We start from the raw sequence: 72,089 nt of genomic DNA on the forward strand, positions 1-72,089 counted from the left end.
TAGTATCCTTTTCCTTGATGGTTTAATCCACCAGCATTCACTTGAAGTTGATGAATCTAAGCCATCTTTCTTCTTTTCAGCCAGATCCACTAAGCCATACAGCATCCCAGCTATATGGCTGCAAGATTCACCTTCCCTGAAAATGTAAATAAAATAAATAAATATGACAGCTCTGATTTCGATTCATTATTTTTAGGGTGCTTTTGCTCGAACCACTTTTTAACACTTCCAGTTTATGAATATGTATATATGTTGGGAACAATCATGAATGAGCCTATGTGCTTATGTTCTTATAATAAACTTATGATACATGTATTTATATAATAATTCTTGACATTTAAATTATCTCACAAATAACTGATTGTGTGAATTTAACTGATTGTCTGTTTAAATGCTTAGATAATAATTCTTGACTTTTAAATTATCTCACAAATAACTGATTGTGTGAATTTAACTGATTGTCTGTTTAAATGCTTAGATAAGGTAGAAATTAATGTTGAATTGTTGTCTGCAATTTATTAAAGCTGATTAAAATTGTCTCATACAAATTCTATATGGATGAACGAGTTAACCCATTTATTTATGCCTAGCGTCTAGAAAAAAGGCCTTGGCAAACAGAGTAGACCCAGATGAGACGCCACATGATGCGGCGTCTCATCAGGGTCTGCGCTGTTTGCTTACAGGAATTTCTGTAAGAAATATTCTAAATATAGAAATAATTTTACTAGACATTCCTAATTTTACAAATAATTGATCCAATTTAGAAGGATGGGAGAGTCCACTAGGCATAAATGAGTAAATAAGGTTGCAGTGGTTCTTCCCAGGAAATGGACTCAACAGTGTCCAAATCTGCCAGTAATACACATGAGAGGAGTTTGGCAGTATTGAAATATAGAGAGATAATAACAATTTCATAAAAATGATTGTATTATATATCTTACCCGTCATTACAATTACAACCAGCTGAATGAATTTGTCCAGACATCTTTGACATACAAAGCCATACATCATAGTCAGGCTTCTGGTTAACCAGGTTTTCCGAAGGAAAAAACTGGTTATTAGATTGGCGAATGCGGGCGGGCTGGCTGGCTGGCTGGCTGGCTGGCTGGCGGGCGGGCGGAACAAGCTTGTCCGGGCCATAACTATGTCGTTCATTGTCAGATTTTAAAATCATTTGGCACATTTGTTCACCATCATTGGACGGTGTGTCGCGCGAAATAATTACGTCGATATCTCCAAGGTCAAGGTCACACTTTGAGTTCAAAGGTCAAAAATGGCCATAAATGAGCTTGTCCTGGCCATAACTATGTCATTCATTGTGAGACTTTAAAATCATTTGGCTCATTTGTTCACCATCATGGGACGGTGTGTCGCACGAAAGAATCACGTCAATATCTCCAATGTCAAGGTCGCCACGACTAAAAATAGATTTAAAAAAAAAAAAAACTTACAAAAGGGGTTAATTTTGTTTGTTCATTTCAAAAGTTCAGTTTGAGTTTTCTCCCTTTATCAGATTTTTTTTTCACAATGAAAACCTGGTTTTGTGACAATTTTGTCCCTTGTTTTCTTTCTGTGTTGAAATTGAAGGCATCACTTTACACTTCACGAAACAGTGACTGCATTGGGCTTTGATGGGATTATAACTCAAACTGTGGACATGTCCATCCTCAAAAAACACCTTGGCTTTTAATGCCCTAGTTGCTTTCATTTGTTGATTGTCGAAAGTCCTCTGCGTGTTCAACACTAGGTAATTATAAATATCCTTTTCGCCAATTATGGGAATTTCGTCGACAGATGAAGTCCAGTTCGCCTTTAATAACATTGGATCCGGCAGTTCTTCGCCCAAGGGTGTTATAAATTTGTCAATATTGCGATGATGTCCATTTTCTTTGTCACTTGTCAACACTTCCTTGAGTGGTTTCACGCCGATTGCTATCGCTCCTTTCGCTCTTGCAATAAGCTCGGTTTTATTTCCCGAAATAAACTCTCCATGATCTTGTAGAAAATTCCTCAAATCGCGTACTTTACATTTATCTGGGTTAAACGCTTCATTGAATCCTTTGTTAGACGCCATACTTTTCACGGTCGATTTTTCACAGTTGCTCACCGGAAGTGGTGAGTACTTGTTTTTAAAGGGAATGAACTCACTCTAAGGGAGGTAACAACATATAATCAACACGGCTATTGATTTTCAGGTCACTAGGTCAAAGGTCAAGGTCACGATGGCCCGAAATAGTAAAATGATTTCCGGATGATTACTCAAGAACGCTTATGCCTATAGGATCATAACACTTCATAGATACATTGATCATGACTCGCAGATAACCCATATTGAGTTTAAGGTCACTAGGTCAAGTGTCAAGGTCACGATGACCCGAAATAGTAAAATGGTTTCTGGATGATAACTTAAGAACGCTTAGCTCTAGGATCATGAAATTTCATAGGTTCATTGATCATAACTGGTAGATGACCCCTATTGGTTTTTTGGTCACAAGGTCAAAGGTCAAAGTCACGGTGACCCGAAATAGTAAAATGGTTTCCAGATGATAACTCAAGAACACTATGCCTAGGATCATAAAACTGCATAGGTACATTGATCATGACTCGAAGATGACCCCTATTGATTTTCAGGTCACTAGGTCAAAGGTCAAAGTCAGGGTGACCTAAAATAGAAAAATGGTTTCTGGATGATAACTCTAGAACGCTTATGCCTAGGATCATGAAACTTCATAGGTTCAACGATCATGACTCGCAGATGATCCTATTGATTTTAATGTCACTAGGTCAAAGGTCAAGGTCAAATTGACCTGAAATAATTAAATGGTTTCTGGATGATAACTCAAGAACGCTTATGCCTAGGTTCATGAAAATTCATAGGTATATTGATCATGACTCGCAGATGACCTCTTTTGATTATCAGGTCACTAGGTCAAAGGTCAAGGTCACAGTGCCAAAAAACTTATTCACACAATGGCTGTCAAGGTCACGGTGACTCAACTTAGAAAAATGGTTTCCGGATGATAACTCAAGAATACTTCCGCCTAGGATCATGAAACTTCATAGGTACATTGATCATGACTCGCAGATAAAACAATGATGAAACTTGACCAGGATGTTTGTCTGGACAATATCTAGGTCAAGTTTGACATTTGGTAAAGATTGAATGAACCGACTCCTATCAGGTGAGCGAGCTAGGGCCATCTTGGCCCTCTTGTTTTTCAAAGCGGCACAATAGGGGGTATTGTGTTTCTGACAAACACATCTCTTGTTTTTTTCAAACATGGTTTAATACCACAAATATTTATTTTTATTATTTTATTTTTGAAATACCGTCCAACCATCCCACCCAAGAATCCCCCCCCCCCCCCCAAAATAATATTTTATTTTTTATTTTTGGAAGATAACGTAATAAATTACCACACCCCACACTATAAACCCCTCTCCACTCCACCCCTTCCTCCTTTGTGATTGAAATTGAGATAGGTTGCTACACCTTTAAAAAGAAAAATAGATGAGTGGATTGCACCCTAAAGGCAGTGCTCTTGTTTGTATTATATATAATTTTAATTGTTAACACTGTTGTCATTTACTACAATGTGCATAATGGGAGCCTCTTTGCTGGAACTCAATTGTGTACCAGTAATATTTAACTTTACCAAGAGGCTAAGCTGGATAAAACAGGATGTTCTGGAAAAAGCAATGAAATCTAAATGATATACAATGTGTAAGTGCGACTAAAATCAACAAAATAAAATAACTTTTTGCCAGATTATGGCTTTTGCAATATACTTGTATATATGTATTATATGACACGGCTACCATCATTCGTTGTATCTGAGAGCTGGTCTTGCACATTTGAGACTTGCCTTAATCAGGACAACAGCATCATGATCACAATCAGTACCACCATCATTAAAATAATAAATGCAATCAGCGGGTGGTTCTGGTATTGTCATAATTTTTAAGTATAGCAGTAATATTTCCTACTACTTAAATCAACATCAATATTGCCCTCAAAGAGTTAGCATTGCAAATGTCATGCTTAACCACATACTAGTCATGATAACAACACTAATACCACTAACAACATTATCTTAATCATTATTGCTAAATGAGAGATTGTCTTGAAAATATCATGGCTAAACTTGTCCGTAATAACAACATCAACATCACTTCCAACATAATGAATATCGTTATTGCTATCAGAGAGTTTGTATTGCAACTGCCATTCTTAACCACATACAATGAACTATTCCTGATAACAACACCAATACCATTATCATCATTGCTTTCTGAGAGTTTGTCTTGAAACTCTCATGGCTTGACTTAACAAGAATAACAACTCTAACTTAATTCAACATCATTACTGATATCTGAGAGTTAGTCTTGTAAATCTCACAGCTCCATGTATGTAGGATTAACACACTAATGTTGCTTGTAACTTCAAAATCATTATTGCTACCTGTGAGTTATTTCTTGTTATCTCACTGCAAGACTTAACCAGGCATACAAAACCTATTCAAGTGTCAGCATCATCAACGTCATTAATGCTATCAGAGAGTCTTGCGAATCTAATGGCTTGACTAAACCATGTTAACAACAAAATTTCCGTCATCAGCATTATTATTGCTGTGTGAGATTTAGTCTTGTAATTCTCAATGCTAGACTTAACCAGGATAACAACACATAAACCCATGTCAATATCAGCTTGATTGGTCATTGTCAGCTCGGGTACTACTTAAATCTACCCCGGGTACTCTTTAATTGTATTTAAATGTACCTCGGATACGAATAATATATTAACAAGCACTCGGCCAATTTAGACAGTACCTGAGTATTATTCCCGCCCAAAATCAGATGTCCTAAAATACGCCACGGAATATGAACCAAGAGAATATGAACCAAAATTCTCTTTGAAAAAACGTCATCCACATGCTTTTTGAGCAGAATTTTAGATAATCTATAGAGGCCATTTTACAGTATATTTATATAATTATGAACATTTCTATGAACAAGATAGCAGACAATGACCAATTCAGCATTAGAACGCCCGGGTACATTTCAGTTTATTTTCGTACCAGGAGTTCATTTAAGTTTACTTAAGAGTACCCAGGATACATTTTAGTGGGGTACTGACATTTACCCCTGCTAGTTATGTGCTCAAAGCCCTGGCAATTGTAACATCTGGCAGATTTAACTGGACATGGGCGGATGTCAAGGACAACGCTGGTGCCTTTTACCAAAATTTTGTTGAAGACTGGTCTAGAAGTAAGTCTCGAAAAGCCAGATGGAGCGGGGCAGGAGGGTTCAACCCTTTCCAAATTTGTAATAAGGAGGTCTGATGTAGGTATTGCAGGGCTGAATGTTTTAAGAGAGAGAGAAAGAGACCGACATACAGACAGACAGAGAGACAGACATTGAGACAGAGCGAGGCACAAAGAGAGAGAGAGAGAGAGAGACACACACACTCACACATAGAGACACAGAGAGAAACAAATATCTTTTTCACTATCGCTAAACTAGTTATTTAAATTATATATTGTCATAACCCGGCACTATTGCTAAACTAGTTATTTAAATTATATATTGTCATAACCCCGCACAACAAGTTTCTAGAGGTGGTGTACTGGTTTTAAGTTGAACGTCGTGCAGGCCGGATGTGATTATATTTGTCTTGGGAAAAGCTTGCAAACAAGCTTGCAAACTATTAAAGTTTTCAATTTGAAAGCTTATAGAAGATATGCATATCTCATTAAGGAGATGTGCAGTGCACATGGGCCATAATTTTTGCTTTTGTATTTACTTGTTTTTACCCTTTTACAATGTTTATACATTTTTTTCCAGGGAATATCTGTAAAACAATTATAGGTATGACTATCAACTTTAAATTTCAATAGAGGGCACCAAACATTGGAACTGCAGTTTATTCAAGGCGTATCTGGATACTATACGAAGTATAAACTGTAATGGAAGATAGGTCTCGAGTAAGGGAGTTGCAGTGAAAGAAACATGACTAATAAACATAACTATACTTTGGGAGTTGCGTCTCTTATTGACTGTTATGTTTAAGGAGAGCATATTTCTATTTGAGTAATCGATCAACATGAATTTCTAAGTGTTGATGTATCTCATTGAAGGGAGAATGCTGTGCAAAATAGCGACAACTAATACGTCAATAGTTATGTGTTGGTCGTCCTGTGTGATTATTTATCTTTAAATTTCAGTCTACAAAAAAATATTTAAGACCATTCAGTCTTAGATCCGAACTGGTTTTCATAGGCTCAAACTATATATATTTTGCGTAACAAAGGAAACAGTTTGCGTTTAGTTTTATTCACGAGAAAAGATTGCAACAAATAAAAAAAGACCATCAGAGTTCTTGACATCCTTTATGTCAGAATACTTGTTTTTCAACTATAATTGTTATGTTTGTAACATTTCTTTTACATCACCAAGAACTGAAAATATGGCAATTTTTTTCCGAAATATGTAATTCCAGTCAAGCTTATATTTTTGCATTATTTTCTAAACACTAAATTTTCTAAACGTACAAACAATATTTTGTTAATAGTCTATTAAGTTTTAAACCGCAATATGTCATGCTGTTTGCTGCAATTACCTCCAAACATTTGACTTTAACATCGTTTGCAGAATTGTATTACAATGTTTCTTATTCTTCAAGAGACTTTTGAAAATGTTAACACGGAACAAAAAATTCAGATATGTTTTTCACACACATTCTTTGCCTTTCATATTAAGTACATTCTTTTATGATTTTGAAGTAAAACTTTAACTAAAAGTGTTATATATTCGACATAACTCTACAAAGCGATAATACAACAATAGCTACTGCAGACTGCTGTTTAATACCGGAACAAGTAATTCATAGGTGCTTTGTTTTGTTGGGATAACAGTCGACGAAGTTCAAATAATTCATTTACTTGGAAATTTCAATCATAATAATCAATTGTTTTTGGCAGATGACACGTTTTATATTAGTTTTGAAAACCATCAACTGCCGCCGATCTGCATTTATATATATTAATAAGCTCGATCGAAATTCAAATTATCAAAAGACCTAGAATAAATTTAAATAAAAATAATTCTAGGTTTTTGCATTATCACAAGAAACACAATGCCAGAATGATATTTCGTTTGTTACCAGCTACTACTTCTAATGCAGTCGTTTTAATTAAGTTTACAATCATACAGGACGCATTTTAATGGTAAATTTGACAATCGATTTGGTTTACAATGCATGTGAAAAATGTGAAATCCAAACCTGCTACATAAATATGGAAAATCACGATTGTAGTAAATGATGGCCTGCCCAGATATAATATTCTCCTTTCGTCGATGGAAGCGTTATGTTTTGTATCTAGACTTCATTAAGTACGTTAAGTGTATTTAGTGTATATTAATGACATGCAGAAGTCACACAGCGTTAATCTGATGATTGCATGTTAATTCAACTAATGATTTATTTTAAAATATTGTATTGAATATTGTTTGAACATTAAAGCGATACTTACAGCAACAACCCATATAGTTGCCCTTTGAGGATAATTGAATATTTTACGAGAAGTGTAATGCGATATCGGCCATTTATTGCTTACAAAAGCTAATGAAGTAATATGTTCATAGTATTCGTTAAATCACAAAGTTATTAGTGATCCAAATGTTTTGGTTTAAGATTTAACGGCGAATCAAAACCATGTTTATGAGTGTGTCCAAAGCAGAACGACTTGTAGAAGGCACACAATTTTTGACGTTGCGTTATGCAAATAACGTTGTATTTTGCTAGTTACATTGAGTTATTCAAATAACAGTTAACAGCTTGTGATTGTGTGATACAGACGGATGCTCTTATCGTATCTTTATTTATTTTTGCAATATAATGTGTGAACGTATTGTTAAATAATGTATTTATGTAAGAAACCCATACAGAACGACCTAACATGTAATAGACTTGTTTGCCTAAGGATAGGAAAGCTCGCATCATTTTTATTTATACCATACACATTTTCCCCACTTAATATAAACAACATTATTCAACAGCTGTTTCTTTAGCTAAATGAACGTTAATATGAATCGCTATTCTTGCAATACGAATAAACATGACAGTGTCGCAACCACTTTGTTGTAACTACATTTTGCTCCTTGCACACACACACACACACACACACACACACACACACACACACACACACACACACACACACACACACACACACACACACACACACACACACACACACACACACACACACACACACACACACACACACACACACACACACACACACACACACACACACACACACACACACACACACACACACACACACACACACACACACACAGACACAGACACACAGACACACAGACACACACACACACACACACACACACACACACACACACACACACACACACACACACATTTACTAACAAGAGAACAGAAAAAACAAATACAACAAATTCGAGCGAATGTGCGTCAAATCACAAAATAATTGGCACATTTTGACCCCTTTATATTCTCGTGAAATATTTCAAATATATAATACTTAGTCTTAGTCTTTGGAAGAAGGCTAACCATATATGCATCATTGGCTAAATAACAATTTATCTCACATATTTATATAAACTGTCTTGTTAAAACTCCATTAATAAAAGCTATCATAATGATACACACATATCTCTTTAAACTTTTATTATGCTCCCCCCAAAAAATTTGGGGGGACCATATTGTCGCCCCTTCGTCCGTCCGTCCGTCCTTGCACAAATTTTGTCCGGGCTATTTCTCAGCAACTAATGACCGGAATTCAATGAAACTTTATGGGAAGCTTCACTACCAAGATGAGATGTGCATATCATCAACAGGTTCTGGTCGGATGATTTTTCACAGAGTTATGGCCCTTTGAAATTTTTCATTAACTGTACATATAACGTGCAATTCTTGTCCGGGCTATTTGTCAGCAACTTATGACCGGAATTCAATGAAACTTGATGGGAAACTTCACTACCAAGAGATGTGCATATTATCAGCGGGTTCTGGTCGGATGATTTTTCACAGTTATGGCCCTTTGAAATTTTATATAAAACATTTCATGTCCCCCCAACTACTGTGCCCTCAAGACGTTTCCTTTTATCTGAATATATAGTGCAATATTGTGACAAAAAAAACCTTTGGGGAGCATCACCCGTCTCCGACAGTTTTTTGTTTAAATGTTCACTCTGAGAAACATTTTAAATTTATATAACTAATGCATTACGATACTGCAATTTTATGTTTTTATGCCCCCGGTAGGGTGGCATATAACAGTTGAACTCTCTGTCAGTCAGTTAGTCAGTCATTAAGTCAGTCAGCGTGTCAGTCTGTCCGTCCGTCCGAAAACTTTAATGGCCATAACTTTTTCAATATTGAACATAGCAACTTGATATTTGGCATACATGAGCATCTCATGGAGCTGCACATTTTGAGTGGTGAAAGGTTAAGGTCAATGTCATCCTTCAAGGTTAAAGGTCAAAGGTCAAATTTTGCAATATTGAAGATAGTAACTTGATATTTGGCATGCATGTGTATCTCATGGAGCAGCACATTTTGAGTGGTGAAATGTCAAGGTCATCCTTTAAGGTCAAAGTAAAAGGTTAAATTTTGCAATATTGACGGTAGCATCTTGATATTTGGCATTCATGCATATCTCATGGTGCTGCACATTTTGAGTGGTGAAAGGTCTTGGTCATCCTTCAAGGTCAAGGTCAAAGGTCAAATTTTGCAAAATTGAAGAAAGCAACTCGATATTTTGCATGCATGTGTATCACATTGAGCTGCACATTTTGAGTGGTGAAAAGTCAAAGTCAAGGTTATCCTTCAAGGTCAAGGGCAAAGGTCAAAATTTTGCAATATTGAAGATAGCAACTTGATATTTGGCATGCATGTTTATATCATGGAGCTGCACATTTTGAGTGGTGAAAGGTCAAGGTCAGCCTTCAAGGTCAAGGGTCAAATTGTGCAATATTAAAGATAGCAACTCCATATTTGGCATGTATGCGTTTCTCATGGAGCTACACATTTTGAGTGGTGAAAGGTCAAGGTCATCCTTCAAGATCAAAGGTAAAATATATGGCTTCAAAGCGGCGCAGTAAGGGGCATTGTGTTTCGCGAACACAGCTCTTGTTCACATTTGTATTTAATATAATATAGCTACTTCATTAAATTAATTTTACTTAATTTAAATTGTTATATCGTGATTTTCAGGTAGAACATACACCTTTGTGAAAATTGAATCGAGCGCGACATGACCTTATAAATATTTCTTTAACCAAATGCTCGATAGGTTCTATGTGCTAACAGTAACTGCTGATCAAGTTATTTCAAAAGCGAAAGTTTTGTTTTTCGGAGGACAACAGTCGATGGCGTTTTCAATATGTTTCATATTTTAGTATTCAAGAAAGAACTGGGTAATGACATGAAATACTTGATATCGTTGTGTGAAAACAATACAAAGTGCCGAGTTGCTGTTTTTTGTTCGTGAACAGAATTTAAATAAACAACTAATAGGCACGTTCGAATTTCGCATTAACATCAGACATTTAATGCCAGTTCTATATTTATTTTGCTCTTATAACGAAAGGAATTGTAGTCGAAATAGATGCTTTGCGTTTCTTCACTGCTACAGTATAATTATCTCCCTTAGTTTTACATTTGCCATGTAAACAATATGAAAATGTAACTTGTTCTTCATAAAGTAAGTTAATTGTATGGCTAAAAATTATGTATTAAGCATTTAAAGAGTATTTGATATTTAGCCGGATTTTTTTCGAAAAAATCTCGGCTTATAGATTGATGTTGTCGGGCGGGCGGGCGGGCAGGGTGGCGGCGTGCTCGAAAATGTTAAAGTTCTTATTTCATGGTATAACTTTGGTATGCTTGGACCTAGAGTCTTCAAACTTGACATGAAGGTTGGCCAGGATTAACAGATGACCACTGGTCATTTCAAGGTCATTCATTTGAAGGTCAAGGTCACTGTGACCTTCAATATAAAAAATGTTAAAGTTGTTATAACTTTGGTATGCTTGGACCTAGAGTCTTGAAACTTGACATGAAGGTTGGCCATAACTAGTTAGTAACCACTGGTCATTTCAAGGTCATTCATTTGAAGGTCAAGGTCACTGTGACCTTGAATGTAAAAATGTTAAAGTTCTTATTTCATGGTATAACTTTGGTATGCTTGGACCTAGAGTCTTCAAACTTGACATGAAGGTTGGCCAGGATTAACAGATGACCACTGGTCATTTCAAGGTCATTCATTTGAAGGTGAAGGTCACTGTGACCTTCAATATAAAAATGTTAAAGTTGTTATAACTTTGGTATGCTTGGACCTAGAGTCTTGAAACTTGACATGAAGGTTGGCCAGAACTAGTAAGTAACCACTGGACATTTCAAGGTCATTCATTTGAAGGTCAAGGTCACTGTGACCTTGAATGTAAAAATGTTAAAGTTGTTATAACTTTGGTATGCTTGGACCTAGAGTCTTGAAACTTGACATGAAGGTTGGCCAGAACTAGTAAGTAACCACTGGACATTTCAAGGTCATTCATTTGAAGGTCAAGGTCACTGTGACCTTGAATGTAAAAATGTTAAAGTTCTTATTTCATGTTATAACTTTGGTATGCTTGTACCTAGAGTCTTCAAACTTGAAATAAAGATTGGCCAGTACTAGAAGATGACCACTGGTCATGTCAATGTCATTCATTTGAAGGTCAAGGTCACTGTGACCTTAAATGTTAAAATGTTAAAATTGTTATAACTTTGGTATGCTTGGACATAGAGTCTTCAAACTTGACATGAAGGTTTGCAAGCACACTTAGATGACCACTGGTCATTTCAAGGTCATTCATTCTAAGGTCAAGGTCACTGTGACCTTGAATGTAAAAATGTTAAAGTTCTTATAACTTTGGTAGGTAAAAATGTTAAAGTTCTTATTCCATGTTATAACTTTGGTATGCTTGTACCTAGAGTCTTCAAACTTGACATAAAGGTTGGCCAGTACTAGAAGATCACCACTGCTCATTTCAATGTCATTCATTTGAAGGTCAAGGTCACTGTGACCTTCAATGTTAAAATGTTAAAATTGTTATAACTTTGGTATGCTTGGACCTAGAATCTCAAACTTGACGTAAAGGTTTGCAAGCACACTTAGATGACCACTGGTCATTTCAAGGTCATTCATTTGAAGGTCGAGGTCACTGTGACCTTGGATGTAAATATGTTAAAGTTGTTAATACTTTGGTATGCTTAGACCTAGAGTCTTCAAACTTGATATGAAGGTTGGCCAGAACTAGTAGATGACCACTGGTCATTTTAAGGTCAAGGTCACCGTGACCTTGAATGTAAAAATGTTAAAAAATAAAAAAATTGAGATCAAACTTTCCTAATTGTCAATTGAAGTTCATATTTGTGACCTTAAATGTTATTGTTGTTCATGTATATGCATGCATTCAAAACATAACACAAGGTTTGCTCATGCCTTGAAAAGTACTTACATTTCATTTTGACCTTTGAACAATATTTCAGTAATTTAAGTATTGCATTGACAAAAACACGAAAGGTACTTTCCTGTCATTTAAATCAAAAATCCGGCTTCAATGCGGTCATCTCCGACCGCGGAACTCTTGTTAAGGACTGTTTCTAGTAAAATCCTGCGTATATATTCGGTAAGTTTCTGTGTAAGTGAAGGAGAAATGCTGATCGGTAATCTCCGTAGAATGCGGAGGGACTTCGGAAACGTTGGTAGTTTCCGGATCGCGCCTTTCCGTTAGCTAGGTGGCGCTCCGTTCGCCACTATCTAAAGAGAAAGGTACAGTATTCTGGAGCAGTTGGGTATTTACATTGGCTGCAAGCTTTAAACGGTGCTGCCCGGGCTGCAGAGTTCCTGTTTCCTGTAGAGGATGTTCAGAGTGTGGAGTCTACGGACGTCGTACAAGGCATTGACAGAAGCTTCACCTAAGGCCTTGGGGTGACGAAGAGCCAATGGCTTCGCAGAAGCCAGGAGCCTCACGGAAGCGGTAGCAATTAGCTTCACGGAAGCCGGAGGGTTCGTGGAAGGCATCGGTCCCCTCTGTGGTCATTGTAAATATTCGTAGCGACTCGATTATTTTAAGTTCCAAATCAAAAGGCAGGCAGCCTAAGGAAAATTATTAATTACACTGTTTATTGTACTGAATGAAAAAGTTAGCCTACTGAGGACTTCGTTGAGTTTGAGGTCGCACACACAGCGCTCGGTGGCGGCCTCAGGAAGTCGGCGGCTCGCGCTACACTCTTATGGAACACGGCAGAAATTAAAATTATAAATGTTTTATGAGAAAGTCAACTCAACACATTATTTCAAAGTTGAAAACCTGCATTAAGCAATTTTAACTAAATAAATATGCAATAAAACGGTCGGTGAAATTGATGATACACGAATCAATCGATATTACGGCACTTGAAAAGAACGATTGCGTCCTAGGATTAATAAAATATGAACTATAGCCTTTGATCAGCCATGAAGCCCATTAAACAGCAGTATCAACTTATGATGCATAAAGTACGCCATAATTCATGTGCTTCTAAAACTATTTATTGAGTAACATAACTTTTACCAAATATAAAAAAGTGTGCATATTGTGCACGCTGATTGCTCTAGCATATCTATTTCATATATAATACATGCTATTGCCGCTGCATACACGTCCTTATTGTGAGGTCCGCCTTTAACGGACTATTTACACAGGAAACTACTTCCGAACACGGGGACCGTGATGTCAGATGGCTGGGATAAACAGCCGATCCATGTATGATACATGCACTGTATTTTCAGCAAAGTGTCTTTATTGAGACGGAATGTGACGAGGGACCTTCAAAGGCGACGGTGTTACAGCTGATCTACCAGGCGATCTGATGTGCGAAACACAACTTGAACTGACATTTACACTGTTCCGTTGAGTTTGCGTTGGTTTGCAAACATAGACATGTATGCTTGCCTGGGTACATGGATTTTTTGACGTCATACGATCAACTTTCCAGTTGTAATCTACATGCATAGGCCATTGGGTTTATAACGTTCAATTTTATTTACATTTTCTCTCTGATAGGCGTTTCTTGTTTGATTTAATTATTATTATTTTATTTTTTAGCAGTCACATAAACAACCAAGCAATGTAATATGGAATTTTTACAACCATTATTGCTGCTTCTTCCTGTATTTGCGCGATGATTATCTGAAATATTAACTTTATGACGCTATATTCTTAATCTTTTTCTATAAAGAAGGAATGTAGTTGACACTTGTTTGTAGTTTCATTTGATCGTTCGTCAAAAGTTGTAACTCTGTTGCTCTGGTATCTTCAATACCATTGAGTAATTAAATTGTAATTAAATTGAATGCGTTTTAATTCCCTTTTATTATTGTTTAATTTGAGTTATAATGCTATGACGTTAAATTTTATTTACACTTAAATGTATTATGAATATTGCTTGGCCAAGTGTAAGGTTGAGCGCTCTATAACCGGTTTAAACCCCCAATGCTTTGCATTGACCGTTCCAAGGCGGTGACCCCAGCTTCATTCATATTTTGTGTTTATGTTGGTTTGTATTGTGCTGTTTTGTACTGTTTGGGCAATCGGTCACTTGCCTTAAATAAACAACCAACTAATTGTTTATAATGAGAATTCAATACTGCTCCAGCAGCTGGAGTTTCACTTCTTTATATTGATCGCTGTAATCGTTTTGGCATAAACCATTGGTAACTTTGGCAAATGCGCGCGTGTAGTGTCTACTCTTTTAGAATACATTATTTAAGTAGATAATATTATAAAATTAGTATACTGATTAAGCACTTGATTCTAATATGATATTCAATACTAATATAGTGTTAAATGTTCTACTGTAATTGTCTACAAACATATAACACATCTAACAAAAGAAGAAGTATGTCGTATATAATAAAAATGTTTCTTTAAATGTTACATATATTGTTCATTCAAAAACACGTTTATACATTTAAAGGGGCCTTTTCACAGATTTTGGCATATTTTGAAGTGTGTCATTAAATGCTTTACATTGATAAATGTAAACATTGGATCTTAAAAGCTCCAGTAAAAAACCAAGAATAAAATTAAAAAACGGAAAAAAAAGCAGCTGGTACCAGGGCTCGAACCAGTGACCCTCGGAGTCCTGGAGTTAGTCTGAAATATAAACGCATAAGCCCTCTCGGCTATTCCGCCGAGTCTACACAATTTAAGTATTTTGTACCTTATATAAGCAATCTTCGTAGTTTCGTAAATTTGAACGACAACAACAGAATTCTCCAAATTATTCAATCGTTTCGCGTTGCAACGCTTTATAATTTTTAGGTTTTCAAATCGTCAAAAGATACATATAATGGCTATATTGGACTATGGTAAATGTTCAGTAATACTGTTTCCTCACAAATATCATAACTAAAACGACAATTTGCGAATCTGAAACAACTTTTTTCAATTTTGTCAATTTACCAAACCGTGAAAAGATCCCTTTAATAAGACTACATTATCAAGAGGGCAATGATTGCCCTTAACAGCACAACTGAGTTAGCGGACACCAATTTCTTATGGCATGACAATGTGATCTCGGTTGATACCGCACTATACCCATATCGTGAAAAAACCTGTGTTTGTGACAACATTTTACATTGTTTTTGTTTTCTATAGATTGTTAAAATTTTCAAGTATGCTTTTAGTGTATGCAAATGTTTAAGCCTAAATAATAACCAAATGTTATATGCGCTTTTTGCTTGTAACATTAATTTTATTAAAGTCTAAAATGAACAGGCTTTCAGCTTAACTGGTCATTAAACTTGTGAGCAACAAGAACCAGATTGATAACCCATTTCAAAACCTGTGGCCGATCCTATTCTGTTGGGAATGTTTATGCTTGTTTTATTATTTGTTCTTTTCTACTCATATTATCATGCTGATGAACCAACCATTGGCTCATTAAGTCAAATAGTCATCGATTTTACGGGTTAAAATTGAATTGAGTTCACTTAACTCTAATTCAAAATTACCTGTATAGTTTCGCATTTATTCTGCAAATTCCAATGAAATATGGATAATGCGACATGTTTATTAATTTACAATAAGAACGTGTTTAGTCAGGTTGTAAAAGTTTAATAACATTTGAATTATTACGTTTTTAATTTTAAATTAGTGTGTTCATCTGCAACAAATGGTGGTATTGGCCCAAATTTGGTTTCGTTACATTTTATGTATTGAAAAATACTTTATTTTATTCACGTTTCCCGATTTTTTTTAAATTCATAAGCTATGTGAATTTGTTTTTAAATGCTTCTTGTATATTATTGTTCGATATAAAATATGATAATTCGCTAAGTTTTCTCAAATTTTAACGACATAAGCGACATTCCACGACAACTACAAAAGTAGTTCTCAGAGTGTGTGGAACTAAATAAATATCGATCGCCACACATTTGCAGTATTATCTTTAATGTGGTCGAAGTTAAAAACGTCTTTTTGGGTTGGAACATAAATTTTGAAAAGTTGCAAAGTTTGGAAGTGTTTTCCGATGGGGGACCATTTGCACTTTAAAACATGGGTCATCGTCTCTAATGTAATTAATCTCCAGTTGCATAACAACGCGCATTCACCAATACAATGTTCTCAAATAGCATTTGGAGGCTGAGAGCGATGTGATGTACACTGAACAGTTAGTTATAGCAGTTATTGGAATATTTCATTAACGACTTTTGACGCGGATTTTTTAAAACATGTTTTGATGAAGTTATTAATGATTGACAGGTACAGCAATATTTTGGAAAATTCTAGAATTTTTAATACAAACACGGACGCCATGATGAGGTTTTTGGCAGCGTTCTTGATAGCCGTGGTCTTTAACGACACCGAAGTGGAATGCAAGGGATTTGAAGAAGTTGGTTTCAAAGTGTTCCGATTTAACCCAATGCCCAGGCAATTCTGGCAAGTTTGAGAATACATCTTCTGTTTGACCGAACACCAGGAGAATGTGCATATGAGTTCGCAGTACGGGTTTCTTGCAAAGGGGCCGGGTATAGCCCAGGTTTTTATTGCTGCGAAATATTTGACGTGGGCGAGGTGAACTCGAGTAATAGCGATGATCGCCGATGCAACTTTATCAGAAAAAGCGACATCAGCGCAGTTAAGGTATACGCGTTTGCAATGATTTGGAAATTGTAAGTTATTGAGATGTTATACCGTCGACAATATAAAACCATGTTTCATAGTTTATTTTTTCAAAGTTTCCAAAGAAATTTTAAAAATTAAAATACTTCAAAACGTATGTTAAGGATATTTATTTCAATATAAAATATTGATCGATTTGGTTTGAATTAAAAGTTTCGTAACAAATCGAAATGCTTTCAAAATATTCACAAATAAGAAGCTTTTGATAAATATGTAGGCAGATGTACGTCATAAAATCGACTTGTCTTCACACAACGATGCATTAATAAACGTTTTAAAGAAAAAAATATCCCCATACAAATATCAAATAATTATACAATACATACATGTTTTAACCAATGTATGAAACGCATATGAACCCTCCCCGCACAAACATTAAGTTTATCGAAACAAACAAATATATCACGGTGTAAAGTGTGCACTGCTTATGCCAAAAATCAAATTCAAGGTAATACGCATTATTAAGAAGTATAAAAATCTCTGACGCAATCGATACATGTTAATTGAATAACGATGCGTGTTATTATCGGGTATTCGTGTTCGTTTAATGTAATTAAAATTGTTTACTACAGCAAGCGAAATTTTCGTATGGATTTAATGTCGTGATTTAACGAAAGAGACTTGAATGAAGTACACATAATATGTAATGATACAACTGTTTTATCATAAGCGGAATCTCTACAATGTTTGAATAATTTATTGCATGTATCTTCAGGGAGTGAGCAAATGCGCAACGGGTGAAAGATATGATCGTAACTCGGATCGGTGTGAGAAAAGAGGTACAGTTATTTAAAAAGAATGAATCCAATAGCAAAAAAACTTTGTTAAGGGCGATATTTGAGGGACAAAATATATTTCGTTCATTGAATTTATTTTACATTTAGACATGTCTCGCTGATCGCCTAAACGTTTATTACTATTCATTAACAACGCCAAAAGACGCCGAGTACCTGAGTACGACACAACAAAATATATGTCACATTTAAATGGTTAGTCATTTGCAAGATACAGTAAAAACTGAAATAAAGACATTGTTTCCCATACGTCTTCCCAGTCTTTGATACGCGACTTTTAAACCGTTCGTCGTATAGCCATGACCGTTTAGTTCCTACCAGGCATAGACCTGTCTTATCAAAGATCTAACGAACACAAAATTTACGATGAAAATAAATTTTATTTTCATAATAATAACATAATAAAGCAATAAGCAATAATACATATGTTATCTGTGAAAAAAAAAAGAATTAAATGTGTGTACAGTGTCGTCCCAGATTAGCCTGTGCAGACCGCACAGCTAATCACGTACGAAACTTTCCGCCTAAACTTAATTTTGCTAAGAAGAGACTTCCTTTCAACAGAAAATACAATAAAAGTGGAAAGTGTCCTCCCTGATAAGCTTGTGCGGACTGCACAGGCTAATATGGGACGACAATTTACGCACATTCATTAAACCCCCTTTTCACAGAGCACGGCCCATATTTATTGTCAATCCATTTCAAAAATAAAAGTAACATGAATGGTTGAAAACAAATATGTTGAATAACTGCAAGAAACTTTTCATGGGGACTGGTGCTCAGAGATATTTCTTTACAAATGATTGCCTTACTTAAATTTGTTACACGGTGTTTTTGGAAGTATGAAAAAACGATGAATCGAATGTACATTCTTGATTTAGAATGTCCACCAGTGAAGAATTTTAAAGACGGTGTCATATTTGGGAACAGTTTCGAACTTGGCTCACGGCTCATGGTGCGATGTAACCCGGGGTTCACTGAGAAAAACGGTCAGAAAACAATGCTTTGTACGAACGGGAACTGGAACTTTACGCCGGAGTGTGTCACTAGTAAGTCAACTACGACGCCAACAACGTTAACCCTTTGCATGCTGGGAAATTTGTCGTCTGCTAAACTGTCGTCTGCTTAATTTCTAAAATTAGCATTCTCTTCGATTTGTTTTCAAAGAATACTATCAGAATAGCAAACTATTTGGATCCTGATGAGACGCCACGTTCTGTGGCTTCTCATCTGGATCCAAACTGTTTGCAAAGGCCTTCAAAATTCGGTTCAGCACTGAAAGAGTTAAAGAAATCAAGCATAGATATTTTACATAAAGGTTACTTATGTATCTTTGTATGGGCCTCATTTCGGCATCCGATAAGGGTATGCGAATTAGTTTTGGGTATATTTGGGGTTTCAAGATGTATCCAACAGGGGACACAAAGTTCAATTCGATTTTTTATGGATCCAATATAAATTTATACATACGTTCAACATGTGACATCGTTATGCTCAAATTGGTCTTATGAGGGCACACAGAAATGGGAACTACCGGAGGTGAAAGCTTGGGTGCAACCTCTTGAGGTGCAGCGCGATTTTAAACGGGTCCCATATATGATAAAACATGGGTCTAACATAGAACACATATGTGCGCAGCATGGGTAAACCAAGATGGGACCTTTCTGAGATGTCCAGTTGGGTTCCATCGTTTGGAGCATTACACAATAGCGTACGACTCTCATATTGGCTGCTTGTGGGACACATTGTGTTAGAGGCCGTTATTTGATGGTTTTGACATCTGTCAGCCCTAATTGTCTTTGGCGTCTGAACTTTCTTGCCCTTGTCCTCCATAACTGATGATTTTCTCGAAATAACTTCAACATAATGAATAACCCTCAGTGTTATATACATGTACAAATGTAACATCTTTCTGTTCGTTTAATTGTTGTCGCTGCCGAAAGTGTTCAGACCAAATGAATCTTCTCACACCTGTTCATCGATAGAATTAAATCCAAAGATGGTCCTTACATCTTTTGAAATGTTTTAAAACTTTTAAAGATAAAACAACACATGCAACTCATCTTTTTTCTTAGAGACGTATGTAAACATATTATTTTAATTCTAAGTAAATCTTATCATCAAATTACGTCAAATTAATTGTGTTTTTTTTAAGATCCCCTACTAAAAACTGCCACCACAACTACTGCCACCACCACCAACACGACCACGTTGGTTCCTGTAAGCTGGGACACCACGCATGCGCTGACCATCTCCACCACCACCTCTACTCCCACAACCGCAGACAGGGCGATAACACCAGTCTCTACTACCACTGCCATCACCTCTACTCCCACAATCACAGACACGACAATCACACCAGACCCTGCTATCGCTGCCACTACCACTACTCGGACAACCACAGACACGGCGATTACTCCAAACCCCACTACCACTGCCACAACCTCTACTCCTAAAACCACACACATGGCGATAGCACCAGTCCCTACTACAACTGCCTCCATCACTACTCAGACAACAACAGACACGGAGATCACACCAGCCCCTACTTTGGCTGCAACCACCACTACTTCCCCACAACCACAGAGACAACGATCACACCACACCCTACTTTCGCTGCAACCACCACTACTTCCCCAACAACCACAGAGACAACGATCACACCACACCATACTTTCGCTGCAACCACCACTACTTCCCCCACAACCACAAAGACGACGATCACACCAGTCCCTACTATCTCTGCCACTACCACTACTCAGCCAACTACAGACACGATGATCACACCAGCCCCTAATGTTCCTGCCATCGCCAGTACTCCCACGTTCACAGACACGGAGATCAAACCATCCCAAACTATCGCTGCCAACACCACTACTCCCCCCACAATCTCAGAGACATTAACGTTACCTCCGGTCAGTGTGATTGCCACAGAAGTGCCGCCCGTTAAATCCACGCCCAAACTGGCAAACATCGGTAATACAATTCTTTGGATATCTGTTTAGTTATATATATATATATATATATATATATATATATATATATATATTGGTGCAAGTAGGAACCATGTATAAAGTATAATAATGGTACCTTTATGCACAAATGGGGCGATATATAAGGAATCCAACACGAATTTGCGTATAAAGTCAATGGTATGCAGCATTAAGCGTCTCTTAAAACATTATAATACATAGTAGTATATATTTCATTTTAAATTTATCCCATGTTTATACCGACATTGACGGTATAGCACCTCATGGAATAAACTAGCCTGTATCCGTCCTTCTTGAATATACCTGTCGCGTGCACGGACTACATTTCATTCTACCACTGAATGATTTTCAAATCTCTAGAGTCGAGAAAACCTTTGCTTTAAAATTATACGACCTTCAATCTTTAGTTCTAGTTAAGGGACATAATTTTTCGCCATCCGTATAATGAATCAGCTGATTGATTGCGTCATAAAATTACATACTTATTGCGTCACTTTCCAAAAATATGTGATGTCATCTTTTGGTGTACACGAAACTAGTATGCGATGTCTGGGAATAAAAGATTGAAGACGTGCATTTTTTCGTGTAAATTTATACTGGAAGTAATTATGAAAAAGTGTATATTCTATGGACTACTTACATGTACCTCGGATGGAACTGGTGAGACGAATAATTTAGATCTACATGTAGATCTAGCTTATTCGTGTTATTGATGTTCAGAATGTGCGTGCCTATTTGGATGTGAAATTGTGTGTGTAGAACATATTGAAGCCTTTTGAAGGCTGTGTATTTTGGTTCAGTAGTCTATTCGAATTGTTTTGCTTTTGGATTTAAGGTAACGTAAGGGTATTTTCTTTGATGAATAAACTTTTCTATAACCCTTTTGCAACGCGTGTTTCAAAGTTTAATAGAATTATGACGGATTATCTTGTGTTGGGTCACAAACTACAGGATGTGAAGACTAGATCTAGAGGCCATCAAAATCTGCAGCGTCCATGAAAAAATAAGGCGAGTATAGTTTTTTTTATAATTTATGTTTAGAACGACTCTGTGTGTAAATCTACATGCACATGTATGTTGACATAGACATCATTTTGCCAGGAGCAATCGCCGCCATATTGGATGTTGATCTTTTTTTATTGGAAAATTTTTTTAATTATATTAAAGTAAAATCGTCTTTTGGCGGTCGTAATGTGTTACAATTTGCATGCTGCGTTAAATTGGATCGAGGCATATGGTGATATTTTTCTAGTTCTAAAGTTTTTGTGTGGAATTTTTTAAGACTATTTTGCGTACCAGGACAAATACATTCTATATCACTACGCATGGTTACATTCGTTAGATTTTAAGCGCTTTTAAGAATGAATTAAAATTATTGTTAAGGTTATTAGATCTATTTATGTTAAATGTCACGTTGAAAAAAAATCAAATGGGATAAATAGAATACTAGGATTAATAGCGTTGAATACAGAGAAGTTTATGTTGCTCGGCTCGAACACCGAAAGCGCTCGCCAAGGCTCGCGCTCCCGGCGTTCTAAGCCTTGCAACATAAACTTCACTGTATTCAACGCTAACCTTGTATTCACTATATGTTAATCGTCCGAAAAAAACAATAAAAATGAAATAATTATGCCCACATTATTCTTTCTAATCGGTACAAACTATGCAAGTTTTACAGCAATGTTCGTTTCTTCGATAATCCGTTTAAAGTAAACCATTTTTTCAATTTCACCTTTCTATTAAATTGGCTTTTCACATTTCCACTAGCGCATATTGAATGGTTACGGCTTGTCTGGTGTCAATCTTTTAAGAAACTAGAACCACTATTTAGTCGGGGCCCTTGCTACACTTTGGGGGATTGGGGCCGAGGTCCTTAGAGGGGGAATTTCGCGTCGGTTTGGGCGAAAAGGGGAATTTTAGAAAAAAAATTCACCAACCATTCAACACTTAAAATTACTATGTTTTAATGTTATTTACATAAATATACATTTAATCAAAGGTTAATAGCACGGTACCAGCTGGTAACAAAGATGGAAAAAAAGAATATATATCTATCTTTTTTTTGGAGGGTGGGATTTAAAGCTGAAATAGGGGAAAAAGTATACTATTTTAAGGGGGGAATGGGGTCGAAATTCGGCCCAAAAAACGGCCAAAACGAGGGCCCTGTAAGTATTTACTACCACACATTCTGTGACAGAATCTTTACGAAATAATTTATCATTTTTTATGTTTGATGTTGTTGATTGTTAATTAAGATGTTAATAAAACCGATGTCTGCTGAGTTCCTGGGCTTTCTGGAAGTTTGCTTTTAAATATTTTGTAATAGACAAATATGTTGGTATAAACAAATTACCAAGTATATATTTTTAATACAGATTAGTGCATTTGCTCACAAATGGAATTAAACACATTAACACACACCAAGATTTCCTAAGCCAAGATATGTGTTTTCAACACTCGACTATCGAGAGAATGGTTCGTCTGGATAAATTTATGTGTCACTTTCCACGTTTCAAAGTTAATTGACATTTATATTGTCTTACACTTGTCTTACACTATCCACATTTTTTTATTTCCGCAGATGCATGTGTCATGTGTCAGTTCTTGCCACCACGTAAGGCATAGACAAAAATGTTGCATCAATGATATGTATGACATAACTTGGTAGATCAGTACTAAGTAAAGTTCAGTACCCTTTTCAGCATGAGGTTGTGTAATGTAATAACCCAATTTAAATGACCTATTCATACCGTATACATGTATGAAACGTGGCAAGTGAAACAATAATTTATCTAGACAATTTCCCTCATAGATTTACTGAAAATTCAAGCCCCGGGCTTAAATGTCAATTCTTGTTTACATTTTATGTTAAATTTGCTCAATTCTTCCTGTTTAGTTTTCGCATTTCACCATGTATATAACTTATGAATAAATTTATGATAGATTATATGTATTTGTAATATTTCAGTAATTGTTTGAAACAAAAGAAAGAAATGGAAATATAGCGCTTTTCAAGAAACTGTCAAGTATTAAACAAACTATTGCAAAATCGCTATTGTTAATTATTAGAACCAAAACATATTTATCGGATGAGGGGTATTAATTTTGTGGTTTAAAACGTTTTTCAAAATTGTTTAATGGTGTATATGCACATCAAACACATGAATATCGGCAGCTATTCAACATACACTATACATAGTCAATACAAATCTATTTCATTATTCAAAGGCCAACAAACCATTATGAAATACTGTTTCTTCTTTTCTATTATATTTGTGTTGCACGAACAGGCGATTGACAGCAAAGTTATTGTAACTCGATAGGTTTTTACTAGGGATGGCAAACCAAAGCAAATCCGTCACCGGTTAACCTGTTTCGATATTGGAGCGGTTAACCGGTTAACCGACTGTCTTTGTACCACATAAAAAAACATCCGAAAACGTATACGTTTACAAAGACCTATAAAATATGTATTTTATAGGTCTTTGACGCTTATAAACAATTACATGTATATGCAAATATACTCTGTCTTGTTGATTGTCTTGCAGCCTAATTACTTGTGCGTTGTGAGAAATCCAGGCATGTTCGTACAGTGTCGTCCAAGATTAGCCTGTGCAGTCCGTAAAGGCTAATCAGGGACGAAATTTCAACATACACTGGATTTTCGTTAAGCAGATACTTTTCTTTGATTTTCGTTTGTAAATTGTGTCCTTGTTTTTTTTTACCGGAGCTCTGTAGCACCGATGTTCAAATCTAGCTATTAAAGGCTTTTAATGACAACTTCAAATAATGTAAACATCTGCGAACATGTCCCTTTTTAAATTACACAATAGTATGATATTGATCACAGGGGTATGATGCAATTGTGGTTATAATAATACTGAAATGCATTGACATGCCACTGATGCTGGTACTGCTGCTGATGTTGGTACTGCTGCTAATGATGATGATATTGATAATCATGACACTGCTGAAATTGATGATAATTAGGAAAAGGAAAATGAGAACTATCATGATGATATATAAATGCAACTTATTTTTATTTATAATAGTTGACTTTCGAAGTTGCGATAACACCAAAGTGCAGTGCTATACTTAATTATGGGTTTGGCTATATTCGAGTACACAAACGTACTGAGTAATACTGGATCAGTGGGTCTTTTTCGACGTATGTAGCTTCAGACCAATTAACGCCAATGAGACCACGAGACCTTGCGTGACTGCGCAGGCTGCTCTGGAGCAACGCTGGCCGCATATAGCATAGGGCCCATTATCATATGACGCCGTTCAATTAGGATTGTTAGGGGAACGATTACTTTTGAATGCACGTATTGCCTTATGGCGCACCAAAAGGGTCGAAACTTTAACTTCTGCTGCTGTAAAAAAAAAATGCTGCTCGAGCAGCATTTAAATGCTGCTCGAGCAGCAAATTACTGCTCGTGCAGCATTTAGATGCTGCTCGGGCAGCAATTTGCTGCTCGAGCAGCATTTTTTCTGCTGCAGCAGAAAAATCTTGCTCGACAAGCATTTATTTTTAGATTATGGCATCAGCCAATCAGAATCAGATTACACATAGGCATAAATCATGTAACGTTTGAGCAATTGATCAACCACATTTGCATGTTCCTACATGACTGCTCGAGCAGTAATTTGCTGCTCGAGCAGCATTTAAATGCTGCTCGAGCAGCATTTTTTTCTGCTGCAGCAGAAGTTAAAGTTTCGACCCCTTTGGTGCGCCATATTGCCTTACATGAAAAGAGAATGAGTCACGTTATGACAAGTCACATTACATTAAATATACGCATTATTTATTATAAAATCACTGGTCCGAACATTTAAGTTTTCCCAACAGGGTTTCGTGTTTTGGAAACGCGTAAACATTCTTAAAAGCGTGGTATTTGAAATTCTGCGTTAGTCCGTTTGTTATGGCATACTACATGAAACGTGATTTTGATCAAGGGATAATAGATAATAAATGAAGCGTGTTTATCTAAATGGGATAATATATGATGCTTGTTATGATTTAGACTCAATCGAGCACATTGAAGGATGTCATTATTTTGTTGTACGGGAGTTTGGTTAGCTGCGTCAAGTTAATTTTCTTAGCAACGCCGTGTTTAATATGACATCCTTACTACATATACAAAATTATATAACCAGACATAACAATATAACAAAACGTTTAAATAGTTACTGATGAACTTCAATAGTTTCTATTAAGAGTTCCAGTGCTCACATAAACATAAACAAACGGTGGGACGGACATATCCGAAAATTACTATTCAAGATTACTATCACCTTTAAGTCAATCACTACATTAATTCTGTTGTAGTCTATTTATGTTTCTCATACAGATGAAAACTATCACTGATGTGTGCTGATTGAAAAGGAAAAGGTGCTAACGATTTGTGCATTTATTGCGTTCAACAAACAAATGCGTTTTCTGCAAGAGTAACCGAATATTAATTTTGTAATCGGTTAACCTTCTCAAGAAACGGATAACCGGTTAACCGATTAACTGTTGCCATCCCTAGTTTTAACACATTGATTCTCAAAAAAAATGTTCACTGTAACAATAACTGCTAATATTGACGATTTGTTTTACGGCTTTTATCTCATAGAACAAGTGTTGCGCTTCTAATTAAACGCGCATTAAATAAATGTAAAAGACTCTGCCAAGCGTGTCAAGTTCATGAATATTAAAGCGATGAATTATTTAGAATTATAACACTCAATATTTGTTCAGCCTCCATGAAAGCAACTTAACATTAACCTGTTATGATACACAAAGCACAATGTTTTGAAGTAAAACATATCATTGAAAGTATATGTATTTTAAGGATAAGTCGGCATCGATGGTCGGTGTGTTAAGTAGCTTCGAAAAAAATCATGAATACAATCTTAAGGCTATCAATAATAATTAGCATCGAGCATTGAAATGGAATTTCGAATGTTCAATGCATTTGTGTTTTGTTTTGCATTTTCTATTTGTCGTTTTCAACAACCTCTGGATCTTTTCACGCTTTGGTAAACTGACAAAATAAAAATAAAAGTTGTTTCAGATTCGCAAATTTTCGTTTTAGTTATGATATTTGTGAGGAAACAGTAATACTGAACATTTACCATGGTCTAATATAGCCGGTATATGCAGCTTTTGCGGGCTACTTTTTTTTCCTTTCCTTAATTTTATTTTTGATTTTTTACTGGAGCTTTTGAGATCCAATGTTTACATTAATCAATATAAAGCATGTAATGACAAACTTCAAAACATTCCAAAATCAGTGAAAAGGCCCTTTTAAAGTAAACATTCTTCATATTTGGCGAAAGACGACCGGAAAATAAATGCAGTCTCTAAAATAATAACATAAGGTCTTGAGCAGAATGTGCACGTGATAGCTCGTTCAAAAGCAGGGGTTACCGACGTTCTACAAAGGGGTTCTACATGTCATTTATACATGCGATTGAGTCTTAAGTAATTGCAACAGCCGCGCCATCGACAGTCTTTGCGAGTGACGGTAAAGTACTCTTGAACAACATAGCGCCTATTAAGCGGGATGGTTTCTGTAGATTAACGAATATATTCAAATACAATTAAACGATAATTGTCTCTGTAACGGGTTTTGCAACAGTGAAATAACAGAGTTAATAAGTGATTGTTTAACACTGAAATGTATAACATAAAGAGGCTTTATACGATTTTAATGACGCACGCTCACGCTGAGAACAACATAATATAAATTACGAATATGCTCGAGGAAAATATTGTTTTAAAGAAACAACACATTTTGACGTGCCATTGTAGGACATGGCTTTGCATAAACGTATATACGCCATTAATGAGCCTGTTTCAAGTAGCTTTATTCCTTGCCCGTTGCTTTCAAAACTTGCTTTGAAATGTTGATGAGTGATAGGGTATTTACCGCTTAATCGGCTTTTTATATTAAACAAAACACATTACAGAACTTGTATAAGAAAACAAGAAAAGACAAACAACCACATTATTGTTGCATGCACCATAATAAAATTGTTGGCTTGATTGCATACAGAGAAATGTATATGTAGCTCTAACGAAAACAGTTGGTCATCTTTCTTTTCATACACAGTTTCCATTGGTCGCATTAAAACATTATTCAAATAACGCAAAAGATTATGGGATTTTACCACCGGTGTATACATTTCATATGCACATATAGTCATATACATGTTTTTACTTAAACACGAAAAAAAGTATTAGCTCTTTATGGCATGAACTGTTCCGTGCAGGATTTATTGACGTGCGTTGCTCCAACGTGTGTCGTCGTGTGTCATTTGTTGCCCTCGTCAACAATATGCTTCGAACAATATCTCGTTAACTGCTAGACAGATTTTAATAAGAACTTCACAGTAATGATTATTGAGTAATCATTTCAGCTTATTTTTTAACATTGTTTGTATTAAGTATGAGCATTCTTTTATTATAAAAAAAACTTCTTTATTGACATAAACATATGCACAGAATATTTGAGATTGTCCCATGCTTTCACATATCTTATGTTCAATAAATTTCGACTGTATTACAAAATTCACATCAATTTGTATTAAGTATGAGCATTCTTTTATTATAAAAGAAAACTCCGTTATTGACATAAATAATGTCCAAGTTAAATTCTTACTGCAGGATTCGATCCTTTGCGGCGTTGCGGGCTCCGTTACTAAAGAGAGTATATACGGTTTTAAAGTCAAACGTTCTCAAAAATAAAACAGTACATGAATTATAACGTGGAATGTTAAATGAAATATATAACGTATCCCATAATACAATCATTAATCTGATATTATTTATTTTATAGTCGGATAAAAAATATACACATACGTGTGGAGATTTTCCAATTTTGTACATGTCTACGTACACGAATGGAAGTTAGACTCACAGGTGGTTAGCGTGTGGCTATAATATTAATTAGTGAAAACATTATTTTGAATGATAAATAATCATACTATAACGAAAATTGAACTTTTCTGAAAAAAATCAATATAAATTATATATATAATAAGGTATTCAACTCGAAATCACCCGAAAACTGGGTGCATCGCTTTGAACAGCCATTACTTCATAAATTTTGCAGCGATTTTCACGATCTTGGTCTTATTCAACGCAGAAATGAATTTCCTTTCTGGAAATGTATATGTCTTGCAATATTTTTACAAATACTGGGTCAACTTTTAAGAAATAACACGATACACAACTCGCGTGACTCACTTAGCATTGATCAGACAGTATTAATGACTGAAATCTTCACGGAGTAAAGAGCATTTTCCCTGCAAAGTTCACGGATCTCGATACCATAATTCAATAAAACGTATGAAAAACCATTCATACCGTGCCTGCCGTTGCATTATGCATCAAAACTAGCTGTTTGCGCCGTTTGAAACCTTTGTTTACATACATTTCAACTAACTGACATTTTAAACACACGAGTGATTTCATTGGTCCAATGCGAAGGTGTGTATTTACAACTGGAGATTACATTCATGAATACTGTCTGAAAGTTGTCAAGAACATGTAGGTTTAGCGAATTGTGTATCGTGTTATTTCTTAAAATTTGACCCAGAATGTTAAGAAATATCACCAGATATATACATTTCCAGAAAGTAAATTCATTTATGCGTTGAATAAGACCGGGTTCATGACAATCGCTGCAAAATTGATGAAGTAATGGCTGTTCAAAGCGATGCATCCCGTTTTCGGGTGATTTCGAGTTGGATACCTTGTTATATATATATTTGATAGTGATTTTTTTTCAGAAAGTTTCATTTTCGTTATAATATGATAATGTATCATTCAAAATGATGTTTTCACTAATTAATATCATAGCCACACGCAAACCACCTGTGGTTAGACTGCACACATGGCAATTAGTGCAAATTGTATACAACTCTAATTTCGGTGATGTTTTAGTGCATCATGTTCTTAATTGTATTCAAGTTTTATTTATCAATGTGTTATCGGTTTGATACGTTAAATATTTTTAATAATCAATTTAAATTCTTTTTTTCTGCATTTAGAATGGCTTACCAAGTTCCGCGGAATCCCTGGAATAGGTGTGAACCCAGTAGATGCCTGGTTGAACGAAACTGGCACCACGTCTGACCCTACATGTCGCGACACGCGATCTCCCTCGTGTGACAAACATTACAGAGATCCATTAGTTGATAATTGGGCTGCAATTAGGCTTACAGAGGTAATGTGACGATGTTAGACGCAAACTCCACGAAGCGACGACCTCTGCTATCTTAATTATTAAGTGTCATTTTATTAATGGTTACAGTCAAAACCTGTCAATGTTATAAAATCATCTAAGACATACAGAAAATGGCGAATTATTTAATTCGTCAATCATCAGGTTGTATGAAAGGGTAGGAGAGAATATGTATCTCTCTATTTTTCCTCTTTTTCATGTGTTCACATTTACAAACTATACCGGTATGTGGCTTTACAACAAAAAGGTAGTGCCGATGGACGTTAACATAACAATAAGTACAAACGATGTCAATTTCTTTGCATTTAGGTGAAGATAGTCTTTTACAAAGACGAATTAGAGAAGCTCATTACATTTAGCGGCGTTGGTAGCTCTATCTCAAACTGGTTCCACATAAACAGAGTACTGGCTTCATCGTGGACTACATTGGTCGGCCGAACATATGGATACTTTTCCCTTGAGGGGTAAGTTTTTTAAATGTCCAGAAGCATGAACATTTTACATGGATATTTATATTTTTATCTCCTTTTAGTTTTTTTCAACATAGAAGTTATGTGTGTGATAATGCTGAATCCTCACAAGGTTTTGATGTACCGATGTTTCTGTTATATGAAGTTCGGACGAAAAAAAACTGTTTTTGTTTAACGCAAGTATGCAAACAACATTCAATTATTAATCATTTGCAACTGTAAGACCTTATATCAAATATGTAGATTTATTGAATGCTTTTAGGTGTTTTATGATATCAGTGATTTATGAGTGATGATTCACTTTTTAAAAAGAGAAAAAAAACTGGGTAAGTTATCAATATTATTATTTATTATTACCTGATGTCTTATATAAATGATAATTAATTATTTTTTGCTATTTCCTCGTCGAAAAAGAAATTTGCAATGTTTTAAACTGTTACCGGTGAATATCGAACTGTTGACCGGTCAACAGTTTGAACTGTTGCCCGCTGGAATAATGACGTCATTAACATTTCGTCGAAAAAATGACGTCATTTTACAGTTAAACAGTCAAAATTATTTATTTTATCGATTACTTTTGTGTGTTAATAAAAAATTAGTTTGCTGTTATTTCTATGTTGGAAATTTGATCAGGTAATAAAACACTTTTTTCATGGATGCTTGGTGAACAGTCAAAACGGTTGTCCCTCGGTATCAGGGCTGACATTTGAAACTGATAGGCCTCGGGCAACAGTACCAAAGTCATCCCTGAAACCTTGGGAAACAGTTTTGACTGTTCACCGCGCATCCATGAAATAAGTGTATAATGTTTTACTGTCAACTTACGTCGTTGTTGACGTCATGACGTCGGAATTCCGTTGAAGTTATCAAGTTTAGCGTTAAACAAAATGAGTAATAGGTAGAAACACATTAAATAAAAAAATGTCGAGTTTTTGGTTGATAACCGACTTAAATTCATTCGTGATCATCGGAAATGAATATTTTCCTGGTAGTTGCGCAATTCATAATACATATTACTATGTGCGGTCAGTCGATACACTATGAAGATGTTCTGCTAAGAACTAATTTAACAATATATAAACATTAGAATAAAAAAATCGTTGTCTATTTGCAGATGGATAACTATAAAGCAAATATGATTTATTTAATAAATCAAAACAGTCAATCATTTATTTGTCCACAGAGATGCCGGTAATGGTCAACGGTTCTTCACGGCATCACCTTACCAAGGCTGTACGAAAGACAGAATATTCACACTTGTTATCACTAAACAGGTTGCCTCTTGCGCCTTTGATCGACACTCTTCGTACCCGCAGTTTCTGTTTGTTACTGGAGATGGCTGGGGCTACCCTGAGAACATGACAGGTAGTCAATCTCATTTTCAAAAACAGTGGCATGTCACTAATTGGTATTGTCTGTTCTTATACGGCTCTTATTAATAGATCTAAATGCATACACATCCTGTAAACACAATAGCGCGATTTAATCAGAGTTGTATACGATGATATTGGAAAGTAATTTCCATAATAGATTGTTTGGAATTTAACAAAAAATATTTCAGTTCCATGTAGAAAATGTATTATTTTCCAGGGATTGCGTTAGCAGATTCGTTTGCTATTTTAATAAAGTAGGCGCATTCCGGATCTGTGTGGCTGGTGGTGACATCGATTTATATGTGTTCCTTTGATATAATCCTGTATAAGACACGGTGTTTATAGATTGTCTGTATTACCCTATCAAAATGTTAAACTATGTTCATTATATTTGTGAGTAAGTCTAACTGAATTTGCACCTAATTTTCCGCTGTGATTTGAATTGTTTAATTTAACTAAATGTTAAAATAACACAACCTTTTGCGTAAATAAGGTACAATATGTCCTAACAAAATTCTTGTGTAGACCACATTTGGTAACTTATCTTAATCATTATATGTGCGTTACTTTATAGATTGGTAAATTAATATGTGTGCATTTTTAACGAATGTTTGTCGCTCTATTTTCGTTAAGTAGTTTTTGTTTCAAGTTTGAAAAATTTAACTCTGTTGCACAGGTCTCTTTTCTACCATTGAGTAATTCAATGGTAATTCAATTAAAAGCGTTTAACATCCCTTTTATTATCCCCGCCGAAAAAAAATTCGGAGGGGATATAGTAATTGGTCCTGTCCGTCTGTCCGTCCGGCTGAAACTTTGTCCGGAGCATAACTCCAAATCTATTCAATGGATTTACTTTAAACTTAGAATATAAACAGATGGCAACTAGGAGAAGTGCATTATCATAATCATTATATGTGCGTTACTTTATAGATTGGTAAATTAATATGTGTGCATTTTTAACGAATGTTTGTCGCTCTATTTTCGTTAAGTAGTTTTTGTGTCAAGTTTGAAATATTTAACTCTGTTGCACAGGTCTCTTTTCTACCATTGAGTTATTCAATGGTAATTCAATTAAAAGCGTTTAACATCCTTTTTATTATCCCCGCCGAAAAAATTCTCGGAGGGGATATAGTAACTGGTCCTGTCCGTCCGTCTGTCCGTCCGGCTGAAACTTTGTCCGGAGCAAACTCCAAATCTATTTAATGGATTTACTTTAAACTTAGGATATAAACAAATGGCAACTAGGAGAAGTGCAGTGACCAAGAACCATAACTCTATCTACCTTAGTTTTTGAATTATCTATCCTTTTATATAACTTTAAAGTAAATTTTTGTCCGGAGTATAACTCAAAATATACTAAAGGGATTTACTTGAGACTTGAAATATAAACAGATGGCAACTAGGAGAAGTGCAGTGACCAAGAACCACAACTCTATCTACCTTAGTTTTAGAATTATCTCCCCTTTTATTTGATTTTAAAGTAAATTTTTGTCCGGAGCATAACTCTAAATCTACTAAAGAGATTTACTTGAAACTTGAAATATAAACAAATGGCAACGAGGAAAAGTGCAGTGACCAAGAACCACAACTCTATCTACCATTGTTTTTTAATTATCTTCCCTTTAATACAATTTTAAAGTAAATTTTTGTCCGGAGCAGAACTCTAAATCTACTGAACGGATTTACTTGAAACTTGAAATATAATTAGATGGCAACTAGGAGAAGTGCAGTGACCAAGAACCATAACTATATCTACCTTAGTTTTTTAATTATCTCCCCCTTTATTTAATTTTAACGTAAATTTTTGTCCGGAGCATAACTCTAAATCTACTGAAGGGATTTACTTGAAACTTGAAATATAAACAGATGGCAAGTAGGAAAAAGTGCAGTGACTAAGAAGCAGAACTCTATCTACCTTAATTTTTGAATTATCTCCCCTTTTATATAACTTTAAAGTAAATTTTGTCCGGAGCATAACTCTAAATCTACTAAAGGGATTTACTTGAAACTTGAAATATAAACATATGGCAACTAGGAGAAGTGCAGTGACCAAGAACCATTACTCTATCTACCTTAGTTTTTGAATTATCTACCCTTTTATATAATTTTAAAGTAAATTTTTGTCCGGATTTACTTGAAACTTCAAACGTAAACAGATGGCAAGTAGGAGAAGTGCAGTGACTAAGAACCATAACTCTATCTACCTTAGTGTTTGAATTATATTGCTTTATTTAATTTCAAAGTAAATTTTTGTCCGGAGCATAATGAATTATCTCCCTTTATTTGTTTTTACAAATATTATTCTACGCTCTAAAACAAATGTTGTCATACAAGCAAACACATTTCGGCGGGGATTTGGCACTACTGTGACAAGCTCTTGTAAGTGTTTAATTTGAGTTGCAATGCTATGAGGTCAAATTTTATTTAAACTTATATGTATCATGAATATTGCTGGGCCAAGTGTGAGGTTGAGTCCTCTACAACTGGTTAAAAACCCCAGTGCTTTGTATTGACCTTTCCAAGGCGGTGACCCCAGCTTTATTCTACTATGTGTATGTTGTTTCATATTGTGCCAAAATGGTTTTCCAAGAAACACTAGAGGGAGGTAAACGTCCATGCCGAAAGAAGAAAAGCTGGATGGACAATGTGAAACAGTATACATCATTCTCCATGCATTAATTGCTCTCAGCAGCACACAAAATACCTCACTAGATGAGGATTTTTGTATCGTCGTCACTTATTTCCCTAAAACGAACAGACCGGCCAAGGAAATCGTGATGAATTTTATAATGATCTTCATATGCACATGTTCAAATCATACCTCTGGGTGTCAAAAATGGCCCCGGAAGTTGTTTTCCTTATAAAGTTCCTTATATCGTCTTTTCTTAAATCCCATAAACCCTCAAAATATACTAATAGCAACAAAATTCAACACTAGATGTGGTCTGGAAACATAGATTGAACAAGATACACAAAGCTCTTTGTTTGCGGAACAATATATTAAACACATGTTCATGTACCAAGTTAGTGTTCGTATGTCATATTAATAGATATCGTTGCGGGAAATTAAAATGGAATAAAGTCCTCCACACACAAAAAACCTAGCATTTTGTATCTCTTTAAATCGATGTAACCATACCACATCTAGCGTTGAAATGTTGGCTATTGCAATAAGGAACACCACTTTTTATGTGATAACTTTATTTTTCCAAGATATTGTATGAACTATTCGTTGATTTTGCGCATTTACGTAAAGTAAAACTGTTAAGTTGACGGCAAATATAATTTGTATTAGGCAGCATGAAATGTCTTTTACGACGTTCGTTCAAATATCCCAAACATGGGATCAAATCTGGCTTCGCCTAAGGAGTGTTTGTTAAAAACAAAACTTTGAAGAATCGGACACCAGAATCGAAGATAAAACGAAGTACTTACAGAAAGTAAATAAAATAATGAAGTATCGAACAATATCGACAATATAAATAAACCCAATTTGTTTTGGGCAAACAATGTTCGGATGGTATTTATTGAAGGTTTACCGTGGCACACCAGGAATACGTGTAGAACCAACTGATTTATGGTTCCTATGTACCACATATAACGCTTCATTTCAGGTTAAGGTGCGCAACAATATTACATATAAGAAATAACTGACGTTTGGGTTACCTTAAATATAACACTGATAACGTATCCACAACTGTTCGATGGAAACAGTCTATTACTACCCATTTGATCATTAATCGTCGTACCCCTAGTATATGTTTTCGTCCGTCAATTGCATGTGGATCCTGAATGCCACGACAAGCTATTCAACGTCTTTTACCAAAAGGTGTTATTCACGTTTTTCTTTATGATTGCTGTTTGTCGGTGTTAACACTTATTTAGATTTTTTTTTATATTAATCAACATACGACAATAGCATATGGTTTGCTCGGTCGCATAACTGCTCAATACATACCTTATATCAATATACTCAATTGTTTCGTCATGCGATATAAGAGAAATAAAATGTCACATGGCCATGATATTAGTGGATGCTGATATGTCTGTTTTAATCTCTAATACATATGTTACACACTTGGAATAAAATATTTGAAAATGAAAACACATTTTTGGAGCAATTGTTTCGTTAATATTTTACTTTCTGTTCAGGGATTGATCGTGATAATTCGTTTGCAATTTACATCAGATTAAGACACGGACTTTCTTTCAATATGACACGAATCTGTAATAGAGCCTTGTTTATATTGTCTTTGCATTAGTAAACGCCTGTATATAATATGTTCACCACATGATTTAATCTTCAAACAACACGATACATGTATGCATATAAGTTTTGGATTAAAAACTTATCTCGTAGATTGACATTGTCGTGCATATTTGCTGACCCGGTTGCATATAATTTCGTAATACATATTAAAAAAGGACTTCACAGGGTCGGTTTTAAGTTGTAATTATTGGATTAGAATTTACTTGTTTTGGTATCATGTACGGGCATGAAGAACATCATTACATCGCTGTCTTCTTGAAAAGACTAACAGCCGATAATATTCCTGGCTAGCAGACTCAAATACCTATTGATGAATTAAAAATAAGTTATATATAGGTTACTCATATTTGTATATCCAAACGGTTACTTAGCATTATCACACTAAAACAAGGGTTTAAAATAAATACTATTACATATAAGATAAGACTTATAACAAAGAATACATTTTACTACGTGTGCACTCTTTTGAATTGGGGGCTATAAGTGAAGACATCGATGACCAGGTTTTCTAACTCGCAATTCACATCAATCGGACGAGATTTGATATGCTTAATTGGCATTTGATTACCAATTTACAAGACTGATTTCTCGCTAAAATAGTGTTTAGAATAATAACTTGTATCAATATTATCATTTTTTGGTGCACGCCTTACCAGTAAACATCTCTTTCCTTATTGCTTTAGGAATAATTTGTGTAATATTCATTGAGGTTATATGCTAAAACTGACCTCTGCGTTGAATCCTTCATTTGAACATATACTCTTTAGACCTTATGTAAAATCGACACTAACCGATCATACTTAAGCTACATACTATCCTGCTTACAAACAACAAAATAAATATTTATTTATTCAGGAACTATGTTGTTTTACTTTGAAAATTTTACATACTTAACGCTTCCTCGAAGGTATAAACACAAGATAACATTGTCACATTTGGTATATATCAGAAAATTAAACGGAATGAACAAAGAATAATTACAGATATTACTATATGTTATACAACTGGAAAGTTAGCAGACCCAAAACATATGATTAAACACTTCGAATATATGTTATGATAGAATGTATTTAATGTTTCAGGGTAATTAGATATATATAAAGACATTGAAGATTGTTTGATGTTTCAGCAGTCATGTACAGTATCGTTGGGCAAAATGAAATAACACGATAACGCTTTTAATTTTAAATAAATGTTTCAAACTATGATGACTTTATTAATTGTCTCCGTTATTTATTTATCATCGCATCATATTTGTCTCCAATGCAATAATATAATTTAACAAAGGTCAAGTTGATAAAAAATCTAAATTCAGTCTAAGTGTTTAATCTTTGATAATGAAGGATTTTGATGGTTATCATTTACAGATATCGATTCAGCTTTATATTTTATACTTCAGCATAACTCTTATTGGCACCTACTACACTAAATAGTTTCGAATCGCAACCGTATACATGGGGAAAAACTGTTTGTATTAACCACAGTGTCGACAAGTTATAATAGCCATAAACCGATTCATATTTCCCTATTGAATTTGTTTAATCAAGTCGTATTCTCAAACATTTACGTCACTTCTATTTTTTTATCGTTGATATAATTCTTCTGTGTACTTTGCGTACATTGTTCGTTAATGGTGAAGAATTGTTTTGAATATAGCTATTTTTACGAATCGTACGATAAACTTTAAAGACAACGTGTCAACGACTTACTCTACTCGTCGCTTCTATTTGCTGTTGGAAAGTTAAAGTACATTGACATGGAAATGAGAGTTTTCTTAATAGTTACACTGTTCAAATTAAATTAAATTAGATATGGCAAGTGGTAACTGTATATTTTCCAAAACTATATATTCAAATGGTTTTCAAGAACTAAGCAGAATTTCAACTCGAAATAGTAGTCATACAGGACAATGTGTGGTTTCTGTGTTTGGCTACTTTTACCAAAATTACATTCAAACAGTTCTAATTACGCAAAAAAAGTTAAAATGACAAACAAACCATGGAAATTATAATGTCATATACGTGAAGTACGATGTTAATAAGCTTGTAGACTTTAATTTATTAATGTTCACATACGCTTTCAAAGCAGTACGGATGTCGATACTTATTGGCGCGCTTACATGTACACACATTCTAATACGCATTGTCTGAGTATAATGTTACAAAAATACTTAACATGATACATTCAAATTATTAAAGCGGGTATATACGATTTTTTATATGTGTTTAATTGTAATATATTGATAAAATATGTTCAAATAACACAAAATAGGCAAGAAAAAATATACATTAAAGTCGAATTTCATAAAATGCAGCAAAGACAATTTAGCGACCCGAGCCGATAGTGACGTACATATTTTCATACAATAACCGAAGCATTCGTCTTTGTATAATAGACCGTTAAACTACGAGGGGTGTTCCATAAGTTCGTGGATTTTCGCTATAACTTATTAGTTTGCTGGTAAAAGTCAATGAAATTTACATTATACAAACCAATTATCACGGACTTGCATGAATTCCATAAAGCGCGTTTGAAACGCGTTGCCATAGAGACCTCAGTAACGACATGCGGCGCACGCGTGTATTTTATTATAAGTATGAGCGTTACGCGAATTTAAATTTGGTTTAAATGTCGTTGATAAACAGAATTTACGGCAAATTTCACGTTACAGCGCCTAAGTCCTCCTTACAGTCCGGATTTGGCCCCTTTGGACTTCCGCGTCTTCCCGGAAGATAAATCACAGTTGCGCGGTATTTGATTTGCAAGAAAACAGGAACTTACAGTTGCAGCAAAGCGAATCGTGTTGTCTTTTGACGCTGACTGGTATAGAGACACTTTTGACAAGTGGATTTCCCGACACATTAAGTGCATTCGCGCTGGAGGTGATTATGTTGAAAAGATTTGACAGTTGTTTACTTCATAACGTCATTGACGTTGAACAGAAACGTTACACGTGCATCGGTGTGCGCATTGTGCACATGTTTGAATCTCTGATATATATTTATTGTTTTATGTATTTCCATGATATTTGGAGAGTAGATTTGGAAAGGATGAAATATTCTTAACATGCTATTTGTTTGTCCTTTTATGTAACCAAATGAAAGTTATAGCGAAAATCCACGAACTTCTGGAACACCCCTCGTAAGTTTAGATGCACATCGTACATGTATGGTATACATGCTGGCGAATTCGGCTGTACAGCCGTTTTCAATTTCAGAATTAAATATCTGGCTTATTTCGCATTTTTTGACACATGTTCTTCTTAACTTTTATTTTAATTTATATTGAAATATATATAATAATAAGTTTTTTACACAGTTTATATACATTCATAAATATTTGACAACATCGTATATACCCGCTTTAAATAAACTATGTGCATTTGTTAATTAGATATATATTCACAAAAATATTAACTTAAAGTATGTACGTTAGTTATTTGTACATGAATGTATTAAAACGATAAATTATTTGTGTATTAAACAAGTTCTCTTAAAGGGGCCTTTTCACAGATTTTGGCATTTTTTAAACTTATTCATTAAATGCTTTATATTGATAAATTTAAACATTGGATCGTAAAAGCTCCAGTAAAAAATCAAGAAAAAATTTAAAAAAAGGAAAAGAACATTGCCCGGAGCAGGTTTCGAACCAGTGACCCCTGGAGTTCTTCCAGAGTCCTGAAGTAAAAACGCTCTAGCCTACTGAGCTATTCCGCCGCGTATACATCAATGTCGTATTTTATACCTTATATAAGCAATCTTCGTAGTTTCACAAAATTTAACGACAAAAACAGAACTCTCCAAATTATTCAATCGTTTCGCGTTGCAACGCTTTATAATTTTTAGGTTTTAAAATCGTAAAAAGATGCATATAATGGCTATATTAGAGCATGGTTAATGTTCAGTATTACTGTTTCCTCACAAATATCATAACTAAAACGAAAACTTACGAATCTGAAACAACTTTTTTCAATTTTGTCAATTTACCAAAGCGTGAAAAGATCCCTTTAATGTAAAATTGCTATGAAAAACAAAAGGAATTGCAGCTTTTAAAACATAAGGAATGATGAAATAATCGACAAAAATTTTTAATATCACGAATATATTTTACATTTTACAAGATTTATTTAATAAAAAATATACTAAAACAGTGTTTCCCTTGAAGCCATGGTATTGATGAAATTTAAAATAAATATGTAAATACACAATAAGTATGTTTATAATGATGAATTTCTTTTACTGTTTATTTCTTACATATTTATAAAATAACAGCATACCACACAATTAATTGTGAAGAGAAAACAGATCAGGGACCATTGTTATATTATATGCACATTATTGTGAGACAATAAATATTATCACGATCAACACTCGATATGAAGCATGTAGATACAAATATGTTTACTGCTAAATACTAGTTGCAAACACAACAAAGCCTTAATGTTTGACTGACGTTTTCTATCCAAATAGGTAAATCGATAGGATGATGGAAGCATGAAGTATTAGTTAGTCGAAATTTAGAAAATCAAGTATAAATCCAGAAATGAGCAAATAAATATTTCATTGAATAGTAGCAACTGTTAAAGTATGATCGGTGAATTTAATGCAATGATAACATGAACGCGTGTAACTGCTGAATGTGTATCTGTCACAAAACTGTTCCGTAAAAATAACATCAATATCGCTTATAATTATGTACACATGTGTTTATGTTGTTTTGTATTGAGCTGTTTGGTAATATTTAGGCAATTGGTCACTTGCCTTAAAGTCTCCATAACTCTCAAAATCAACAAACATTTCGTTAAGTATTTCGTAAAATAAAGTTAACACCTAAACAATCAGTGTTCCTTATAGCAATAGCCACAATTTCAACGCTAGATGTGGTATGATTGCATAGATTTTTGTAGATTCAAACTGCTCGTTTGTATTTGTTTGTGTCACAATTAATTCCATTTTAATTTCCCGCGAATATATCTATTCACACGACACAGGAACACCATGTTAGTGTTCATGTGTCGTATAAATAGATATCGGAAATTAAAATGGAAAAACAACGAGCATTTTATGTCTACAGACATCTATTTTACCGGACCACATCTGGCGTTGAAATTTCGGCAATTGCCATAAGGAATACTGATTTTTAATTGGTTAAGTTACTTTAACGAAAAAGTGACGAAATTTTCGTTGATTTTGAGTAGTAGTAGTAATTTTACTATTAATAAAGGACCAACTAATTGTATATAATGAGACTGCAATACTGCTCCAGCAACTGGAGTATCACTTCTTTATATTGATACTATTGGAGCAAAGTCATATTGGCTGTTGTTGTCAGAAGTAATGTCCTGCAAAGGGAACCAAATTTTATCTACTCCAACTTCTGTGTCATGACTAGGTACTCGTCCATTCATTACGTGTTGATATGCTCCTTCATAAACGTCTTTCATCGGGTTGTATTTATTATGAATATCGTTGTTTTCTAACTCATCTCCTTTGATAGATGGTTTGTCCTTTTCATCGTAACCATTCTCATTCGACTCCATATTTGACGTATCATCTTCCTCTCCAATGTTTTGCGCCGTTATCTTCAGTGGCTCGCTAAACCTAACTTTTATGGGATCGTAGTCAGGGTTAGGTTCTTCAAGCATAGGCTCGGCATCTGCAACATCGTGCACATCAGATTGCGATTCAGTTTTAGTAAGGCCGTTGCTGCCATCACTTTCCGTTTTGTTCATTTCTGCGTAAGAAACACTATCACTACCAACAGGTTTTTCACGATTGCGTTTGATTGCTTCATCAGGCATATCTTCAGAATTTAAACCCGTTTGACGCTCATTGCCCTCGATACATACACGCTGATCAAGGCTTTCCTTTACCGACGTGATGTTTTCAACTTTTGCTTCTACATCACCGTTACTGGTTTCCGATACAACATTTGTTTCGTCCTGCATAATACACACGTAGTTTTAGTTAAATGATGTTAATAGAAACAACTTTAAAATATAAACGAGTTATTACTCAACTACCTTAAACCAATTTATCTGATACGATCATGCATATGGAACAAATATTTTAATTTCGTTGTAAAACATGAAACGGAAGTAAAATTAATAAATTTTGTACGTTTGTGTTCGCCGATCTAGACTCGCTTTCAGGTGTTGCAGTTTCTGCATGAGACGAGCGCATCGAACTGTCCTTATTCAACGTTTCATAGAGCTTTTTGAATCTTTTGTGGCTGCGAATTAAGAAATGAATATTTCACAAATTACGTGTGACAGTCAGTAGGCTTCCAAGACCCACAACGTGTGGCAAACTTTAAGCATAGTGAGGAAGCAAAGTCGTCACGTACAAATATGTCAACATATGTCTTCCTTAAAAGTGGCATCACATTTGTAATTGATTTGTCGTACTGGGTTTACTCTTCATAATGCATGAGTTTTTCAAAGGGGAACGTATTTATCACGACCGAACAATACATATGTCTTTGCAACCGTCAAAGAAACATTCGCATCAAAATGTAATATTTCAATATTTGCTTATTTCTTCGTACAGCTCAAGTGACGACAAGTTAAAGTTATAAATATAATAATATGTATACTTTTTAACAGTAACCCATTCAAAGATTCGACCACCACCAGAAGGATGTTTTCAAACAGTTGTGCAAATGGTCAGTTTCAAATTATTAGCAGTTCGAATCTAACTCTTCTTTCAACGGCCGACAAGAATAATACTTGCATACCAGTTAAACTGCCTGTAAATGAAGACGATCGCAATACTCGTTCCAACCAGAATAACCACCGCCATAACGATGAAACCTATCTTGGGTGCCCCCAGGTCCGAATCAAAATGTTTGGTGTCCGCACACTCGAGTGCAGAATAGAATAATGTCCGTATCTCTTCGTAGTTATTATACACCTGTCTGAAAGATATAAAACATCACATTCTAGCACTCATGACTGTATTATTAAGAACATGATATTATTAGTTTAAAACGAGATATATGAGAAAAATAGGGTCATTGCTTCCGGATTTACTCCATGAAAAGCGTTCGTACTATTTGTATGCCTCCGGCAGGGTGGCATATAGCAGTTGAACTGTCCGTATGTCCGTCCGTTTGTCTGTCCGTCAGTCAGTCCGACCGTCCGTCCGTACAAAAACATGAACATTGCCCATAACTTTTGAAATATTGAAGATAGCTACTTGATATTTGGCATGCATGTGTATCTCATGAAGCTGCACATTTTGAGTGGTGAAAAGTCAATGTCAAGATCATCCTTCAATGTCAAAGGTCAAATGAGTGGCTTCAAAGCAGCGCAGTAGGGGGTATTGTGCTTCTGACAAACACATCTCTTGTTTTTATCTTCTTCTTTAACATTTAATATACGGCTCCTCTGGAGCATCGACGCACTTTGACGAGACAATGAGTCTTGGGCCCTGGGTAGAACCAGTGTTTGGTGTCTTTGAGGAAGATCGAAAGAATGCTCCCACAATAGGGATCGAACCCGTGACCTCCCGATCGATATTCGAACACCATATCGATTACACGTTTAATAAGTAAAACCACACCAACGTTGTGACGCAAATACGATAGCCAATCGCATATGCTATCAACAATCTTACATCATGCGTTAGTTTAAAACGCACACACTGACATCTATGACATGTCTGCATACCTGACCAGTGTGCTGGTTTCGACGGACTTCTCTGTAGGAGTGATGAAGATTCTGGACCTAGAAAACACAAGGGACAATTATAAAACATCGTAAAACAATGATCCGATACAGTTGAAGAAGAAAATGGTGATAAAACTAATTTAAAGGCACACATCCGCTATAAATTAACGCTATTTCAATATAAATAAAAAGTCAGTCTGAACTGAATTTGTTTTCCAAAATGCCTTGGATTTCACGCTTCCACATTCTTTACGACTGAATAGATGTTGTTAGTTTATAGGTTTAATACAGTATCTAATAGAGTCCATTCACCGACAGCAAATATAATAAAATCAAACGGGTGATCTTAAAGGTTCTTATATGTTTAATACAATATTTAACAGAGTCAATTAACAGCAAGTAGTAGTTAAGAAAACGGAAGTCCAGTTGATGTTTTAGTACTCAATAATATTACAATCTTAAAGGTTCTTATAGGGTTAACACAATATTTAAAAGTCAATTCACTGACTGCAAATATTATGTCAGCAAACGGAAGTCCAATTGTTGTTTCAGTACTCATTAATGTTGCGATCTTAAAGGTTCTTGCTTATGATATGACTGATTCAGATTTCATAATAGTAAAAGAAGTCGGATCTTAACAATTTCGACGAAAACGAAATGGTTATACAATGTGAAAGCGCTTTTTCGCTGGTACATAAACCAATCAGGTGTGCAAAAAAGTGGTAAAAAGTAGTGTATAATTGAATTATAACATAAAAGGTTACTCACCTATGCGGAGACTTTTCGTAGGCTTTCACATGCGAAATGACTACGCTCTGGTTTAAAATCTCTGAAATTCCCCTGAAAAACAAAATGAAATACTTGGGTATAAACTATACCAACTATTATTTATGGCGTCGGCTTTCAGACTATCCCTGCTTAGTCTATCGTACTACTAAACGAGCATGACTGTCTGCCCTGAACCATAAGTCTGACCATACATAATTCGTGTATTATCTTAGTTATTCGTCAACGCAAATATTTAACTTTTACTTTCCCAAACAATAGTAGCATACACATTATGTCAAGTACATAGATACAATTATGCACATTGTTTGTATAGGCCCTTTTTACCTTTCAAGTGTTTTTTTCTTGTGTGTAATCTGTCCTTTTTCCAGAGGCGTGTTAAGTGGAACCGAGCTAGTACCAATATCTCCACTGAGGACCTTGAAAATAGTTTTGGGATACATTATGAGTATTGCTACCTTGCCGAACTGTTTGTCTACCTAATTTTAATCAACTTATACGTCTGTGAGAATGTACTAGTTTATCTGAAAAAGTCAATATAAGGTTACCAGTATTTATATAGAAATCATTTAATAGAACAGTTATTGACTAGAGGACCATTGAATATGATCTTAAACGAATAAGCCAATTGATCTTTTTTAAATATATTGTGTTTAACTTTTTCTGGTAATGCGCAGAACATGCATTTTGAAATAAAATAACATGCAATATTACGTCAAGACGTTGTGTACTTTATTTCTCACTGTCAAACAGTTTTGGTGGTATTTAAGCTTAGCGTTTTGGTATACTAGTTTTAACCCAAAATGAAATGTCTGAATTTACTAACGGAACTGTAACGATACATTCATGCGTGATCTACAAGAGAGTTTCAATAGAAGATCGATATATATTTTTCCTCATCTGAAGTTATTTATAATACAATAATCTATATAAGCATGCGTTCGAACTGAAGATTGCTTACATAAACAACAGCCGATGCCTCGTATCGGGGTGTTCCTTGGTCTGTCGCGATGACTACAAGTTGCTCAATATCTCTGACATGGTCTGGACTAACAAGACTGATTTCCCCGGATGAACCGTTGATAAAGTACGATTTACCGCTGAATAACAGCAAAACAGGAACATACAGAATAAAAATACGGTTTCGAGAATGCTCACAGTGTTTTTCCGATATAGCCACAAAACAAGAAAATACGTTTGAAATTATAAAGATAATCTACAAAAATTATAATTTACAAAATAAATAATTCATACAGGCGTATACTAACATTGTGTAACGCATGAGTATTGTCTTATTTAGCTTTACGTTACCAACGAGTGTTTATGGGTAATATAACCTTTCCTTAATATACCAGTATATCAAAAAGTCAGTGGATTAACACTTACTCTCCATATTTTAACGACAAACCGATTGCGTATGCAAGAGCTTGAAATGCAAAGAGGGCAGATACATATTATTCTAGAAATTAATGTCTACATATACTGTTGATCTAACCTTCTGGTTTTGAACGAATAATTCACAATTCCGTTGTCGCCGATGTCAGAATCATTTGCCTAAAACATTACTAAACTCTCAATGATGCAACTAAAACAATTTATTATATAATTTGCATAATATGAAAAAAACGAATACTATATATTTAATAGTATATTACTAGAAAACAATCTTATTTATCAGAGTTAAGAAAATTGCGATGTTATTTATACTTTATTCTTATGACTGTGTTAAGAACAATCACTTAAAAACGTCGTTTAATCATATTTGGTTTAGCCTAGATTCTTGCTCTACCGCCTTTTGCAGATGTACGTTGTAACAGCAAGAAACGATGTTTTTGTGAACAGATGGACTGTTCTCATTAATATGCAACGATAAAATTATGCATGAGGCATTCTTCTGTACTCGCAATAGTAAATGAAGATTCAAACACGAATTGAAAAACATCTCATTATACAAACAACTATTATTTTAAACAATGAGCTTTAAAACATAAGGTTACCCCATACGTACACGAACTATTCCGACGATTTGTCCCTTTTCAGTGGTGTTTCCCAAGTATAGTATGTACATGTCAGGTTGAAACACGGGAGCATTGTCATTCACATCAAGGATGTTTATACTAATGTTGATGTTGCATTTGACCTACAATAGAGTTAAAATATTGTTGTGTCATATAATTAACACTAGAAAACGGACAAAACGTTTTGGCAAAATGTCGTAACAGTAATTACAGTGTATGTTAAAAAAGTACAACAGGAAGATATCATATCTGACCTTGAGATTAATGCTTTGTAAATGACTAACGCGTATTACACAGACAATAGATTATCGTCTATGGTTTTATTTCTTGTATACACTAGTGAAAAACACACATATATTTTATAGATTAACGTTCAGTAAAATTGTCAACACCATACTTGTATCGCAGTAATCAAATTACGTAGATTATGTTACTCAATATTTATAAATGCTAATTAAGAAAAAGAGGATCGTTCTTATGATCTTACACCCACTGTGATTGCATTCTTTTTTTATAAATGAGTGCAGGAATTTAGTTTGAGGGCGAGCCTTTGGCTTTTTGTATATATCAATAACGTCGCGTCATTTAACTCAATTACATCATGCGGTTTGTCGCTCAGAGAATAGGAGAAATTAAATTGCTCACAAAGTGCTGAAACACAAGGGAAAGATACTCGTATTCGGTAAGCATAACACGATAACAGCATGTGATATCTGTGATTTACTAACCTGTCCATACTGGTAGGCTTGAACCAGAAAGTCATACGTCGAATTGTTTTCCCTGTCTAATAATCCAGAGGTCTTCAAAATTCCGCTAAAACACATAAAAGTCAATCCTACGCGTTATACTAAATGATGTTATTAATAGCAGTGCAGCCTCTTATTTAAAAGATATAAATAAAAAAAATATTTAGAAGACATAAATAAAAAATATTTAAAAGACACAAATAAAAAAAATATTTAAAAGACATACATAAAAATTATAGGCCAGTTAAACTTGTTGAACTTAAATAATGCATGTATCATTATCGTTATCGTTAATTATCTTACAAACAAACAAATCTTTAGTTTTGCTGCGCATGAGGTAGTCTCCAGGGGACTTTAGCTTGGGTGATTGCATAGCAAAAGCATCATGATGATGCATTGATGTGTTAACAACAATAATGCAAACGTTATTTTTGCGTTTGCGATATTTTAATTCAGTTTTTGTTGATTGTAATTGCAAACCGAGTCGCAAATGTTTTCGAAAAAAATCATAAAATAATCAATTAAAAATTAGTAATATATTAGCTCACAAACATAAAATAGACGCAACTTAAATGATTAAAAACAACACGCAACCTTAGCTTACATATAATGGATATTCATAAGCGACGGTTTTTATTAGTTTAATATATCTTAATACATTTTAGATATAGATTAAGTACACTCGTAAACATTTTGTAAACTACACATGGGCAACGTTTGAAAATTTACATTTACATTATTTTATTGTATTTCATTTTACATTATTTTATCTCGCTGCACTAACATATCATATCTCGATAATATTCAAATAAACCTAAATTGCACTGGTATGATTCTAATTTGTATACAGATTGGAAACCATACTCAAATATTAAATGCTTTAAACACGTTATCTTAGTAATACGTTTCAAAAGCACTAGTTTTTAATATTTTGGAGTGCCTTCTTTGCCAGATGATTTAAAGTGTTTCAGTGAGTATAGTTATAATATGGATTGAGGTTACAGCTTCATTTTCACAATGTATAGCACCCAGTTATTGGCAAAAGCACAGAATATCGTGTGAGAATCATTCACGTGTGTCTTATTATTAATTATATAATTATTCAGAATGACTGCGCGAAGTGGCCGAACCAGATTAAGAAACCATGCAAACGTTTTCCTATGAATCAGCCGATTTCAACTTGTGTATATACCAAGACCACATCGTAACAGCTATCTTTATAATTAGTAATTGGTGTTAAAGATGAACAGAACAGAACACAAATAAATCTACTATAATTGTTTAGTAGTATGTATGACAAGTTTGTGTTATTGTCGTGTGTCTAAATAATAGTGCAGGTGTAATGTACTAGTACTCATCTTTGCCAATATCACAGTACAAGTAATAAAACTTAATACAAGACCTACTTGGCAGATACACCAAACGGCACTGCAGTTATACTAGGTATTACTTTATACGTCACACCTGTGCCACCACACTGTAAATAATACCATATATAATTATATAAAGAATGTTCAAACGCTTGAAACTTGTAAACATATATATGTTTTCCGGATTTGCTGTTTATCGATTAAGTGCAAAATAGAAGTTTTAAGCGTTTGAACATTCTTGACCAACAGTAAGTATTGACTGAAAATTAACAACAAACATACAGTAATTACATTGTATGAAACTTTCCGAGAGACAAACGTACAGATAATGTATCAATCCATAGACATCAGTAAAAATATTCTGCTAATGGCATTGCTATACAACTGAGAGATAAAAATAAATATTAACAACACAAAGGGAAACATGTAAAGTGTGTGAATTGAAAACGGTATTATTCTAATAAAAGAAATAAGTGGAAAAATTAGCTTGTATGTATTATAGTTGCTCAACATGCAACAATAGTGAAATTTAACACTTAAAGACATTTCGCACAATTAAAGTGACAGACAATAATTTTCGAAATTTACCATCAGTTGAGCGACGTAAGTATCGATTAAAACGGATTCCGTGACGTTAATGCTCTGACGAGAGTTATCCACAGTCTCATTGGCTATCCTAGCAACCGCTACCGTAGTAACTGAGCATCGCCTAAAGCGATACGTTTTTACACATTAAGATACGTAAGTAGGTTTAACAAAGAGATATTTTTTACATTTCTGTGCATATTTGTCCAATATGTTAACCATCAAACATCCAATTATATGTGCTTTGCAGTGGATTTATTATTATTTGATAGCATTTCTAAAATTGAAATTGAATATTGTTCTTATGTATAAGTATTTGAAAATGACTAGTAGGTTATCTGTTCTGTATATGAAACAATTGATGATACTGACCTCGCAATAGGATTATAAGGATTGTCACAAGCCTGAACAACAAAACGGTATCCATCACATGGTAGATAACCTCTGCTCATAACAATAACCCCGGTTGTTTTGTTGATAATAAATGGACTATCGTTATAACATTCGCCTGCGTTCATGGTCCTGTTAACTATCTCATAGTCGAGAAGAGCGTTATCGCCAGTATCCTTATCAGTTGCCTCAACCTGTGTCATGAAAGCAATCGCCACTATACGATCAACAACAGATACGGTTAAATGTTAGTACAATAAAAAAAAATCTGCAGAATGCCGAGATGAGGTAATAGCACAAAAAACAACAGGGCGAATCCCGAAACAATAGTTAGTAATTAATATCTTTCTAACTTCATATTAATCGGCAGGGTAATATTTATAAACAAGAAATAGACGATGGAATCTTTAAAAAAATATATGGGAAAAGCAATACACGAAGGACTTCAAAGCTTTGGTAAAAAAATGAGAGCTCACACGTAGTCGAGGATAATGGTAAGGAAACTTTAGAATTCCAAGGACAGAATGTTAAATTTGTATAGAGTGTACATTTGACAGATTATCTTTAGAACACGTATTACCTTTCCTATAGACGTTCCATCAGATTGATTCACATACGTGAAACTGAACTCAGACATATCAGGGATACCGAAAACTGGATTGTTGTCGTTTATATCCTCTAGACGGATGTTCACTGTTAGGTTGTTTTGACCTGCTTTGCCATTATGTGTTAATGGTTCAATCTACGAAAATATAAAAACAAGTAATTTAAAATTATATTAATGTAATGTTACAATGAAGAACCGCTATAATGCCGTAATGCGTGCCTTTAAATAACCCTCATGTTGCTAATAGTTTCTTATTTAATTTTATGTTGTAAAATATTGATGGCATAATAGCATGTAAATGCAAAATGTAAAATGTAAACCAGTTGATACTTACAATAACGGTGATATTTTCCTGATTTTCCCTATCAATTTTCGCCGGATCTTTTACATTCAATGCTGCCGAAAAGTTGTCAATTTTAAGAAGCTGAAACGCCTCTGTGTTGCTAATGATCCGATAGGTAATGAACCCGTTTTCTCCCTGAAATATATGGCGTAATGTCCATCGCCGACAAAGAAATGTCGATATTTCATGGTAGGAACACGAGCTGTATAAAAGCTTAAAATAAATTGTAACTACATTGAAAGTGAACATTTAGAAACACAATTTTGAATCAAATACCTATGTATTTGTAAATCAATAAGAAAAACAACACAGAACATTGTCCAGATGAAAAGGATGCCCAGCATTCCCCACAATACACATTTAATTTGTGTCTCAAGTCTCCGCTTATGTACAAAAGGCCAATTTTGACAATTCACCTGCAAGTGTGACCTTGAACTTTTAATTAAGTAGACGGGTGTGACAGGCAACACGATTTCATGACAGCAATGTTTCTGGCCAATGGTCTTGAAACATCATGCACAATAGACAAATTGTGGTTGTGAAAGAAATTTGTAGGCTGTTTTATTGCCAAATTTACTGTTTTCACTTGAAATCAACCAATTTGTGTTAATAGAAATGGAATGGGCATCCAAAAAGCGATACGACATACAGTGCGACTACTATATGCCGCCTTCTAGGAAGGGTTGCGTAAACACAATACACATACTGCATCGTTATCCAAAGCCCTCACGTTATACACGTGTGTACCAACGACTGAATGTTCTAATAACACCACGTCGTCAACATCCGGTCGGAACAATGGTTTGTGATCATCTATGTCTACGACGTTAACGCTTATAGTTGCTTGAGCGGTGCGCGACTGTGGGTTGTCAACTTGATAAGCCTTAACAAGAAAAGGGCAAAATAAACTGCGTCATAAAATGTAAATATTATGATCACAAACACAAGAACATCCTCTAGGAATCTAACAGTCTAACAGGCAACTTAAATTCAAAGAATATAAATAAAATAAAGTTTGAAATTATCACACAACATTAATTCTAAGAATTCTGCGTGAAAACAAAGATATGTACGTATACAGCAAATTAATTATATAGGGTAAAACAATATATTTATTATGTTACTTTCTCGTATTGTATTGATATTAAATCTCAATAGTATTCTATGAAATTAGAATCAATGTATTTAAATATCGTGCTCAATACAATTTGACGGAGTCTGAAAATATGAAACAAACTCAGCAGGCATTATACAAATTCATAAAACATACACATCACATGTAATTCTTTTAATGAGTTACATCACGTTTGTTTAGACAAAACACAATGATACCATTATTATGTTGTATGGAAAAAATGTATTAAATGCACCACTACCATTTTGTTTAACAACGGCGATTACCTCGATGATGAGGCGGTAATTCGATTGTTTTTCATAGTCCAATACTTCCGTAACATTGACTGTCCCTTTGTCAGGGTCGATAGTAAAAAGGTGCGCACCAGTAGATGGAGTAATAGCTGTAACAAAAGACTTGCGCACCAGCAGATGGAGTAAAAGCTGTAACAAAAGACTAATAGCTCCACCACGAGATTATTAACAACATCATAATCTTAATGTTACATCACTTTTAGCTGTTTCAAATATTTTTTCCCGTAGAATATCACATACATACGTGGAAAAGTACATACTTGCATACAAAGCTTCTCATGTAGTATTCAGAAGTTCATGAACAAAGTATTTCATGTACAGCTACTTGATGTGTACATACATATACGTGTTGTACATTGAGCATACATTCATATACAAATCTTAATGTGTTGTACTCAATGTATTTTACAAAACAAAGTATCTATTACATAACTCATAATCATAAAAACATTTGCACATAAGAAAATTAAGTAGTAAGTGCTGACTTGCAATATATAAGAAAATATAAAATTGATTATGCAGAGTTTACAAAAACTTATGTGCTAAACATTATTAATATTATGTGGTGTTATTTGTAATGTCGGTATATGAGATGACAGTAAATATTTTTACAAGGGACCATATTCTTAATTCTTCATCTGATTTAATTATTTTTGTAAATTTTAAAAGCGTGCTTGATACTATTTACAATTTCATACTTGAAGGGATTCTGTTTCTTCTCTGACAATGAAAGATATATCGTTTAAGCTCTATGCATACTATGTTAACATCGTTCATTTTTGGATTAAAAGAGTCTCTATAAGCCTTGTATTATGTTACACCTATTCATTTACAGTATGTTATATTACTTTTTGGAACACTTACAATTTGAATGGATTGAATAATATATTAGACAAATAAAGTTAAGGCGTGGATAGTAGTGTCATCGAAATCGGCACCAAAATAATCTACCAGTCCAACATGAATGCCTGTCGGCCGTCTTTCATATGATCGACGTATACATAATTTAATGCACAGCTATACCCTTTAAATATGCAGCGTGCGAAATTTCATTTCAATTACAAAATATGAAATAAGTCTTTCGAAGGACGAACTTTTATCCCAGATGGCTACAGAGAGTAAGCCATTTTGTTTTGTGTCGAGAAAAACTAAATACCACAAACTACTTTTCTTTGTTTGAATATAAAATGTGACAAGTTTTGTGTAAATAAAAAAAAGAAAATCATTCATAGGACAATATTTTATCCAAGATTGCCATAAAACTCCCATTTGAGTATGTTTATAACAGCGTTACACAGTATGCGAATTAAGCGTATATAAGTTATAAAGGTGTTTTTAAATCTGCCAAACGGTGAAGACGCAATTGGCTTTACAAAAAGACACCTGGTCTCAAAAAATAAACTATAAAGGACGCCAGCAGGCAATTTAATTTATATTTTGTGGCAAAAACAAATTCAACAAATATGATACTGTATTGTTATGGACATTTGCTACGCAACAAACTGTAATCAATTGAAAAATTGATGCCAGTAATATAATTAACAGAAATACATCATGCAACACCAACATTCTTGAAAATGAAGCCTTATATTTTTCAAGTTAAGAAAATTAAATTAATTAAGTTGTTCTACGGAAATACCATGAGAACCGTAATGAATTGTACGGGAATTAATATGTCCCATCCTACCACTTCGTCTTTACATAAGGCGTGCCAGGTTTAATGTAAATATAATATAAATTGAAGAACTTATTTGAAACACACAAATAAGCTACGAGACCAACTAAGAAACGAACCGACCAGGTAACAAAACGAACCAACCAGGTAACAATTCATACCCCATAACACAGCTTTATTTAAAAGAGAAAAAAACAACAAGTGACTCACTTCTTAGTTTGTATTTAATGGTCGCGTTAATGCCGAAATCTTGATCATATGCGGACATAACCGGCGTTGTATTGTGTGGTCTATTCACTGTCGCGTTGTCCTAAAAAAACACAGATATCGAACAATAGTGTATTATGTAAACTGGTTAACAATAAATGTTGAAAACTTTTTGTCAACGTGATTTGTGCAATTAACACCCGAAACGACCACATATTAACGAATTGATATTAGTACTTCAATGCTATTAAATCAATCATAAATAATGTTATTTAGTCAACAGTAAACAATTTAATGTTGTCTAACAGCAATGTGTGCATAATGACAATATATTTGAAATCATTTCAATTTTAAACACGGTTTTCATAGACATCAGCAAACCCGGTGCGAAAATTTTATTCGTGATTACAGTAAATGTCACGGTCTGTTGTTAGTGGTAGACGAAATGCTCACGACGTGTAACGTTATAAGCGGTTATTGACAATTGTAAATTAATCAGAAAATTTCCATCAGCATTAAATGTTTTGTTTTTAATCTAAGTTCTTCACACAAATCTATTAGTAACATCACCTCTTCAGCGATATCCAGTCTGTAGTCAATACCGTCTTTGATGTTAAATGTCGGATTTTGGTCATCTTCGTCAATTATCTCCACATAGATTGTCGTTGTTGCTGAACCATTTATACCCTGTAATTAGCGTACAAAGATTCCATGTGTCTGTCATATAGATCTTGATCAACCAAACGTGAAAATAGGTTAAACAGTTTATTAAATTATAATCAATAATTTAATCAACTTAGATAACCAATGAAATTCTTCCAATCGTGAGTTGGTCAAATTATACTTACAGATTGTTCAATCAAAATATCACTAGATCATTTATATACTCTTAAATGTGTATTTGTAATAATTATATGTTTACGCAGCCTATTCATTTCAGAATAAAATAATTCCAAGTACAAAATACAACTTACCATATAAGTTCCTTCGATTGTCAGGGCATACCCAGTGCTTTTCTCATAATCGATATCGCCAAATGTATATAAGGAATTTCTGTTACTTATGGCCCGCCAGAAAAACGGCACAGATTCAGTCTGACGAAAGGTTACCGTAAATAAAATATAAAACGTACTAAGCAACTGAACAGGTTTCAATTAATGCACTTAATGTAGTTGTATAAAAGTCTATATTATACGCATGACTTTGGTATACATATTACATCATTGCACTCTAAGTGATAATATATAGTTATGTCAACAAAACGTTTCCTTTTGTTTTTATAACATACATGCATCAATCAATATTATTTTCTCTTTTTTCTTTTTTACCAGAATATTAATTAACAAATTATTTTGATTGGAAAACATCTATACTAGTAGATTTAATTGATTGGAATAAACTTACCTTTAGTGCGAATAATTTTGGATGGTTCCACGAGGTTTCATCTCCATTGTAACAGTTACCCATCGCGAGATTTACTCCCAGTTTATCGGAACCGATTTGCAGCAATGTTGCATTTTTCGTATTCTTCAAATGAACCGAGCATACAAATAAGAAATGATAAAAGTTATGCCCATGACATAGACTTTTCTTTGTTTAATGCAATAAAAAAACAACTGCGATAATGTGCTGATGTACCGGTAGTATTAATTACAAATATAGCTGGATACTTAAATTCGATTAAAGTAAGATCCCATTTTTCGTAGGGTTCAAAGTTCGATAATAGATGCATAGTCCTTAAAATTTCAAAAGTGTTCGCATTGTGTGTTACCTCTGCTATAGTTGCAGTATAATTTTCTTCTTTGAAAGATATGTTGTAAAATGCGGTTCGCACAATGGTCAGTATAAGAATATTCTAAAGAAAAAAGAAAACACATATATACAAACAATGTTAAGATCGTACTAATAACATAAACTGTTGTTTGCTATTATATATCTGCATTAATGCAAAATTTCTGACAGGCAACTTGCAGACGCTGCCTTTAAAAGACGACTTTTCGTGCATATAGAGCATGTTGTATTATTTATTCTTCCACAACACGCGCATACCTTCGCATTAACGAGTTTAATGGAAAAAAGTACAAGTAATCGATGGAACAGCCATAGATGGAAAGTATGGGCGGAGTTTCGTCAGAAATAGTACATTGAATTTAAATTTAAAAGATATATTAGAATGATTATTCTGTACAAAGCCGTGTTAGAATCTAAATAATACGTGTAGGTAATAGTTCTTTGTCAAATTACCCACGACCGTTTAGATATGTGGTATCAAATCACCGTGCTTCGCACTCTTCTTTATTTAACCCCTGCGAATCTTAACTTCCGACCGTTCATTTTTTTACAACAGACTATGACCTACAAATATTATTTCTTAATTGTATACACTACCGTCTGCGAACAGTCGCTTGTATTGAATTGGCATACAGGCGTGTCCATCTGAAACAATACAACACAGAGATCAAGTGAAAGTGTGATGCGGGCAGTGTTTAGTTATGTGCTTCCCGACAAGTAGCGTTAATAAAATATAATTAAGCAATTCGAAAACAATCCAGAAAGAAGTCCTGTATGGTAAAATTGTATTCTAATTGACATGACATCATACATTTAATATTCATCCATTCACGTGATGATCGAACAAGTATATATACGCGGTTTTTAATTAAATTATATTTTACAATTCAATAGCAATGAGCCCTTATAACCTTGGTTGAAATCACGTTTCTTGGGATGTACTATTTACAATTTCTCTCATAGTTATACACAAGTTATATATGATTAATTTTATAATTGTACGCTTACACAAAGAGTCGTTAGTTTTGTTTTTAATACAAGTTTTCCGTTCGATAGTTCCAAAAAGTGTGCGCATCCACTATATTGTGTAATATTTCCGGTGGCAGTAACCACTACATGCCCTGAAAAATACGACATAAAATTGTGCATAGTTACAACTGTATGTATGTATATTGCAAGAGAATGTTCATGTGTTGAGTAAATATAACCAAAGAACTATCATGTTTACATATCAAGAATCGGTATCAAGAAAATAAATGCTAAGACAGTCAATAGAAGAAAGGTATTTGGTAAGCCCGTATGCTTATTTGAAAAAAAATGTATGTACCGGCAAATACAATAATATTTGATTATATTTAATAACACGGGCTACTGAACTCTAAATCGATAGTTTTCGACTGACTGATAAAACACGATAAATCGAAAAGTATTTCGCTAGTGTATGTCAACATTCAAAATTACATAAATTAAAATGTTTACAACATTCAAGTTTTGCCAATTGCGTGTTTACACGCTTTAACATTATACGTTTGAATAAAAAGGCGTTTCTAAGTTGAGTTGTGGGAACTTACTTACCAATAAGTGCTGTGTCATTGACCTCAACAACATGAACACTGCCCGAGCAATTATAAATTGCTCCTGAAAAAGATTTCATACCCTTGTTTAATATTTTGGCGAGTAAAATTGTAACGTATAATAAAGTATATTTATTAATAAATATTTATTTTTGTTTTATGACGAATGTAAGCATACGATAAACGAGTCCATGATAGGTATTCGATTAGCATATTATCTTGGATGATTATATTTATATCTTATACGTGTACATGGTTTAACTTGATAAATTTACACAAAAGGAGTAATGTTACTCTATATTAGTATCCGCTTGTATCACAGCATTTAAATTGATCATAAAGATGTGACCAATACTGCCAAAGTCTCCTTTTTTGTTTATCAGAAATATTTAATCCGAAATTAAGCACCAAATCATGTCCGAGTAGTCAATGTTTTGTATAGTTCTTTAACTTACCTTCGGGCGTGTGTATAAACAGACTTGACATGGCCACCACGATTGCATTAAAACTAACCATTATTTGCTGAAAAAGAAGAATCATATTATTAAAAATTGTATACTACGCATCAACGACAAGTAATCCATAGAGAAGGTACCAGTATATAGACGAACTCTAAGAAAATAAATACATTCGTGCCTTAATAATTTCTACTGTCGTTGTTTATTTGACAAACCTTTTAAGTATACTATGTTTACAAGTATGATAGTCCTGCAAACGAAGTTTAAATAGTGATGTTATAAAAGCTTTTTAAATCAAATTGAACGCGTATTATCCTATGTGGTGATCTGGAAAAGCTTTTTTTAAATAAATTACACTCAATGTTTATATGTTTAAAAGTATTATTTTTAATTGATTTAATAAAAGCACTTATAACTAAATTATACGTTAGGGAAGGCGATGTTTCCAACCAAAACTTTAGCAATTTGTTTAATCAAAACCTCAGTTACCACGTTATTTTCAAACTATGTTCGTTTTAACGGGTATTTGAATATTGGTATTTTAATTATCACACGAAATGCTAACGAAACAAATTATGTATAATGTATAACTTATATACACATGACATTCAAGTCCAAGTACAAGAATCAACAAAATTCAAGGTATTTGGGTAAGAATATGTAAATCCACACCAATATTCTTATAAAGCAGTAACTGTCAAACACACAAAGCTGTCAATGTATAAATATTGATTTCCATACCGAAGGACACGTCATTCAAGGTCTGCCACTGTGGCTCAAATGGTCCTAGATAAGCAGAAGCACATGTTTATTATGCGCCATATCTCTGCATTTTTTGCCTGGGGCGTAGCCCCATGGCCATAGTGATAATTCCAATTTCTGAGCCTTTCCGAATTGGCTGGCTGCCAAAAACCAAAGTCCCAAAACTCCGATTAACCACTGAATCCATGCGCTATAAAAGTAGTTGTTCGCAGATCTCAATAACCCTCCCTGTAAATACAGAACATCACTATATAACATGACAGTGTCATAAAAAGTGTAAAAAATAATATTGAAGCAAAATTGCTAAGCATTGGCAACGTCGTTGATTTAATTGTTTACTTATTCATGCGAGAATAAGTTCCTCACTTGATGGTCCAGGCCGAAAAGATACGGGTGTTTACGGAGACAGTAAGAAGAATTTTTTTCTGATGCATGTTTTGAAGACCTCATATTTGGTATTTATAAACATATTTTAAAATATTGTTATTTCATTTTGCGTTAACAAGACATTCCAGAAAAAAAGAAAATGAAAAAAAAATCACGATCATTCTCGGAAATAGACGAAGTAACCGGATATGGTATTTCACTGCGAAGATCGAGCGCGGAAAGTTCTACGTGAGACAAAGTACACAATCTGTACACCGTTCTTTATCAGGGTAAGTGGATTTTCTTTTGTATACACATTACAAAGGAAGTATGAGTGTTTTCTTGATCTGTAAAGTATGTAATAAAAATTTGAAGCCAACAATAACATTTTTTGCGGCCATTTGATTGTTGTTGTATATCTTCTCCGCCTATGTAGAAAAACCTCTACCAGATCTGTAGAGTTGAACAAAAGGTTATCGTTCCCACCGCCAGTATCGTTTAGTCCTCCACCGTCTTTGTACACTTTAGTATATACACAAATATTTCTTTTCTTTCATTCTCTGAGCTTCTGCACTCAATCGCTAGGGTCAATCCGTATAAATTCGGACAAATGGAGAAATTCGGACAATACTTCTTCCCAAGGACACTAAATCTAGCCCCAGGCCTTCAATGCCTACAGCGCTTTGATTTATCTTTATGGCGTTTTGTGTGCCTTATCAGTCAATTTGTTCTGATCGTTTTATTCCCTGTTGAAGGGTCGGAAAACTTTTTCTATTGCTTACGTTTGTGTGCTGATGTAATCCATTATAAATATTTTCTATAAAAAACAAGTCAGAAACATGTAGTCGGACGGAAACTCCCTTTATTGCTTACGCTATCAGTGTGTGATTTGCGCTGATGTAATCAAGAATAAATATTGTCTTAAAAATAATTCAGAACCTTGATGTAAGACATAATCGTGTATGTGACGAATGTAATCGATCTAGATTTAAATGGTTTATTTGTTTCGGACTAGATTTAAATGGTTTATTTGTTAATGTCAACAGTATATGTATCATGGTCGCGTTCATTTTAGCCAAGTGCTGTTCCAATTTATGAAATACTCATTTATGTTAACACTCCTTCTTGATCTTGTATTGATTGATTTTACTAATTAATATCACAGCCACGCGCTAACCACCTTTAATATTGACAGCCAACTACATCGTATTTGTGTTGTGTTATTTATATCATTCGGATGAGGTTCTCGATTAGCAATTTATGTTGAGAAACAAATAGCGTTATCTACCATTGTCAAGTGAAGTGCTATTATTTTTGTTTTATGGCCAGAAAGATAAATAGCTCTAAACAACTTCAATACACTCTTAACTATGTTTCAATGACATAAAATTACGTTCATTGACTGTGATCTTTCAGCTGCGAACAATCTTGATATTCAGCACAAACCTCATATCACAAAGATCTATAAATATAGACAGTTCATAATAAAAAAGATTTGTAATTGCAGGCGAAAACATAAGACATCGGCACTTGTATTTCTTGATATATTATTTTAACCATGATTGAACTTTTGGTATAAATTTTGAAGAAACGTTACCATGTTTTGCTATTTATTACACCTTAATTAAAGCCCATTCAAATACAGCCGCTTTGGTTGTACACAAATAGCACAAAATACATTACAGTGTTACTACAACTAAATCTTTGTTTTAACTTTTACAGTGTGGTGTGTTTGTTAGATGCTTTTGACTTACATGTACTATGTTGTTTTTGAACATTTTAAAAAGTCGCTTATCATTAATTAAAGTCTGTTTTAGCAAGAGTTTTCGCTAGCGTTAGCAACTGGATTTTAATCGTTTTCATATTTATTTATGAGAATTCATTCTTTGTTAATGATTTCGGAATTTTATTCCCTGTTGAAGGGTCGGAAAACTTTTTCTATTGCTTACGTTTGTGTGCTGATGTAATCAATTATAAATATTTTCTATAAAAAACAAGTCAGAAACATGTAGTCGGACGGAAACTCCCTTTATTGCTTACGCTATCAGTGTGTGATTTGCGCTGATGTAATCAAAAATAAATATTGTCTTAACAATAATTCAGAACCATGATGTAAAACATAATCGTGTATGTAACGAATTTAATCGATCTAGATTTAAAGGGTTTATTTGTTTCGGTCAACAGTATATGTATCATGGTCGCGTTCATTTTAGCCAAGTGCTGTTCCAATTTATGAAATACTCATTTATGTTAACACTTCTTCTTGATCTTGTATTGATTGATTTTACTAATTAATATCACAGCCACACGCTAACCACCTTTAATATTGACAGCCAACTACATCGTATTTGTGTTGTGTTATTTATATTATTCGGATGAGGTTCTCGATTAGCAATTTATGTTGAGAAACAAATAGCGTTATGCACCACTGTCAAGTGAAGTGCTATTATTATGCCCCCTTCGAAGAAGAGAGGGTATATTGTTTTGCACATGTCGGTCGGTCCGTCGGTCCGTCCGTCGGTCGGTCCCTCGGTCCGTCCACCGAATGGTTTCCGGATGATAACTCAAGAACGCTTACGCCTAGGATCATGAAACTTCATAGGTACATTGATCATGACTCGCAGATGACTCCTATTGATTTTCAGATCACTAGGTCAAAGGTGAAGGTCACGGTGACTCGAACCAGTAAAATGGTTTCCGGATGATAACTCAAGAACGCTTACGCCTATGATCATGAAACTTCATAGGTACATTGAACATGACTCGCAGATGACCTCTATTGATTTTCAGGTCACTAGGTCAAAGGTCAAGGTCACAGTGACAAAAAACGTATTCACACAATGGCTGCCACTACAACTGACAGCCCATATGGCCATATGGGGGGCATGCATGTTTTACAAACAGCCTTTGTTTTTGTTTTTTGGCCAGAATGATAACTAGCTCTAAACAACTTAAATACAACCTTAAATATGTTTCAATGACATTAAATTACGTTCATTAACTGTTATCTTTCAGCTGCGAACAATCTTGATATACAGCACAAACCTCATATCACAAAGATCTATAAATATAGACAGTTCATAATAAACAAGATTTGTAATTGCAGGCGAAAACATAAGACATCGGCACTTGTATTGCTTGATATATTATTTTAACCATGATTGAACTTTTGGTATAAATTTTGAGGAAACGTTACCATGGCTTGCTATTTATTACATCCTAATTAAAGCCCAACTAAATCTTTGTTTTAACTTTTACAGTGTGGTGTGTTTGTTAGGTGCTTTTGACGTACATGTACTATGTTGTTTTTGAACGTTTTAAAAAGTCGCTTATCATTAATAAAAGTAAGAGTTTTCGCTAGCGTTAGCAACTGGATTTTAATCGTATTCATATTTATTTATGAGAATTCATTCTTTGTTTATGATTTCGGAATTTTTATTGGCCGCTGTTAAGTCACACAATGTTTCGTGGTCTAATCAGCGGGCAGGGTAGTTGATGACCAGACTGCGCGGATGAATATGGCAAAAAAACAGTTTACGCATGACGCTAGCGAAATTGCGTTAAATAACACAAATGGGAGTATCAGAAAAAGGTAGTGCTATAAATACGCCGTACATATAAGAAGTGTTTACTCTTGTTATCAAGCAGGCCATGTATATTATCATTGAAGATTTACAACAGAATAGGCACACAATTATTTTAACTATCGAATTTCTTCAATGTTCTAGCAAAGCATAAATAATAGTGTAGTTTGTCTTTACAACGGTTGAGTAATGTGTATACTACTGCATTTTCGTCAATAAATCGACCACCTCATCAATAATAAATTGACGAGTGTTTACGCTGAAAGTTTATAACTGTTAATCCTTATTAGCTCGCACATTTGTAACCAGGGCGTTATTGATTAGTTATTACAGACGAAAAGCTGTTATTGATACAACCGTGTGGCATATGCGTTTATTTTATAGACAGTCCACTCTTTATTTACATGAGTATATAATATGCTCGTATAAGCGATGTCAACACATAGAACACAAATGCATCACGTATACATTAAAACGTTATATAATTGTAAATCTCTCTCTCTCTCTCTCTCTCTCTCTCTCTCTCTCTCTCTCTCTCTCTCTCTCTCTCTCTCTCTCTCTCTCTCTCTCTCCATCTCTCTCTCTCTCTCTCATCTTGAGATAGCTAAAATTATGTCCTATTTTGTGTAATGCACCGGTCCTTTACTTACTGCTCCGCTCTTTTTTTCAATTGCACCCCTCTTTTATTTAGTTTTGTACTCCTCGTTTTTCTATATCGAGGCCACGACATAGCTAACTCGTGGCCACGAGTAAGTAAGCCGTGGCCTCGAGATACTAAGAGAAAAAAAGAGGACAGCAATTTACAAAAAAGAGGAGTGAATGTCACCTCTATGCCACTTTAGATTATAACAGAATTACCTCTCCTTTTTTATCCTATTACCAGATGTAAATCGATAGTATAACAACGATCGCATTAAATTAAGCTGTAGACTATCGCTATTTTTAGATCAAATTTGTGTTTTTCCACAAATTGGAGAATATGTTTTTGTCAAGTACGGAAAGATAAAATCGTCAAAAAATGCGATATTTTATAATTATTCATGGAAAAGGGAGGAAATAATAGGATAAATAGAATATTACGTGAGTTTTGGATAAAGATCAAGTTTATCATGCTCGGCTCGAACCATAGTAGCGCTCGGCAAGCCTCGCTCTAACATGGTTTGCTGCCTTGCATGATTAACTTGATCTTTATCCAAAACTCACATAATATTATCTATATATTTGCCTTTCAGAATTTAAAAACGGCTTCCGATAACAGTTTTTCCATTCAGCGCTATGTGATATTTCAATATCGGCGATGAATTCCGATGTCTCAATGCCAAGGCTAATTGTTAGTCTTGTTTTCGCGTTTTAAATAAATAGCCCTGTCATTTTTTATCAAACATGATTGATGCGATGAGATCAAACCAGGCATACAGGTGGGCTCACTTCCTTTATATGAACTTAAATATCGTATAATGGTAATTACTTAGATAAATACTTGCCAACAATGGTGTTGTATTAATATGTAACCGATTAGTAACTGATGTTGCTACAAAATGCGTATGACATGGCGATTTGAATCGTTCGCATGCCCTGATTACAAAATACCGTTTAAATAATAAATTTACAATAAAAAAAGTAATTCAAAAAATCTTTAAAAGGAATTGACCGGAAAAGGAAAACGACTTACACTGTTAAAAACATATTTGCAATATTCAGTTTTTTTGTTGAACGTGTGGCACATCAATTTAATACGGGCAAAAGCCCGCGTAGCGGGCGTTGACCGTTCATACATATGGAAATTTAGACATAGGGATGCATCTCAAAAAAAATTGCCACGCGACACATATTTTCGCGATGCTATTTATGACCTTGAACAAATCAAATACACTTTGACATATGCTAAATCACATGTAAATACATACCTCAGGAAAAAGCATATAAATGACGTAATAATTGTGTAGTGAATCGCACTAAATATTCTCGCATTATTCGTTTTTCTCCGCTACATATAGACCGTTCCAGAATTAAGATTACCCAATTATCTCCCCTGAATACTCATCTTCAGTGGGTATAAGCCAAAGACTGGTTCACTACATATAGTGGGTAAACATAACCCGTCTATATTTCCCGAATCTCAAACTTTTTTCTCAAACTTTTTTCGAATGTATTTGCTTTGATCTTTGTGATATCTAATTGTTATTATTATCCTGAGAAATCACAAACGCTTGTTAAAAAATTATTCGTTTTAAACATTTTAGTTGGCATCTCTATTCTCCCAGACTCCCAGTATTCTCGCGGTATTTCAATTACGACACCCTACTGTTTACTTGTCAGAATTCGTGACGCATTTTCCATTAGTTCTCAGAAAGCAGTTTTACGTGTGATCATGAGCAATATTCTGATAAGTTGTCGTTGTTATCCATCAGAAACACATTTATTCACAAAATATAAAGATATTCCGATTTAACATTTTAGTCTTTTAGCTTTAGTTTTGAACGTATTTACACCTCGTCTGCTCGCACTTTACCGATATCCCGAAAGGTTACATATCACTATAATAAGTTTAGGCCTTAAACCACAAAATCTAATACCGTTGGATTTTCGTACCAAAATCTTACGTAAAAAATCTTCCAGATTCCAAATCAACAAAAAACAAGACATATATAAATTGTCTGCATCATATATCAAATTGTAAGATATTTGTTGTGTTTCCGTTTTTAGCTGAAGCTGTTCTGTCAAGGCAAGAGCTGGGCATCACACACGCCATTCTATCGAGCAAATCTGACAGTTTTGGTTTCAAGAAATCAACAAAGGAGGAATTCCTGAACTATCAAAATTTCCAAGCTATACACACAGTTATTAGCTGTGGTGATCTTATTTATTGGTGCTGATGATTTACTTGGATGGAACATGTGTGAACTTTTATAGAACTTTGAAAAGTCTATATCTGTCTATCTATAAACACGAATCAGCTATGGCATTATAAGATCAGATATGCAAACAATGTCAAAGGGTTGTTAAATTAACAATTTGAAGGCAATTATACTGAAGAAATATGAAGGTTCCCATGCAAATTTAGTCTGTATATCATTATCGACAAGGGTCTGCCAATAAATGTCAAACTAGTCATACACAATTTGCCACAAGTAAAAGCACTAAGAACCTGTTGTGATTTTTTTTAGTAAGATAATGTAATTCTAAACAGTAGCAAATAGCTTGTTTAGTTAAGGCATAATGCCATTACTATGATTTCCTTTCTATTGTCTCAATTTGTGTAATTAATAAATTGGTTGTTACTTGTTGTTCCATGATAAATGTTGTATGCGCTAGTGCAAAACCAGCATTGATAATTTTGTAAAAGGTAATAAAATGTTTCTGCATTGATTCCACAGTTTTTCAAAAGATAACATCACTTTGTAATTTCATATGCGTAAATATTCTTGTACTGTAGGTTGATGATAGTGTTTTAGTATTACTTATTGTGTAACTATTATTTTATGTGCAAATACATGATGTGAAGTATTTTGTATCTCCACACAAAACCACATACCTTTTTATATATGTACTGAATATATATACTGACATCATTTACATGCTTCTGCTAGCGGCTTAACCAAGAAAGACAATGACTGACATACATGTATAAATAAGCTCATATGATTACTGATGATCTATGTTTTATTGTATGTGTTATTTGAATGTTAAAATTAAAAAAAATATGGATGATATAACATTTTGCATTCTAATATTTGCATTCAAATTGGAACTAAAGAGCTACAAACTAAGTGCATGCAGTTTAGACTGTGATTTAAGAATTGCTACAAAATGGTTAGCCTTTTAGAGGCGACAAAATTTAAACTATTCGACAATAGTTTGCGAAAGAAAATTAAAACCAAGATACCTGTATTTATTAAATATTTTAATTGCAAAACAAGAATGCTGTCATGTTGTTACACATAATTATACATTGATAATAACAAAGACAATTAGCTGCGTTAACGTTTCCCAACAGTAGAAATCATTCTGCTGATGAAGTCCGTAGTACACGGACGAAAGCTCCAGGTATGGCTTTCAAGACTTAGTGTGTGTAATTTGACAGCCTAAAACATATTGGATTAAAAAACAATCCTGTCAAATTTGTCAATCAAAATTGATTTGACACATCACATGATTTTGAATATGTTAAATCAGTGTACTGTATGCTAAAATCAACTGCTTTAGCAAGCTCTTAAGTTGAATTGAGACTTTTGATGAAACAAACTGTTTCCTGGGTAGGACCAGTACTTAGTGCCATTAGGGTTATCTCAAGAATGCTCCCATTTAAGGAATCAATACAGAGACTAAGCCAGTAAGCAGACACCCTATCCACTCGTTTTAAGATTGATTGTTTTATGCATTGCTTCATTATTGAAACTATTATAATATTTTGAACACAATAATGTCCATATATTTATTAAAAATACATAATGGTTATCACAACACTTAAAAAGCTTATGCCCATAAATTAGGTAGCACCTATAATCATATTAATAGATTTTCAGTTATATCACGAGAATTATTCTAATTGCACTTTTCGTAAGTGAAGCCTATTTAATTGATTTACCAAAGCGTTGTAAACATACACATTGTGTATCTTGTTTACTTGCTCACAACATAGAATAAGAATCAAATCACGTAGGAAGAACCTTAATAACGAAAGCTATGTTTACAGTAATGTAAACATAATTAAACACCAATTTGTAGTTTTGATAATTTAACAACATACCGTTTGCGATTTATATTGCTATAGTTTAATGGAACCTATAATTCAAATGTCACACAAATATACCATGCAAGTATCATGTTTGACAAAGATGCCAGCTGCAGTTACATTTTGGCATCGGATATTAATTGAAACGATCGGAAGCTGAATCAAGTTCTTGATGATACTCTCGCACTTTGATAATTGATTCGGAAATTTATTTTAAAAATCTCACCATGATAACAAATATCTTCCTCTAAAAGCTCTATTTCACAACGCCATGTCGAATAGTCCTCTAGCGAGCTGATGCCGGAGTAAGAATAGGATCTCAGAAAGTTTCATCATTCTCGCCTGTTTCTTTTACTGATGACTTAGGTTTATACTAATTTACACTAATTTCTGTAAACATATACAATACACTAGCATAACATACATATTTCCAATATGGCACTCTTTTTACATACAGAGTCTTGTCAAACTAGCTTAAATTCTTCTGATTTGCCGTAGGGTCAAATTGTGTATTCACCTATTTAGAGTTATTGCATGATCCATGTCCGGACGACCACACACAAAGATGCACAGACTGACGGACCATGTTGTTTTTATTTATAGTCCCCTTAGTCTTTCATAAAAGGCAAGTGACCAAATGCCTACACATTACAGAACAAAACATGCATCACAACATAAAACACACCCTGATTAAAACTGGGATCACTTACTTAGTACGGTCAATACAAAGCACGGGGGTCATAAACGGTTGAAAAGCGCACTGATCATTAAACTTGGAACATACTGTTTCGCAAAACACATACATGTATATCAATATACAACTTGAAGTATTGATTGAGCTTCGGACGCTGAAGAATTGCGTGCATGTTTTGTCTTGCAACGTTCGAGCTTGCTTCATTCAAACGATATTACCACGGCTGTTCATTTAATGTTTTTTCGAGTGTTTCTGTGAAAGAGGATGTTTGGAATACATTGTAACCAAATGTTGAATGTCTTAATTAAAGTAATACTCATGTGACCATGTGTTTTTTAATTTATCAACGGACAAATATTTACCGCTTAAATATCCATGAAACCAAAAAAAATTGAGCAATCAAAAGTGATGTGAATTGAATCTGTTCAAGTTGCTAAAACTTCTCTAGATGAATCTAAGTAGGTGAGATAAGTCGAATTTCATGCCTAATCCGAACACAGGATCTGGCCGGGGAAAGATTCGAACTCAAAACAGTCTGTCGGCAGACTACTTTATTCTTAAAGAAGCATTTTCTTGGCAACATTTTAGAATTTTGTGAAAAATGTGGACATGATAAATTTTAATCATTAGACTCAAATCATTATATGTATGAAACTGGACTTAAGCATTTTTCTGTGGACTCATACTTTATATTTAGAGATTACGCAAGTATTGGAAACTATTGCCGATGAAAATTGAATATGACTCGTACATAAACGTATCCTCGTTGAGGTCGTATTTCATATCGACACTATACACTCGAGTTTATAAGAGAACATGTATGATAAAATCAAATAAATTACATATTTTAAATATACATTAATTTAAATGTTTAACGAGTTTCAAAACGACACATTTATCAACCATATACAGACACATTTCATCGTATTTGTGATAGGAACAATAGTGTGCCTGCGTGTCGAACGAAAACACACGTCAAAACATATAATACTGCAGATTTCTACTTTGGGTAAATGTGTAATGAACATTATATTAATATTTCCAATGGAATAAAACAAGTATTTTCAATATTATATTGTACAAATGAAAATGTTATAAAAATGTATTTAATAGTTTTTTTTTAAAGAAATTCTGTTTACCTTTAATTCTTCCTTTTTTCATCAATATCTGATCTTTTTCTTCTACTTACATAATTATTACTATATTAAAAAAGTGTGTCCTTCATAGCAGTTTTAACGTTATAATAAAATATCAATTCATGTTTGTGAGTTGGTGGCCTGTATGGTTATAAATGGAACGATCACCGTTTGTCAGTTAATGTAAGACCTGCAGTATTCTGGGCTAGTCAATGATATAATTTGTGTTTTAAAAGTAAAAATTATATATACTAGTACATATATACACTATATACTAGTACACACAAACCAATATACAGTGGTCCTAGTTCGAATACGTTTTCGTATGTCTTTTAGCATCATAAATAAGATTTAGGTAGCGATTTGATAGCAGGTGTTTGGAAATGATCTATAACTAAGTGAACCCAAACATGTTATAAGACGCCCCACTGTAAATGAAAAAGCACTTAGGGAGATGTATTTCGGATAGTTAACCCGTATAAAGATAAAGAAATATAAATATACGACATCGAAAGAATCTTTATGTATTGCTTTTCTTTTGTGATTGCATAACCAGAGTAAATAGATGAGATAATAATACTCAATGGAGAAAACAGTCAGCTAATAGGAAAACTCATTTGATAATTTGATATATGATGATGACCCGTGTTAAATATAGGATCTTGCATGAGCGGTCGTTTTGTATTGAATTTATTAAACAAGTAATCTTAATAAAGATAAAAACGAGGCTTGCCGAGTTTTTATCTTTATTTAGATAACGAGTTCAATAAAATTCCATACAAAATGACCATAAATCTAAGATTCTATTTATAACATGACCAATAAATGTTCGTTTTATTATATGCTCTTTTCACCGTTTATTCACATTGTAAAAGAGTTTAACTGAAAAAATTCGCTGGAATAATGACGTCATTTCGTCAAAAAAATGACGTCATTTCACATTTATTTAACTAGTGTAATAACACCCGTGAAATAAACAAAATTAAGCATTACGTTATTTAACTCCTGGAGCGTAGTTCATGTTATAATTTAAAATAAGCAATGTTGAAAAGATGTCTGATCATTGGAAAGAAAAGTAAGAAATATATTGTATTTTGAATACAATATAACAAAATCCATGTTCTAATTAGTATATGTTCATTTTTACGAAGTGTCAATTATATTGTATCTATTTGATTGTGTATTTAATGTATTATAGCAAGTACCCGGTAAGAGTTTTCAAAATGACGTATTTTTATGTCCCCCAGTCTATACTAGGAGACATATTGTTTTTGCCCTGTCTGTTTGTTGGTTTGTTTGTTTACGTCAAACTTTAACATTTGCCATAACTTTTGAAATATTGAAGATAGCAACTTCATATTTGGCATGCATGTATCTCATAGAGCTGCACATTTTGAGTGGTGAAAGGTCAAGGTCATCCTTCAAGGTCAAATGTCAAATATATGGGGCGCATAGTGCTTCACTAAAACATCTTGTTCTTTCTAAGTTATGTAGTTTCAACTACTGTATTCCATAGAAAGTTTCTATTTAGTGTTGGATTGATTGTGCGATGCGTTCAAACCGGATGTTTCTGATGTTCTAGCCAACAAATCTAAGAACATAACACTATTACCGGGAATTTATTTATTCTACAATTTCCTTACATCTTTCTTTTAAGAATAAAATGTATAACTCCTCAATGACAATGATGTTATGATGATATCATATCTTGTGTGCTTGCGATCGTGTGCGTGTGTGTGAGCGTGTGCGTGCGTGCGTTTGTGTGCGTATGTGCGTGTGTGCGTGCGTGTGTATTTTTTCATTTTGCTTTGTCTTCGTTTTTGTTTATTTTATTGTGAATATACGATGTCCCCATGTGCATAATATGGCGTATTGGATAGAAATAAACACATACCTCCCTAATATATAATTGATGAAATAAAGACTACCTGATGCTTGCATTGGGCATTCTATCAGTTTTATCGACCCTACTGCGTTCCCAATACGTCTACGGCCCTACTGCGTTCCCAATACGTCTACGGGGTTGTTATTACGACCCTACTGCGTTCCCAATACGTCTACGGTGTTGTTATTACGACCCTACTGCGTTCCCACTTCGTCTATGGGATTGTTATTACGACCCTACTGCGTCCCCACTTCGTCCATGGGATTGCTATTGCGGCCATTCGGCGTTCGCTTTACGTCTATGGGATTGTTATAACGACACTTTTGCGTTACCACTACGTCTACGGGTTCGTTATTACGACCCCATTGCATTCCTTGTACTTGGATTTGTTGTTATATGATAACGAACCTTCTTCGTTGCCAGTACGTCAGTGGTTTTGTTATTACGCCCCTTCTGCGTTCCTAGTACTGATGTGAGGTTGTTATTACGACCCTACTGCGTTCTCATACGTCTATTGCTTTGTTATTACGACCTTCTGCGTGCCTAGTACGTCTGTGGGGTTGTTATTACGACCCTACTGCGTTCTTATACGTCTATTTGGGTTGTTAATACTACCCTTCTGCGTTCCGAGTAGATTTATGTATTGTTAATACCACCCTACTGCATTTCCTGATGGTCTATGGGTTGTTATAACGACCATACTGCGTTTCCTTAAAGTCAGCGAGGTTGTTAACAATACCCTTCTGCGGCCATTAGGTTTTTGCTACGACCCAAGTGTGTTCTAGTACATTTATGGGTTGTAATCACGACCCGATTGCGTCTATAGGGTTATTACGACCTTTGGTGATTTTTGGTCGTATTGCAGTCGTAGTGCTATAT

At 34.4% G+C, this 72,089-nt stretch overlaps 3 protein-coding genes across 6 annotated transcripts; 2 read left to right on the top strand and 1 right to left on the bottom strand.

Annotated features, from left to right (window-relative positions):
- The first annotated feature begins 18,909 nt into the window (after positions 1-18,909).
- Positions 18,910-20,837, top strand: LOC127848052 (uncharacterized). The gene is made up of 2 exons (XM_052380336.1): positions 18,910-19,105; positions 20,212-20,837. Exons 1-2 carry the CDS (start codon positions 18,910-18,912, stop codon positions 20,835-20,837), a joined length of 822 nt encoding a protein of 273 aa, XP_052236296.1.
- Positions 20,834-35,009, top strand: LOC127848053 (uncharacterized). The gene is made up of 5 exons (XM_052380338.1): positions 20,834-21,032; positions 30,095-30,270; positions 30,598-30,752; positions 31,942-32,123; positions 32,349-35,009. The coding sequence occupies exons 1-5, from the start codon at positions 20,834-20,836 to the stop codon at positions 32,387-32,389; spliced, it is 753 nt and encodes a 250-aa protein (XP_052236298.1). The 3' UTR covers positions 32,390-35,009.
- A 5,621-nt stretch (positions 35,010-40,630) lies between these two features.
- On the bottom strand, positions 40,631-58,849 carry LOC127848380 (protocadherin Fat 3-like). 4 transcript variants are annotated; one of them, XM_052380806.1, is made up of 27 exons: positions 58,790-58,848; positions 58,046-58,112; positions 57,592-57,654; positions 57,025-57,137; positions 56,614-56,661; positions 55,997-56,080; positions 55,630-55,752; positions 55,200-55,319; positions 54,796-54,912; positions 54,229-54,328; positions 52,317-52,432; positions 51,622-51,798; positions 50,907-51,050; positions 50,546-50,707; positions 49,948-50,159; positions 49,579-49,699; positions 49,027-49,097; positions 47,603-47,687; positions 46,865-46,996; positions 46,352-46,410; positions 45,818-45,956; positions 45,184-45,275; positions 44,839-44,910; positions 44,071-44,127; positions 43,137-43,316; positions 42,521-42,632; positions 40,631-42,342 (listed from the first exon to the last, which is right to left on the bottom strand). In XM_052380806.1, the coding sequence occupies exons 1-27, from the start codon at positions 58,802-58,804 to the stop codon at positions 41,686-41,688; spliced, it is 3,438 nt and encodes a 1,145-aa protein (XP_052236766.1). In that variant the 5' UTR covers positions 58,805-58,848; the 3' UTR covers positions 40,631-41,685. The 4 variants fall into 4 exon arrangements, with proteins under 4 accessions (XP_052236766.1, XP_052236767.1, XP_052236769.1 ...); XM_052380807.1 differs by lacking the exon at positions 58,790-58,848 and adding an exon at positions 58,648-58,779; XM_052380809.1 differs by lacking the exon at positions 58,790-58,848 and adding an exon at positions 58,721-58,743.
- Between the last annotated feature and the right edge of the window lie 13,240 nt (positions 58,850-72,089).

Source organism: Dreissena polymorpha, chromosome 10 (genome assembly GCF_020536995.1).
Source record: "Dreissena polymorpha isolate Duluth1 chromosome 10, UMN_Dpol_1.0, whole genome shotgun sequence".
NCBI lineage: Eukaryota > Metazoa > Mollusca > Bivalvia > Myida > Dreissenidae > Dreissena > Dreissena polymorpha.

Excerpts from the sequence above, each read along its gene's own strand:
- LOC127848052 (XM_052380336.1), top strand. The coding sequence starts at position 18,910 with ATGAATCGAATGTACATTCTTGATTTAGAATGTCCACCAGTGAAGAAT. Across the intron at positions 19,106-20,211 it reads TACGCCGGAGTGTGTCACTA|ATCCCCTACTAAAAACTGCC; the intron begins GTAAGTCAACTA and ends GTTTTTTTTAAG.
- LOC127848380 (XM_052380806.1), bottom strand. Across the intron at positions 57,138-57,591 it reads CAATGACACAGCACTTATTG|GGCATGTAGTGGTTACTGCC; the intron begins GTAAGTAAGTTC and ends CGTATTTTTCAG. Across the intron at positions 49,700-49,947 it reads CCTTATAATCCTATTGCGAG|GCGATGCTCAGTTACTACGG; the intron begins GTCAGTATCATC and ends GTATCGCTTTAG.
- LOC127848053 (XM_052380338.1), top strand. The coding sequence starts at position 20,834 with ATGATCACACCAGCCCCTAATGTTCCTGCCATCGCCAGTACTCCCACG. Across the intron at positions 30,271-30,597 it reads CTGCAATTAGGCTTACAGAG|GTGAAGATAGTCTTTTACAA; the intron begins GTAATGTGACGA and ends CTTTGCATTTAG. Across the intron at positions 30,753-31,941 it reads GGATACTTTTCCCTTGAGGG|AGATGCCGGTAATGGTCAAC; the intron begins GTAAGTTTTTTA and ends ATTTGTCCACAG.